Below are 69,779 nucleotides of genomic sequence, written 5' to 3' on the forward strand. Positions count from 1 at the left end.
TGAAGTTGTGTACAGGTTTTCTCTCTTAAAAATGCACACAATCTGATCCCTGCGTCTGGGGCATACGTGCGCAATGAATATTCGTTGAGTGAATGAGCGAAAGAATAACGGCAACGTCAGTCTCTGCGAACTAAGACGTTCAGATGAATAGACCATTCATAAAAACAAAGTCGATACAATCTCTCAAATTAAAATACCCTCTGTTCCCGCAGACCCCTTCAAGTTTCAGTGAACTTAAACTGAAAATGGGCACGCCAACACTTCAGACCCTATCGCGTAGTTGTGAGATTAGAGACAACGCTGGGGTACGGGAAAGCCTTTGTAAACGAACAAACTCCACAACCTGAGTGCGGCTGGATAACTGAGAAGCCCCTCGCCCACGCTGCACTGGCAGGCGCTGAGCCCCCGCTCCGCCCCCTCTTCCGGGTTTTTCCCGGCAACCCGCCCCTCAGGCGTCACGTGATAGGGGTGCCCTGCCAAGCCGAGCTCCTGATTGGTGGGGCCGCAGAACGCCTCGTGATTGGCCCGAAGCTGGCGGGCCCCCGCCTCCCTCCACCTCCTCGCCGCGGCCCACGTGAGGGGGGCGAGTCACGCGATTTCCGGGAACCCGTCAGGAAGGACATAAACAAAACAAACCCGAGGCAGCATGGAGAGGGGCCGCGGCCCCTGCAGCAGAACCGGACCCAGTCCCTGAGCCGCCCCACAAGCACAGGTGAGCGCCGCTGGCTGCAGCCCGGAGCCCGCAGGGGCCTGGGCTGGAGGACAAGCCGGCTGGGGGGCGGAGGAGGGCCCGCTGGCCTAGGAGGCAGCAGCGCCGGAGCTCTGGGCCGGGCCGGCGCGGGGCGGGGGCCGGGACCAGGGCAGAGTCTGGGGGCACGCGGGCCGCAGGCTGCCGCCTGCCGGTCACGGGGGCTCCGGCCTCCCCTCCCCCACCCCTTGCCCCAGACGGTTATATAAAAGCGCGGGGCGGCGGTAGAAGGGGCCCACGGGCGGGAAGCAGGCTAGGTCTGGGGTGGGCAGTGCCGGGCGTCCGCCCTGCCGGGCTGCCCGGCCCTTCGCCGCCGCCTGGGAGTCCGGGGCCGTAGCTGCCGGCAACCGGCCTGTCAGAGAAGCGAGCGGGTGGGAGGGGCCGGGGAAGGGAGGGGAGGCAAGGCTGGCGGGGGAGGAGGAGGAGAGAGAGAGGGGCGTGTGAGGAAGGGCCGGGGCCAAGAAGGTTGTAACTGGGCTGGCATGAGTCGAGGAGGCGCTGGCTGGGGCTGGGGGGGTACAGACAGGGGTGCCTCGGGGGTAGCCGCTCCCCCTTTCCGTCCCCGCCCCAGCGACAGGCAAGAGGGGCCTCCCTCCGGGGATTTGTTTATATGTCTTCTCAAAGCAGCTTGAAGAGGATCGGGGGCGGAGCCCTCGGCTGGAGTGGCAGGCCATGCTGTCCAATGGAGGAGGCGGATGGAGGCAGCATAGCCAATGGACCTGGGGGGGGCGGTGTACGGGTTTCCCAATTTGTTCGGTTGTGTCGGGGGTGGGACGGGTGTTGCGGCCATGTTAGATGGGAGGGGACCGGTGGTGGTGGGTCACTGAGAGGGGAGGAGACAGGGCAAAGGGCGAGGGAGCCGGGCTGGGGGCGTTTCGGGTGTCCGAAGGGGAGTCCGATCGGACCAGGAAGTAGCTCAGGGGAGCTACTGACCCCGACCCGCCGCTCTCCCCACCCGAGCAGAGGAGGCAGGGAAGTACCGAGGGTAGTCCAGCCGTCCCGGGGGGTGGTTCCTGGGACTAGAAGGAGCCCAGTCTCTGCATTCTCCCTCTTTCTCGGCCCTAGGCTTCCTGACAAATCCAGCCGCCAAACCCTGCAGTGGCCCTTCTTTAACCCAAGAAAGCAAACCTTTCGCTGTTTCTGAGCGGGCTTGAGCCTTAAGACTACCTTAAGAAGATACTTGGGTAAACTAGCGGTCTGAATTTCTGCATCAGGCCTCAGGTAGAGGCTGGCAGGGAGAAGGAAGTTCTGCTTTTCTGGATTTTTCACAGAGAAGACCAGGACTAGAAAAGCAAAGAGAGTTAAGGACTCCGCGGGGTTTCCATTTTCTCATCAGGCCACCCGCTAAAAGATCAGGCCCTCTCATGCTTACTCCTTCTCACATTGGTAGCTTCCGTAAATGAACTTAAGGAGAAAACTGAGCTTTGAGAAAAGTCTTTAGATTTGAAGGTTCTTTAGGATTTTGTCTTGGGAATATCCTTCAGGTGAGAAATAGGATCAAGATCTGACTTAATTCTTTTAAAATAGCAGAAATTAAGACTTCTGTGTAAATCTTGTCGTCTGTGGTAAACTCGATTGTACTTTTAAATATTTTCCCCCATTGTCTTTTAATCCAGAATAGCCAGGAGAAACGCCAGAGATGAAGGGGGAAATGCAATGCATAACTACAAAATCACTAATTTTACTTTGTTTCATGATTATATTGCCATCATATTGGCCTTACGAAATGCTTAATTTAGCTTTATGTTAACATAAACTTACGACCTGTGGCTACATCGGTATCGTCAAGGATACCAGGTTGTAGACGCATCTTTGGTTAAGCACTTAGGAGTGGTAGTAACACGCCTTAGATACACCATGCAGGGCTATTCAAGAGTTGACCATATTCGGGAATTTGCATTATTTCCCATTTTGTTAACTGAAGGAAAAGAATAATTGGTAAATAAATGGTTTGTCGACTTATGTATGAGTTTGACTCAGTTCTGTTAGGAATGATATGTAAAAATACCTCATTTGATAGACTTCAGTTGTTAAATATAACTAACAGCAAGTAAAAATACTAGCTTGTTTTTTCTCTTATTCAAAGAATGGCAAGTATATCCAACATGACTAAGTTGGGTGTAATTTTTTTATATGACTGATACAAGCAACTTTGGGATGTTTTAGGCTAGTAAGCATAGAAGAGACTGGATACATCCAGAAGAGATTTTGGGTGCTTCACTTACCATCCCAGTCTCTGTCTGTCATGGCAGGTGAAACAGACTTTTACAAAGACTATGTCCTACTCTAGTTTACCAAGTTTATGGAGTGTGGGTTCTTGGATGCCATTGTAAGGAGTGTAGGAGTAACTAGTATGGTTCCTATAGGTGCTTAACTAAGTACAAGTGTCAATAAGTGCATTGAACTTGTATGTTGATTTTAATGTGGCACAGTTTTTAAAAGATTGAGAGACCTAAATTAACCATTTGCTTTTGAAGTTTAGTTTTTAATTAAGATGGACAATTATGTGATGACTTTGAATGAGTCAGCAGAGGTTGTTTTGTGTGGGTTTCCATTTGAATGCATTGGGGAAGATTTCTCTTTCACTCTATTTAGTAGTTCATGTTCCAGGGTAGATGGACTTTTAGGCTATGCATACATTTTTCAGATCATCGGTTCTGATGATGCTAATAAAGGAGTAAATACTCAGGCATTGTGTGCCATATGGTTTCTGTCACAACGATTCAACTCTATACTGTAGCATGAAAAGAGCCATAGACCGTGTGTTTGGGGCTGTATTCCAATAAAACTTTAGTTACAAGAACAGCCTGGGGTCAAAGGCTATAATTTGTCAGCCTGTGTTTCAAGACATTAGTCACTGGGCTCTGAGAACTTAGATGTTCAGATATCGCAGAATGTATGAACATGCCCTTGTGCTAGTATTTGAGCACTTGTATAATGTACGTATCTCCTGCCGTGAAGGATTTTTCGAATTAGAGCACAGGACTCAGTGGTCTGTATTTCTTACTTCATTGCAAATAGATGTTTTCCTGGAAAAAAATTTAAACAGATGTTGGAATATCAGTTCTACTTAAGAAGTGCATTCTGATTGAGAAAACTTTGGCTTTAAGATATGATACCTAAGAACCTCCGTGTATGCAAGGGCACAGTCCAGCCGAGGTTTAAAAGTGCATTCAGCATGTCATTTCTTACACGACCATGTATAGCCGTTTTAAGAGGTGTTAGTCAAGTAACTAGTCAACACACTTAGCTCTCATCTATATATATGTCATACAGTTACATTTAGAAGCCATATTGATGATGCCAGTTCCTGCGATGTTTGTAGATTTACCCGAATAGGGTAGGATACTTTTTTAAACAAGACTCAAAGAGATTACAGCTTGCCGCCCCTCCCATTCTCCGGAACTTGTCCAGTGGTGCTAAGTGCCCACTGGAGCAAGATCCATAGGCAGATACTTACTTTTTTCCTCGGGTAGCTCTCCGCTTTGCTTGAATGTGATACTTTGCCAGTTTTGTTGATAGGAATTGGGCTTCTGGATTATAGGTGCAAATCTGAGAGTGTAGAGAGAAGAATATATTGATTGACCTTTTAAAACTTTCATTTTGTGGTCTGTAACCTTACTTCTAGTTAACCTCTTATTTGGCTGGGTGACTGGATAATGTAGTTATTTAATTTGTAATGGTAGGGGTTAATGATGTTCTGTATCTCACAGATACTGGGCAGTTGTTTATTGTTGTCTACTCAAGCTCTTATACTTAGAATATGCTAATATTGGGGCTGCACATACTTCAGGCTGATTGGAACCACCTCTCAAATCTGGATTCGATTCTCCTAGCTTACTGCCTCTCAGTACTAATCTCTATAGCACTAGCCCCTGTCTACAATAGTTCTCTACCCATTCAACGGTGGACTCAGAGTCAGAGTCCTCATCCTCTTTCTGTATCCCTGGTGCCTGACACTGTGCCTGACAATGTTTAGTGCTCCTGAACTGTTTAAATAAACAATACTAAAAACTGCTTATCTGGTGCTCGCTTCAGCAGCACATGTACTCAGATTGGAATGATACAGAGATTAGTGCGGCCCCTGCACAAGGATGACATGCAGATTCGTGAAATGCTCCATATTTTTTTAAAAAAGGAACAAAAAAACCCCAAAACAAACTGCTTATCTGGGAGGTAATGAAAGTCAGTCTATTAGTAGAGACATTAGGCTTTTCTTGGTTGGAGAGGAGGAATTAATCACCATCTGCTCAAATATTCACTAAAAAGCCTTTATTTAAAAATTGGCCATTCTTTTAAGAAAGTCTTATGTAGAAGCTATTTTGATGATATCTAAAAATCCCTTGGATTCTTTTGTTATTTTTTTCCCAGAATAATTCTGTTAGTTAAATTTGTTGAATACTTCTTCCAGGTACAATAAACCTTGTCCTTTGGATTTGTCTTTAACCCTGCATACTAGACCTGTGGGTGTTTGGCAAATGTGAGCGGAATCTCCTTTCTTAGTGGTTTGAGATAATTGTTCATCTCTATACCAGGGACCCTTTTGTGGGGAAAGCACTGTAAAATCATTCTTGCTGATAATTCTGATTCACTCCGGTGGCAAGGGCCAGACTTGGGGAGAAAGTGACGCAGGTGACTTCAATGGTACTTTGTGAATGCAGTACCATCCCATTCCATCTCCAGCGAAGCCTGGTTTGCTTTTTCCCCAGTTCATGACCTTTTTTCCCCAAAGTCTGTATTGGAACTCTTTTCTCTAAACAGCTTTCTAAACTAGTCATCTCCCTGCTAATTCACAGCAACTCTGATCGTGCTATCATTCTGTCCTTTTAACACCAAAACCACTTTTACATCTTTTGTTACAAAGTCGTGTTGTCACTTACTTATCTTTGGGTATTGTTAACTTTAAATTCCCGGTGAAAACTTCATGAGCTTGCTGACTTTTTCTCCTGCTCCACTTTTCAGATTCTTGTTGTACAAGGTCTTGTCTGTGAGAGTTTAAGGACTCTTACTTTATAGAGGAAGTTCCTCCTTTGACTGCTATGTGCTATTCCTGATGCAGTTTGCTTTGTTCTCTATTATGTGTTTGCTATTCACTGAGAAATTTAAAGCATTACAGAAATCAACCTTCAGTAAAGGTGGGGCAGTGCCCTGGCCAGTTAGCTCAGCTGGTTAAAGGTTAGAGCGTTGTCTAGATAAGCCAAGGATGTGGGTTCCATCTCCGTAAGGGCACATAAAGCAACAAATTGATGTTTCTCTTTCTCTCTGGCCCTTTCTCTCTCTCAAATCAATTTTTAAAAAAGGTAGGGCAGATGTGCTCTTGGTCAAATGATTCATGTAGAATCCCTTGAAACAGCAAGGCTTATAGCATTTTACTTGTGTTGGTAAGAGGAAGGACTTTACTTTTTAAAAATTAGTTTATTTATATTTAGACAGGGGAGAAGGGAGGCAGAAAGAGAGAGAGAGAAACCTGGATGTGAAAAGAGAAACATCGATTGGTTGCCTCTTGTGCGTGCCCCAACTAGGGACTGAACCCGCAACCCAGGCATGTGCCCTGACCAGGAATGAACGGGCAACTCTTCGCGCTGAGCCAACTGAGCCACACTGGTTAGGGCACTTTACATTTTTGAACTGCTTTTTAGCAGGGTTTTTGTTCTTCTTACTGAATCCTTTGTTGGAGTTGCCTGTGGACGAGGAGAAGAGACAGATATTGCAGTTCAACATTAAGATAATATTTAGAACAGCGTGTTCTGAAAATAAGGAAGAGGGACTACTAACAGTGCATAGGAAAGTTGGAGAGGCTTCACAGGAAAGGCAGTATTGGAACTGGGTTTTGAAGACCAGTGAAGGAAGCGTTCCTGTCCAGCCAAGGAGTGTCACTGGTGCGCAGACTGCGTGGGCCGGGGTTGGGTAGGAGCAGGCTCCGGCTGAGGCAGGTGTGGAAGAACTTAGAGAAGAACTTGCTTGTCTCCTCTTGTCCCCGAGTTCTGCCGGGCCTGCTGTCAGGGCTCTCTTCTCTGTAGGTCTGGCTTTTGGTTGGTCGGTCTCTTTTTCCCTAGTTTTTAGTTTTACTTTTAGTCCCTCATCAAGGTCCCACGCACCTCCCTTTCTCTCTTCTAATCTGTGGGTATCAGGGTCCATTTGATTCTTACCCAGTGTGTCTGTTGTCTTCATTTCACCCCCTCGCCTCTCTCTATTCCTACCTTTATATCCTTTGGGTTTTCCTCTCTTTTTGACTTTTCCTTTTGCTTTATTTAAAAACAAAAGAAAATAGCCCTGGCTGGTGTAGCTCAGTGGATTGAGCGGGGGCCTGTGAACCACAAGATTGCGGTTCGATTCCCAGTCAGGGCACATGCCTGGGTTGCAGGCCAGTTCCCAGCAGGGGACTCACAGGAGGCAACCATACATTGATATTTCTTTCCCTCTCTCCTTCCCTTCCTCTCTAAAGATAAATAAATAAAAAATTTTTTAAAAAAGAAAAATTATTTTATACCATTTGCTTATTTTTCATATGAACAGTAATGTATGTCTGAATTGATTCCCTCTTGGGAAATTTTGTAAGATCAACTCGTCTTTGATACCTATGTGAGTACTCAATATTCATCTCATTGAATTTCCTTTTATGAAACATTTTCCTTTGTATTCACTTCTAGGCTGCAGTGCAGAGTGTGACTACTTATCTCGTGAGTTTCCTACTTCTTTTTTTTTTTTTAAGATTTTATTTATTTATCTTTAGAGGGGAAGGAGAGAGGGAGAGAAACATCAATGTATGGTTGCCTTTTGTGCGTCCCCTGCTGGGAGTTGGCCGGCAGGGAACTGGACTACAACCCAGGCATATGCCCTGACTGGGAATCGAACCGCAATCCTCTGGTTCGCAGGCCCGCACTCAATCCACTGAGCTACACCAGCCAGGGCTCGTGAGTTTCCTACTTCTTTTGCACCTTAAAATTGTTCTGCGATGAGATCCAATTCAAATCTCACCTTTTCCTGAAGCTGTCCTAAACTTTCCTAGGTGGAGATACAGTACTCTCTTTTGTAGTTTTATAGTATTTTGTAGAGACCTCTTTTTAAACTCAGTTTTATTGAGGTTCAGTTTACATAAAATTCGCTCGATTTTTAGTTTCGGCAAATTCGTGCAGTCATCCAGTCACCCCTGCGGTCGTGCTGTGGGACATGTCCCTCAGCGCAAAAAGCTCCTTCGTGCCCCTTCACCCCTGACCACAAGTACTGATTTACCGTCTTTCTCTCCAGTTGTGTCTTCTCTGGAATTTTATGTAAATGCGGCCAAGAATGTGTTGTCTTTTGCTTCTGACTTCTTTTACTTAACAAGATGCCTTTACTTAACACGATGGATATTTGAGTTGCTTCCAGATTGTAGGCTGCTGTGAATGGAACTGTGGTAAATGTTCGTGTGTAGACTTTTAAATACTTCTTTTAACATTAATTACCTTTTGTTTGGAAGGCAAGTTGCAGAATGGTTAAGAGTGCAAGTCCTGGAGTTAGCTGTACTATTCACAAATACATTGTGGTTTTCAGACTTTCTCAGCTTTGATTCATCATCTACAGGATGGTGGTACTGGGTGGCGATTGGAGCAGTGGGAGAGCGCAGGCCGGTTAAAGGGGTAACTCTGACTTCAGGGCACGTACTTCAGCTCGAGTGATCTTGTCGGGACTGTGTACCCATTGTTGATCAGATCTAATGACCACCCCCAAGACAGTGACATTCGATAATAGGACTTAGAAATTCTATATGAAATTTCCAGTTTAAGTGCTGGCAGTTAAAATTTAATTTTTAAAAAGATTTTATTTCTTTTGAGACAGAGGGGAAAGAGAGAGAAACAGAGGGAGAGAAACATCAATGTGTGGTTGCCTTTTGCACACATAGAACTAGGGGTCTGGCCCATAACCTAGGCATGTGCCTTGACTGGGAATCAAACCAGAAACCCTTTGGTCCGCAGGCTGGCACTCAGTCCTCTGAGCCACACCAGCCAAGGCTGAAATTTAATTTTTTAGCAGCACTAATGTGCAGCTTAAACAAAACCCATGTGTGGCTGCCGGACAGTTTGAGTCGTTTTTTTGTTAAATCTTCAGCTAATTTTTGTCTTTTGTTTAAAAATGTCCATATTCCTATTAGAGTGAACTTGAACTTGTTAGGACTATGTCATCTTTATTTTATAAATTAGCATAATAATTTCCTGGCTATCCAAACTCCTAACTTAAAAATTAATGAATTACTACAAATGAATTTTATTCTTTTACTAGATTGGAGAAATATAAGAATTCTGAGTGTCCGATGGGAGGGTGTGGGACCAAGTTCTTGTCACACTTTGTACTTCTCTGATAGCTGCTGATTCTGTTCGAAGTTGTTGTCTTATAGCAGTTGGGATAGTCAGCTTCCTTGTCTGGCTTACTCAGAACCCTGTTGAGACAAGTATGACGTAGATTAAGCTTCTTGTTTATTAGAAACCGTTTAAGATGTTACGGATATAAAGATAAATTTTATATAAGTCCATTCCCTCAAGTTGCCCAGAATTTCTGGTGAAGCCAGTATATCTCAGTATAAAAAAAGTTAAACAGTATGTCATTGTTTGAACAGTAAGAACAAGAATCTCTCTGAAGAAGTCCTTTCCCCTTGTAATATATCTGCCAGTTCTTTATTGTGTGTAGAGATGACTTCTTTGCAGCTTTTTGAATTACTTTGTAAACGCGAAGATCTTGCGCTGATTAAACCAGCATAATTGACTTTCACCCTCGTAAAGCTGGGACAAGGGTGTTAAATGACCCGTGTTGCCTCTGTGTCGCTTATTCACCCTTGTTCCAGGTAGTTGGATTTTTGTGATAATAAGTTGCAGAATTTAGATAATCTGGGATTCTAAGTTGAGTTTGGGTTTATATCTTCAGTAGCAGCAGCAGCCCAGAATCATCTACCAAGGAAGGAGTCTGAGAATAAAAACAGCTATCATTTATTGAGAGTCCTCTTTGTGCCAGGGCTAGATACTTAACATAACATCATGAATCACAATATCCCCACAAAGAAAGAAGGGGAATTCTTATATTTACAAATACATGGAGGCAAGTGAGAATCAGAATGAAGTTCCAAATATTCAGTTATAAAAGAGAACTCTTTTTAAAAAATATTTTTTATTTATTTATCTTTAGAGGGGAAGGGAAGGAGAGAGGGGGGAAATATCAATGTATGGTTGCCTCTTGTGAGTCCCCTGCTGGGAACTGGCCTGCATCCCCCAGGCATGTGCCCTGACCGGGAATCGAACTGCGATCGTGTGGTTCGCAGCCCCCGCCCCCCCCCCCCCAGCTCAATCCACTGAGCTACACCAGCCAGGGCTAAAAGAGGACTCTTTATCTTGAATCTAGAGTTCGTTTCTCATCAAACAAGCCTTTTTTAGGAGTATTAGAGTCAAAGAGGGAGCCAGCCTTTATCAGTGTTGAAAGAATTGACTTAAAAGCTGTGTTAGCAATCTCTTTGTAGCCCTGTGCCCATAACCTGTGTACCAGCTGTTCTGTAGTCTTGGCCTGTTACAGAGTAGGGAGGAATTGAAGGGAATTTCAATGCTGTCTCTAGTCTGTGTTCATGTTGTGTTTGAGGAGACAATACATCTTGAGGGAAGAGCCCAGCCCTTTGCTGACAGCAAGGGAGTATGGAGGTGGTTAGGTTATGTCCAGAGTGTCCTGTGATGGATATTTCCATGGAATCCTGCTGTATGGCTCCAGTGAGTTCTCATCTGCACCACTGTCTTTTTATACTGCTGACTTCCATTGTACTGTTCGTTCTTTACATTTTGTAGATTACTGCAGAACAGTCCATAAAGCGAAATGATTCTCTAAAGTTCCAATCTCAATGTGCATTGAACATTTTATTTTAATTAAAAATTGTGTGTGTGTGTGTGAGACAAAGTGGAAGGGGAAGGGAAGGAGAGAAGCAGGGAGAGAGGGAGGGAACAGTGTAACATGTGCGTTCCATTGGTGTAAAGAAATTCTAACTCTTCCTTCCTCTGCCTGCTCTCTCCTCCCTGGATAAGAATCATCTCAGGTCTTTAAAACTGGCTGAAATTCAGACAGCACTCATCCTGGAAATTTAAATAAAAGGGCTACAATTTTAAATATTTTTACTATATGATACTACAGTGGTTCAAGCCTCAATTAACAAGCTACTACAGGACACTTCAGAGCACATAAAAGATGGTCAATAAATATATATTAATGACTGACTGACTTCTAATGCTCTCTCTGTATATGAAGAACATGGAACCTCCTTACCCAGAAGGACCTGTGGTCTCAGGATTTCCTGTCCACTGTTGGTCAGCTTTTGTCTGGGTGCCTGTGCTGGACAAGGCATTGCCTTTGGCACTGCAGTGAGATAGACGTGAAATATAATGGTCATCAGCCCTGGCTGGTGTAGCTCAGTGGATTGAGCGAGGGCCTGCAAACCACACGATCGCGGTTCAATTCCCAGTCAGGCTACATTCCTGGGTTGCAAGCCAGTTCCCAGCAGGGGACTCACAAGAGGCAACCATACATTGATATTTCTCTCCTCCTCTCCTTCCCTTCCTCTCTAAAAATAAATAAATAAAATATTTTTTAAAAAAGAAATATAATGGTCATCAAAGGTTTTACAATCTGGTGGTGGAGACATGGGGTTGGAGAGGAGGGTGAGGAAAAACCTGAGCCAGGGCATGAAAGGCCAGGGTCTCACTGTTGGAGATCTTCAGTGGAGTGAGATTTTACGTGCCTCAAAGATTTGGGGAAAGTGTTAAGATGAAGAGAATATTCGTGTCATGCGTATTTATAGAAGAGTAGTGGAAGATAGGGTTGTGTCTGAGTATTATGAACATTATCCCAGAGATGTCTGGGAGTGCTAAAGTGATGTGGTAGTTTAAGGAGAATAATTTTATAATGGGACATAATAAGTGCAGGGAAGGAGATCTGCAGGTCAAATATTGGATTGATCAGTAGAAAATGATGAGGCAAGTAAGGGTTGAGAATGTGGGGAGGGCTGAGTCAAACATGTGCTCGCTACAAGGGAAGTGTCAGTGTATCTTCGTTAAGGAGAACTGGCGAGTAAGAGGGGGGAACTAAAAATCAAGGCCGGGGTAGGTGCTTGCGCCTGCGTGGCTGAGAGTGCCGGTATTAGGGACAGAACAGGAATGTTTGGGGGGGGGCGTGTTGTGTCCGAGCTACAGGATGTGGATGAACACAGAAATACCTGCTCTCAGATGGCAGGGTTTGTGCACTTGGGTGTTTAAGGTAAAGATGCGATTTACCTGTCCTCTAGATGTGATCTTTGAGAGTGGAAGAGTAGAGGTCATCTCTGAGATGGAGGTTTGCACAGAGGCGGCATTTCCCGAATGACCTTGGACAAGTCCCTTAGCCTTGCTGAACTTTTTTTACTGACATAAAAATGGTTGGACAGAGGGTCGGGGATGGTGGTTACGCTAATAGTTACCCTAACTACTTCACCAAGTTGTATGAAATAACAGGATATAGCTGTGTGCTTTGTACTCTGTTAACAGCTACACAAATACAAATTTGTGAATATTGTGTTGCCAGTAGTCACCAAGTATGGCTGGGGTTAGAAATGTGTTCTTTGGTTTTGTCTAAAACTGTCCCACACTCTTATTCTTACGCTCTGAGCAACTTAGTCGACAGGTACTGAGGCTTCAGAAAGCCTCTGATGTTTTATAGTTACAGAAATAAAAAGTAGCTCCTCCCATTCAACTCACATTGATCCAGAAGCCTGCTTGTATGGCTTTTCTTATTGGTTCTCAAAGCATTTTAAGTAAACTTCCATACGTTATCTCTGTAGTCCAAAGATTAAAGTTGAGCGAAACCTTTGGGAAGGAATTGAAGACAATTCTGAAAGGTCTTGCGTCTTCCTCCAAGACAGCATTCCAGAGAGAGATCATTTTTGCGATAGGGTGTCTTAGCTCCTCAGGGTTCTCAGTAAAATTACTTTGCTTAATTAAGTTTTGGTGGTAAAACTAATTAAGCCCCATATTCTTTGGACTCCTGGAGTATGAGGATAAAAGGAGACTATTGGATTGACCCAGGGACAGAGTCCACTAGGCGGTCAGGTCACATCTGCCGGATCAAACTGGCAGATGAAATTGTATCTGCTTATAAGGTCATAAGTACTCTTTGACTAGGAAGAAGCTGTTTCCTCATCTCATTTGAGGGGAAAATATGTCTTCTCCCTCCTTACTGTCTTCTTTCCTCTGTTTTCTGTCCTTAAAGACCAGCAGCAGCAGGATTTAGAAAATAAATAATGCGGATCTTTTGCTGATAACTCCTGACATAAACTATAATCATCCAGCTTGACATATACTTGCCTGTTTTGTAAATTTTGGAGTTCAGAGAACTGCTGTTGAAGGGTAGAGAAGCTGTCTTCGCCTGCACTCGTGGTCACGGGATTTGTATTACGTAATAAGGGGGGAGCGTGGCCCCACCTTTCCTCCAGTGAGTTCCTGGCTTAGGCAGCCTCTGCGTCCTCACCGGTGTGGAGAGCTGGGGCTCTCTCATGGCTGCTGCGCCGTAAAGCAGGTAGCAGCTTGATTCAGTAAGCACTGGGGGACTGGTTCAACGTTTGCTGAGTTGTTTTCAAAAGAATTACTGAAGGGGACATAGGAGGCATAGCAGAGTGGCTGGGATGTGTGGAGGTTGGCTTCTGGTTTGTTAAAGAGCTTGGGCGGTGGGATAAACCTTTTCTCTAGCCCAACAAGGGAGTCCATGGGTAGACACCTTTAAATGACCAAGCCAGTAGTCCTCCCCACCGTCTCTTCCCTCCCCTTTCCTCCCTTTCTTCCAGCTTTACTTGGGGGATTAAGAGCCAAACGATTTGCTTAAATTGTGGGTCAGGACAGTCACCACCTTTTAGAATTGTGAATCTGGCGCAGTTGAAAGAAACAGACCCCAAGACCTCTGCCCACCTGAAGGAAATGGTGAGCACAAACCAGCAAAAATTAGGCAAGATCCAAATAAACCGTGGAGTGTGAATTGTGTAACAGTGTAAATGTTTGGCACTTCTTACCTCAAAAACGTTTTTAAAATATTTTTCATTTTGGTAAAATAAGTGTAAATTTTCCCATTTAAACCATTTTTAAATGTGCAATTCAGTGGCATTAAGTACCCTGACAATCTTGTGTGACTACTGTCACTATCTATTTCCAGAACATTTTCATCATCGCAAACTGGAGCTCTCTACCCATTAAACACTAACTCTCCCAGCCTCTGCTAACCTCTATTCTGCTTTCTGTCTCTCTGAGTTTGCCTGTCCCAACACCTCACAGTCATACAATGTTTCTCCTTTTATGTCTGATTTAGTTTATGTAGCACAGTGTTTTCATCCATGACATGGCATGTATCAGCGTTTCATTCCTTTTTATGGATGAACAGTTTTGTTGAATATAGGGACTGAATTTTGTCACCTGTTCATCTGTTGATGGCCGCTAGGGCGGTTTCCAGCTTTCGGCTACAGCACAGAGTGCCGTGTGAACATGGGGGTATCTGTGTTCGCCCTGCTTTCGAGTCTTCAGGTGTATCTCCAGGTGTGGAGTTGCTGGACCATATGGCTGTCTCTCTGTGTACCTTGGTGAGGGCCTGTTCAGCTGCTCCCCAGCTGCGTCGGTTCACGTTTCCGCCAGCAATGTGCACGTGGGTTCTGATTTTTCCATATCCTCGCCAACACTTGTTATTTTTCTCTTTTTTTGGGTAATAGCCATCCTAATGGGTGTGTCAGAAATTCTTGACCATCTACCCTGAGGAATGTTGGATGACTCAGAAGTGCTGCTCGCCGTCGTGAGGAACAGTTCCCTCCAGTTACCGCAGGGGAGCGGTGGCCTGCGCCCGTGCCCTCTCCCGGGAGCTGCAGGGACGCCCACCACGCGGACTGAAGCTGTTTGTCCAGAGGACAGTCTCGTTTTCAGAGAGGTGTGTGTTTTTCTTGACGTCAACCTTGTTTTTATACGTGGACTGTCCGGGGTCAGCTGAAACCCTCAGATACAGGAGGGGCGTAAATGAGAAGCTCTTGGGTATTCGTGAGCTGCCTGGGGCACACCCGTCAGCCCTAGGGTTTGGCCTTTAAAGATTAGGTCGGTGGTTTGAGCAGTCCCAGGGAGGAGGAGCTTTTGTGAGAAGTTATTTGACCTTCCTTCCCTTACCTTGTGCTTTGCCTGAGGTACATAGTAAGTGTATTTGCAGTGGAGACTCAAAAAAACCTGGGGTAGGACCTGGTGGAAAGGGCTGTTACGAAAGAGACGAAACTCTGGGTGTCTTTAAGTGGCACCATCGCTGCTCATAAATCAAACATTTGCCCCATCTCATTGCTTCACAGGGCTGGTTCACGGTTACCAGAATATTGTCCTGTGACAAGGAGTTGCTGTTGAATAGTTTTCAGTGAGCCCTGGTAGAGAAAATCTGTTGGTAAACATCATTTCTGATGGACCACAGTCTTTTCTCCCTTGAAAAACAAAACTGTATTGGGAACTGTGAATAAAAGGAAGTAAGGGGAAATAATTTAGTCTTTCCCTCAGCTTTTTTTTTTTTTTCTTAAGAAACACTGGTCTTGTGTTCAGCTTGAGGGTAGAATGGAGGATTTTGTGATCAAGTAATATAAGTTTGGGACTTTTGAGACATGACATCTGTTCTGTTCACCTATTGGTGATTTATAACGTGCATTAGCACCTAGCACACCTGGCACTTTCAGCTTCCGGAAGTCCTGCGTGAAGGCGGTGTAAGTCTCGTTTAATGTGTTTTCCAAAGCTCACTACCCTTCTGTTGAGTAACCGTCTAACATTCCTGGGAACAAATATTGTTCGGGTCACACATTAGGAACTTAGACTATTGCTTTTTATGGACTTAAATATTAAAACTTGAGTAAAATAGGGATTTTCTTGAGCCTAGAAAAGTGTGTGGGCGTCCTGAAGAGCAAGCTGTTACACCGTCCTCTTCGGCATTCATCGGCCACCCAGGCACTCACGTCCCCTTTAGCATGTGGCTCCCTGGTGTAGGTGATGATTGTGGAGCAGTGTGTCATGATGGGAGAGTCTGTGTAATGGCAACTGCTGTAAAAGCGCCTTTTTCCCTCCACTTTGGGTGGGGGTTTTGTTCCTGGTTGTTTCTCAGAGTATGTGTGGAATGGGACCAGGCGTTTCTGGGTAATGGATGCCAAACGTTGGGGATGAGGATCATTTGTTGTGAACTCAGGTCCTTAGTTTGAGAGACTACGAGACTTTATCACTAAAAAGAGGTCCTACTGATTGGTGAAGAGGTGACCTTCCCTCACTCCTGCTTGCTGCTCCTTGAGAGACTAGGAAAGGCAACTGAGGACCTTGAACTGTCCCAGGGGAAGGAGCCCAACCCTCTCCGTAGTGGATCCTCTCACTCAGGAATGGGTATCTTTAAAACCATCCGCCTTGCTTACAGCAGCTGTCCCAGAGGCTGCGTTTCTGAGCTGGGTATACCTATTGATCAGAATCACCTTTTACATTTATTTTATTACTGTATCCTAGTTTAATGTTTCATTTAATTTTCATAACGTTCCTGTTACATAGTTAAGGGAGAATAATTGTTAATTCCTCAGTCTGGGAGCTAAGGCAAAAAAATTTAAGCTCTAATTCCTGAGTCTGCTTAGTTTTGATTATGGGATCAAAACTGGAATCCAAGTCTCATTTTTCCAAAACAAGTGGTCTTTTTGCTAACTGCATTGATTGACGTTTGCTTTGAGGCCGAGTGTTTAAATACAGTTTTAAATACTTGTGTTTGTATGGCAGTATTGTGGCATAGAAAATTCGGTAGCCAGAGAGATGAGAAAAATGAGGCTTAGAAAGATTGACCTACCCAGTGTTGCATAGTTTGCAAGCGAAAGCTGCAACCAGCGTTTAGCCCCGTTGTTGATCCCGTGTTTCCCTGATAAAGCAAGCTATTGGGAGAGGATGTCTTGCGTAGATGCTAATAAAAATACGTTGAATACAATTCTATCTCTTCCTGAGTCTTCAACCCTTGCTAGGACGGGTGAGTTTCTGGTTTTACAGAATATCAGACTTTTCTCCCAGACCCACAGCATGAACCAGGGTTGCACTGGTACACTTTGTTGAATGCATCACTTAGAATCTCATGTCTTTTTGGGGTGTGCATAATAGGTCCAGAAAATGCGCCTGACCTGTTTCTCACAGGAATCAAGGGAAGAGTTTGGGAGACTACGTATCAGCAGTGGGACCAACCACAAAGCCACATAAGCAGAAGCTGGGCCAGAACTGGCCTTTGGCAAGAGCAGGGTTCAGTCTACTTAGACTGTAGCCCTGGTTTGAGGTGCATTAACAAATTCTGTTTCCAAGCCCAAGCTGGGCACTTGGTGGTGTCTCCTAGGCTAAGGAAGAGCTCAGAATGACAACCAGAGGGAGGAACCCAGCAATGAGCCAAGAAATACAAATTAGATTTATTAATCTGATTAAGTAGAGTAATGATTGACTCCCTTGTTGCCTATGTTTTATTTATTCAGCAGCAGATCTTTGAAATAATGCACCACTCTAACCTTGCAGCCCAGAGAGTGTGCTAATGATAGAGGCAGCTCAGCTTAAGTTGGCTCTTACATCAACCTCAGAAATGATACTGCATCTGGACTGAACAAGCAAGGAGTAGGCGGTGGTTCTCAGCTTTGAGGGAGGGTCAGAATCACCTAGATGGTTCCTTGAGACATGTATCTGGGCCCCACTTCCAGAATTCCTGCTTTAACAGGTCTGGGCGGGGGACCCCAAGCCTTTGTACTTGTGACGAGTTTCCAGGTTGACATTGATGATGGTGCTGGTCCTGGGATCACACTGGAGGCCCACTGATCCAGGAAAGATGATGAAATGCGTACCGCTGAGTGATTCTGATGATTAAGGCCTTCACAGAGGAGGGACAAGGGAACTCACATTTAAGTCTTCCACAGTTACGACCTTGCGCCAAGTGATTTGCAATCATTGTTTAATTTAACCCTAAAAACCACTCTGCAAAGTAGTCCTTACCCGTTTCCCCCTCAGCATACACACATTGAAAAACTTACCTGAATAATTCTTTAAGGACAGCTTTCACTTACAACTGAAAGAATAATGCTGCACATACCATTATGAATGTGGCTTTATTTAGTGTAGAGGATATGTTAAATTACATCATTCACTGTTATATGTTCATTGCTCTTACATCTTTATGAGTATAGATTCATTTAGCAGTAATGATTATACAGTAGATGGAATTAAAAGTTGCAACATACTTTCTCATACGGAACATAAAGTGAACAGGAACTTTAATGTTAAGTATAATACATCTTTCAGATCACATGAAAAAAATCAGCCTTTGTTAATTTTTCAGGGTTTTTTTAATCCTCTCCCTGGGAGATACATTGATTTGAGAGAGAGAGAGAGAGAAAGACATTGAGCACCTGCCTCCTGTATGCACCTCGCCTGGGGATCATACCCCCTGCAACTTTTTGGTGTATGCGGCAACATTCCAACCAGCCGAACCACCTGGTGAGGGCTCAGGGCTGTTTTGTTTAATGTGGTTCATTTCTTATTGACTGATTTCTATTCTAGAAACAAATAAAGGAAAAAATGGTGAATTTTAGAATAGTTGGCATTAAGAAAGAATCAAATTCTTGGTACTGCAACCGCAAGCCTTATTCATTTAAAGTATTAGTTAAGGTCATTTTAAAAGGTCAACTTGTTTTTAATGGTGCTCGGTGAAGTTCCTGTGTGTTGTTGTTTGACAGATTCGCACAGAAAAGAAAAGCAGCAATCCCAGCAGTTGAAGTGAAGGCATTCCGGGGAACCCTGCCATTTATTGTGAAAATCATCTTTAATTCTGAAATTAAAAGTAAAGCTGGAAAGGAATTTACAAACGAGAAAAAAAAGTTTGGGGTCGGACTCACTGGATCTGGGCTTGGAAATGCCTCAGGTAAATCGCACAGAGTAGGTGCGTGGTTTTCTGTTCTCCCGTGGCAGAAAGTCAGTGCCATTAGTTCTGTAAGTTCTCCGATTCTGGACATGACTTGACGCGCTACCTTTTTTAAAGACATTTGTCTTCTGCTCTCAGCTAGTTTTGAATACATGTCCTTCCTTCCATTGCTTCTGTTTTCTGCTTTGCTATACAGCTTTGACGTTTATGAGCTCAGCACAGGGAACATGGTGAGTGGACAGATCTGCCGGCTTTCTGGGGCTAAACCTACTCCCCTGAAAATTAATCTGCCACAGAAAGCCTGTTTTCATCTTCTCTGTCTTCTGTTGCCCATTTGTTCCTTTCCACTCGTGCCTGTTGAATTTAAAAGTAATTAAGAGGAGATGGAGTATGTCTTTTGTATACACATATGTATACAAACACACACCTCCCCTAAAACATGTCTAAGGATGATTATATGCATTTATATTACTTTTAATTGATCAGTTCTGGGTTCAGGCAATCACTGAAACCATAAACGAAGCTCTGTTAGACCCCACTCTGCATAGCCACACTTCCTCCCTTCCTCCTCGTCATTGGCTTTTACCCTCTCCCCTCTTTGTGTTCAGTTCTGGGGAGAAGTCTAGGAATAATGAGAGGGCAGGGATGCTTCGTGGCTTCGTGAGAGACCAGGCAGAACTCTGCCCTGAGCACAGCAAATCAGAAACTTGCTGGGGCTGTGCAGTGACGCAGAGGCAGGCAGCAGAGGTGACGAAAAGGGATTTGCTCGCTGATGTGGAACAGACCAGTGGCCCACCTCACCCCGACCGCCCTGCCAAGCGGGCTGCACGTGCCCATTCAGAGTTCTTTCCCACCCACAGGTTAATCTGCTGTTTATTGAATACTTGAATTTAGGGCTATAAAGCACTTATTTTGAGCTTGCCGTCGGGTAGGGTTGTGGGAAGTCAGAGAAAGAAAAGTATGGGGTGGGATATACCAGTGAAGGGAACATGATGAGAGACTATGTGTGGGTCTGTGGTAGGTAGAAGGTATATGAACACAAAAATGTAAGCAAACCGTCTAGAAATTTTTGAAAGTTTTAGCAGAAACTTGCAGAATAAGAACGAAAAGGCGGAGAGGAAATTTTATTTTTTCCCCATCCTCTTCCTTCATGCAAGTTCAATTTCAAAGGGAGACCTCTCTTTCGTTTGAGCCACTTGAGGAGCATGAGCCCCGCCTTCACTCTGGAATGATTTGTAGAGATGTTGAAATGGGAAAGGGGGATTGACTCTGGGTGGTGAGTCTTTTTTCCCTTTCTTATTTATTACAGAATGAATTGCACCCTTTTCAGGAACCAGGATTAAAGCTACTGAGCTCATGTCCAAGTTAGTCTCCCCAGGAAATTTTTTTTAAAGGACTGTTGGGGTTTTTTTTAAAGATTTTTATTTATTTATCCTTTAGAGGGAAAGGGAAGGAGAGAGGGAGAGAAATATCAATGTATGGTTACCTTTCGTGAGTCCCCTGCCAGGAACTGGCCTGCAACCCAGGCATGTGCCCTGACTGGGAATCGAACCGCGATCATGTGGTTCGTAGGCCCGTGCTCAATCCACTGAGCTACACCAGCCAGGGCCCCCAGCAAATTTTTGAATGTTTGACTGATTGTATCTCCATCATGGCCCTGGAGGCATTTGTTGATTGGAGATGCCCAAATTCCCTTCCGGCTTGCTCTGGGAAATCAGACATTGGACTCACTTAGGAGTACAGAGTCAGGCTGACTTGCTCCTTCCCAGAGTTAGTACAGAGAGTATTAGTACAGATGGATTTGAAGAATATCGATAACCTAATAAAAGTACTTCTTAGGTGTACTGTATGCTGATTCTGGTGGCTAAATGAACTTTCATTTTTAGAGGTTAGGTATTTTGAACAATTGCTGCTCTGTTCCTTCTTTTTTTATGCATCTTAGTTATTTTCCTAATATAAGCCCACAGTGTAATGCTAGTTAAGTCTCTGAAATGTACTGGACGGTAGAAGAGATTCCGAATTGTTTTCTGAAAATAGTCAGTAGGTGTGGGGTAGGATGTATGTGTCATAAATCGGTCTTGAAGTAGTCTTTCGGGCTCTGAAGTTAAGACCTCTCTGTCACAGCCCAGTGTAAGTGGAATGGACCCGCCTTTCGGGGACGCCTTTCGAAGCCACACCTTTTCAGAACAGACTCTGACGAGCACAGACCTCTTAGCAAACAGCTCAGACCCAGATTTCATGTATGAACTGGTGAGTAACGTTTTCTTGGATTCTTCTCTGATTTACGGTAAGAGTGTTGTGGTCGAGTGTTTTATTTATAAATGACAGAAAGTCAAAAAGGACGTGTTTAGGCCTAATTCGATTCTTGGGACTGTCTAGAAAGAAGAAAGGTTTTCTAAATATCTTTAGTCTGATTTTTGATGATGAGGGAGGGAAACTGTCTTCTTTAATGGGCCTAAATGCTAAAGAGGTTTTGAACTGGAAAAGATAAGAATGGTAACGTTGAGCAAGATGTATGACACAGAATGTGAGACAAAATAGCAATTTCAAGCAATATCTGCATGTACTTATTTATTCTTGAGGTGAATAGACACTTCAGATTCCTAAGAGGAACATTTAAAAATAATTATATACAATATAAGCATCACAGAAGTACATAAAAGCTGGAAAACTAAGAATACGAATCAGTTAATTCACTAAAAACTATTGACTTGTACACTTAATATTGGTGACTTTTATGGTATATAAATTATATACTTCAATAAAGATGTTAAGACACACACACACAAAATAAAAAATTCCAAACAAATAAAAAGTCAACACAACAAAACACTGGGAAACGGAAACTTTCTCGTTTCCTTCCCGAGCCTCTACTCCCCAAACCTCCCCAAGGGGAGCTGCTACTGACACGGTTTTTCTGTGCCTACAGAATTGCGTGAATGTTTTTAATTGGATGACGTATTTATATATAAGTGTTGTGTTCTGTCACCTTTTTAACATACAAATATGTGGTGAGCACCTTTCATGTCAGTTCATTGGACTTGAACCTCATTCTTTGTAACGGCTGCATGGTCTTCCTCACATTTTTAAAATTACACCTCTACTCGTGAGGAATATTTTATTTGCCAAGCCCAAGCGTTGTTACAAGGTCTTACTAAAGATCTTGTTCTGTGGCTGAGTTCCAACTCTCTTTGAATTGCTCTTTGCCTGTAACTTCGAGTTCTCATTTAAGAAGACACTTTGTTCTGTGATTAAGGTAAGGTCTTCACTGTTGCTTTGTAATTGAAGCTTATATCTAATCTAAGGAGGTCCCAAAATCCTTCTAGGTCAAAGATCAGGAAATGTAAACTTTTTTTTTCAGGAAGAGTGTTTATAGTAAAGTTCAAGAGGCCTTGATATCTGGACCATACTTAAACCTCTCAAAGGACATATTTTCCCTCCTTTTTTTTCTTGCCCAAGAAAATGATGTTATATGGAATGGTAAAGTTTCATGTAAGTAGCCTTTATCTTAAAACAGACCAGAGGTCAAGTACTGGTTTTTATCAATTTGATATATGGAAGTGGATGGAGGCGAGTATTTCCTAAAGCAGGGTGTGTAATTTTGTCTTGAACCTTTCTCAGGATAGAGAGATGAACTACCAACAGAACCCTAGAGACAACTTCCCTTCCCTGGAGGACTGCAAAGACGTTGAGAACCTGGAGTCTTTCACGGACGTCCTGGAGAACGAGGGCGCTTTCACCTCCAACTGGGAGCAGTGGGACACGTACTGTGAGGACCTAACAAAGTACACCAAGCTGACCAGCTGTGACATCTGGGGGACGAAAGAGGTGGACTACTTGGGTCTCGATGACTTTTCTAGCCCATACCAAGATGAAGAGGTCATAAGTAAAACCCCAACTTTGGCCCAGCTCAATAGCGAAGACTCTCAGTCTGTTTCTGACTCCCTGTATTACCCAGATTCACTTTTCAGTGTCAAACAGAACCCTCTGCCTTCTTCGTTCCCCGGCAAGAAGCTCGCAAGCCGAGCAGCCGCCCCTCTGTGTTCTTCTAAGACCCTCCAGGCTGAGGTCCCTTTGTCAGACTGTGTCCAGAAGGCAAGTAAGCCCACCTCAAGCACGCAGATCGTGGTGAAGACCAACACGCACCACACTGAGAAGGTGAACGTTCATGTGGAGTGTAAAGACTACGTGAAAAAGGCGAAAGTAAAGATCAGCCCGGTGCAGCAGAGCCGGCCCTCGCCGGGCCAGGCTCACGCAGACGCCGCGAAGGAGAACACCTGCTACTGTGGGGCAGTAGCAAAGAGGCCGGAAAGGAAGGGGGTGGAGCCTCTTCAGGGTCCCGCCGCTCCAGCTTTGCCTTTCAAAGAAACCCGGGAACTACTGCTGAGTCCCCTGGCGCAGGAGGGCCCTGGGGCAGCTGCAGCAGGAGAGAGCAGCAGCCTTTCGGCCAGCGCATCGGTCTCGGATTCGTCCCAGAAAAAAGAAGAGCACAATTACTCCCTCTTTGTCTCCGACAACTTGGGTGAGCAGCCCACCAAGCACAGTCCCGAGGAAGAGGAGGATGATGAGGAGGATGCCGACGACGAGGACCACGACGAAGGATTTGGCAGCGAGCACGAACTTTCTGAAAATGAGGAGGAGGAGGAAGAGGAAGAGGATTATGAAGATGACAAGGATGATGATATTAGTGACACTTTCTCTGAGCCAGGTATTGTAATGCTTAGGTGCTGTAATGCAGACTTGCCTGACTGACCTTTCTCTACTCTCTGGAAGTGGAGGCTTTGCTCTGGGTGCTTTCTTTGTCTTAGTTGGAGGATTAAATGGCTTAATGTCTTGGCTTCAATATGTAATTGCTTCTTTTTCTGTTCAGACAGCTCTAAAATAATTACTTTTGCTCGTATAGTGTTTCATGTGCTGGTTCCTCGAGGGCTACTCCTTAATTTATTTTATGCTAAGTGACCTGATTTATCACTCTGGAGCAGCTGTACAAAGATGCCAAGAATTGATTGACTTAAAAAAACATTCCTATTTATGCACGAGTCCCTCCATTAAGTTAGGAGTTTACAGAATGGTGAACCAAGGGATGATGGTTTAGACTATTCATACCTATAACCCACAAAGCCTACTTAATGAATAATGTAAAGGAGAACTTTTTCTTTGTGTCTGCTGCCTCTTTCGTGTGCTCAGTATTTTTACATTTAAGAAAAATACACACTGTAATTTCATGAGCATGAAAGAGATTCTGTTTTATTTCTGTACAGTGCTTACAAACAAAAGCGAGACAGAAAGTGAAACCTGCAGGCACTGGTCTGCTTCAGCATTTCCACACTTGTGCCATAGCCGCCGCTGGCTTGTGCGGTTTCCTTATGAAAATGGTATTGCCAGGTGGAACACAGTTAATACACAAAGAAGTGGAGATCTTCAAGTTTAAGCAGAAGTTTTTTTTTCCCCAGAAATAATGTTGATACTATAATGCCTACATAAAAAACTTGTTACTAAAAAACCTTACAAATTGCCAAAGAACACCAGTTCCTGTTTGTTATGATGACTGCTGGAATTTCCGGCAGTATAAACATTGGTATTTAATTTGGGGGAAGGTTGTTAAGGCACAGTCGCCGCACTGCGGGCACTGGAGCACTGTTCCTCCTGAAGGATTCTTTTTACTGCCGCCTTCCTGTTGCACAGACGCTTAGGTGCGTGCGTTTGATACGACCGAGTTGTTTGACTTGGGTGGGATTGCAAGTAAAGAAAAGGTACTTCCAGTTTAATGTGGAGGGGAGGGGGTTTTCCCTTTTCTTTGGTTTACTTTAGAACTCCATAGAGTCTAGATAGTACAGTTGTCTTTCCTACTTAGCAGGAAAAATTTTCAACAAGCGAATACAGTCTGCTTGGAGATGTTTCAGGGGAAGCCATCTTTGTAGTTTGTAGGGAGACCAGAGTGGTCCTTACCGTCTGGGAGGCCAGCCCTGTTGCTTTGAGTCCACATTTAAAATTAGGTTAGGAGGGTGGGGGAAGAGTTGAGACCAGGAGGAACCAGGTAATAACTAAGGGACATGGAAAGTGTGGGGAAGTAAGTGCCTTTGCCAGCTGGTGCTTAAAGGGATAGATAAACCGGGAAGCAAATTTCCCCATCACCAGCCAGGACTATACTATACTGGCTCACGTTTTGCTCTTCATTGACTTTTCACGCCACTTAAAATTTTTTTTTGACCTTTTGACTTGGTTTCCTGTTGAGAGGTGAGTGGGCCCATGAAGAGACACTGCTTGGTAGGTTGACCCTTGTTTCCATGTTCTCAACCTTTGACCTTGATAGGAGGGTCCAGTGGCAGGGTTGGTCCTGCCCTGTTAGGCCACATCCCCTGGATGGCCTTGAGCAGTCAACACTGCTTTAAAGCAGAGACGGGCTAGCAGCACTCTGCAGGGGGCAGCTCTCCTCCTGTGGCTGTTCGACAGTGTTACAAGTTTGGGTGGCATTTAATTCAGTCGTTTCCAGTTGACTTTAAGTAATATCTCCTTGGTTAGTATCACTGGGATAATTTTCACAAACTTTAATGAATGACATTCATTAACCACAAAATCAGCACAATTTTGTGGTTGTAATTTGGGCTTCATTCACATTTGCTAATGAAAATGTTCCTTTTTCTTGAAGGAAAGTGCTAAACGAGTAAATTTAGGAATGCATGAGTGAATTATTGCTGAGAAGCAGGAAGAAACTGAAGCAGAAAAGTGGGCATCGCTGTAGTTCCTTTAGAGCACGGTTTTAGAGCGGGTGGGTGGGTCTAACTCTCAGCAGACAGTGCACAAAGGCCCTTTTGTGATGACCAGCTCCCTTGATGCTGGCTCTTGGCAGTTCGATACAACAGTGCCCGGGCCTACAAACCTCCAGGAAAGGTGTAAAATGGAGTTTCAGTCCCTCTTCTGGACCGGCTCCCATGTTCTGATAGAGCCTATTCTGTGCACAGGCCACAACAGTTTGGGGTCATGGAGTTACTCGGTTGAGACTGAGAACTGGGCTCCCAGAACGAGACTTTATTTTGTAATGCTCACTGAGCATTTTTACAATTGACTTGACCAGTTCGATGGCCGTAGTCCTTACCACAAAGCTGTGGGATTGACATGTTAGGCNTTTTCTTGAAGGAAAGTGCTAAACGAGTAAATTTAGGAATGCATGAGTGAATTATTGCTGAGAAGCAGGAAGAAACTGAAGCAGAAAAGTGGGCATCGCTGTAGTTCCTTTAGAGCACGGTTTTAGAGCGGGTGGGTGGGTCTAACTCTCAGCAGACAGTGCACAAAGGCCCTTTTGTGATGACCAGCTCCCTTGATGCTGGCTCTTGGCAGTTCGGTACAACAGTGCCCGGGCCTACAAACCTCCAGGAAAGGTGTAAAATGGAGTTTCAGTCCCTCTTCTGGACCGGCTCCCATGTTCTGATAGAGCCTATTCTGTGGACAGGCCACAACAGTTTGGGGTCATGGAGTTACTCGGTTGAGACTGAGAACTGGGCTCCCAGAACGAGGCTTTATTTTGTAATGCTCACTGAGCATTTTTACAATTGACTTGACCAGTTCGATGGCCGTAGTCCTTACCACAAAGCTGTGGGATTGACATGTTAGGCGATAATAAGCCTTTTTGACTTTCTCTTGATTATCATGTCAGGAAAGAATGAGGTGGATCAGTATGGTGAACCATGAAATGAAAAAGAAAAGGGAGAAGGCTTGGCTGGAAATGTTGCATTAAACAAATCATTGGTTAAAAAAATTTTGAGTGCCTCCTTTCGTATCAGGCACTGTGTGGAAATGACAGAGCAGACGCGGTCCTTGTGTCCGTGGAGCCTGGAGTTGAGTGGGCTCACTCGCTCTCGCAGGCTCTGCCTTCTGATCTGCCTGTGTGCCTTGTGACTTGGCCAGAGAGAGGTGCAGGACGGGTTTCTTAAGACTTTTTGGACCACAGAACCCACTTGGGGATGAAGGCGTATCTTACAGTGAGAGTTTTTTCAGAACATACTTTGAGAAATACTTAGTGACCTTAAATGCCAGCCCAGTGGTCTGAGATTGTAACTCGTCTGCGTTTACTGGATCCCGGTGGACTCTGCCGAGAGGTGGGCAACTTCAGCTCACAGGCCCATGGCGTGCATGTGCTGTGGCGAGTTTACCGTGTGCGCTCTTAGAAAATGTTAAAATATTCGGGCAAAGAAAACCGATGGCCCTTTGAATACTTATTTTAAAAGACTGACTGTATTTAACTAATATGTTTAGTCTAATTAATTTAGGAAGGACAGAAGAAACCAAAATCTTCGGGGCCCTTTGAATTTAATGTGGAATGTCTGTGAGGAGAACCCCATTTAGACCATTTCACTGGGGCGGCGCAGGAAGTGTGGGAAGCCCAGGGCAGGCAACCCAGACTCCTGGAGCCATGGGGCCTACATCAGCCCAGGCTCTGTCCAGCCACTAAACTTGTTCATCATTTCTTAAGAACCTGAGGTTCATGGTCACTGTACTGGCCACATTGTTTTAACGAACCACAGACACACGCTGATGCTGTAAGCGCTTGGCCTGACTGTGGCTGCAGAGTCATTCTCTCCAATTGGTTCTCCTTTGAAAGGTTACATTTATTGAGGTCTGATTGTCACACGGTTCCTGTAAGTGCACACTGCTGGGAGTTTGGACGAGTGCACGCAGTGATGTAACCACCACAGTCAAGACACACAGAATTGGACTGCCTCCCCCAAAGTTCCCTCGGGTTCCTTTCTAGTCAGCCCCCCCTCCACCCCCAACTCCTGGCAACCACTTTGCCCCTGTAATTTTGCCTTTTCTAGAATGTCATATAAATGGAATCATATTCCTAGTTAATTCCTAGTCTGAAGAAAACCCGGTAAAATTGTCACTTTTCCCCTAAATGCTCAGATGTCATCACTTTGTAAGTGTCAGTCCCAGAGGAGTCAGTGTTTGGGAGGGAGAGTGGTGGTTGTCCTTGGCCGGCACCACCCAGTTCTTCCTGGCCACCTCAGGTTGCGTGCATCCTGGGCACGGGGGCCCCACGACCCCAGGCACCTCGCCCCAGCTGCGTGAGTGCATACAAGGCGGCACCCTCGGAAGGGGTCCGAGGACTGGCCAGACGAAAGCTGTCGCTGCCTCGCAGCTCTGCCGTGGGGCGACACGCCCGGAAGGCACACGGCTGTCTGTGGAGGGTGTTTCAGAGGCATCCGTATCAAAAAGACATTTCAGATCACAGTGCAGTGGCGAAGTGCCATTATCTAATTGTGCTTGTGACGTTCCTGTTGCTCTCCTTCATTATTCTGAGTCCTGTGTGAAGACACACAGTGTCATATACGACCTTACAAAAACCAAAGAGAAACTGTAGGAAGATAGTGTAGTTGTCTTGGATTTTGATCTCTGAATATTTTATGCGTCAGAGATTTCTACATTAAAAGTTATTTTGGGGACCTGATTTATTATCTTTGACATGCCAGTGATAAACAATGATATTTTTAGATGAAAGGAAATGTATCAAACAACAGATAGAAAGATAGAAGGATCTTTTTGTTTGTCATGGTTGGTGTATTAAAATTTATGGAATTTAAAAATTGGGGTGGTGGGGCTTTTTTTTTAAGGCTATGAAAATGATTCCGTGGAAGATTTGAAGGAGATGACTTCAATATCCTCTCGGAAGAGAGGCAAGAGGAGGTACTTCTGGGAGTACAGCGAACAGCTCACGCCATCACAGCAAGAGAGGATGCTCAGGCCCTCTGAATGGAGCCGGGACACCTTGCCGAGTAACATGTACCAGAAAAATGGCTTACATCATGGTAAGAGGGGATTGCGGGCAGCTGTTTATTGCCGCTTTAAATAGAGATACTGAATGGGTAACGTTTAATCGTTGCGTGTGGGTGTCCCACCTTCCCGGCAGACTGGAGAGGGGGCGGTGGGGCTGCCGTGTTTGGTTCACTCACAGACAGCTTCGCCAGGGTTGGGAGTCGTTACTTGGGGGGGGGGGGGCATCCAGNAGCTTCGCCAGGGTTGGGAGTCGTTACTTGGGGGGGGGGGGCATCCAGAAACGAAATGTTCATGTCTAGTCACTTCCAGGAAGCGCTCAGGAGACTGCTGACCCCTGACCTGTCCCAGCTGCCGTAAAACCCAGAGGGGCTGTGGAGGAGAGCGGGCCGTGGCGCTCACTGCCATTCTTACCTAGTCTTCGGGCCTAAGACAGACCGGGAGGTCGGGCTCAAGGCGGTGGTGGGAGAAAGGAGGGCGAGGAAGAGACCAGCTGTAAGAAAAGGGGTGGAAAGAGAAAAGGAGAAAGTAGGGGTCAGGAGAACACTTACCATCTTGGGTAGGTCAGTTTCTGAATTGTGCACCCTGGCTGATGTCATTAAGTAGACTTTCTTCTGTACAAACGTTTTTACATTAATCCAAAGTGGAGGGCACTAGTAAGTTTGGTGCTCGATAATCCAAGTCGCTAAGCGTTTCTGACACTGGAACTGTACCCGAAGTATGTTTGTGCCTCATTTACTTCCCCTGGTACCCAGGTCTGTGTTTTACTGTCTTTCAGTGAGTAAAAACCTAGTTTTTGCCTTAAGATCGATTTTTCTACCAGAAGTGAAAAGGCAGGAATAGTAAATAGGTTCAAAGAGCATGTGGAAAGTACTAAGAAAGTTGCGTGGTGCGTTGTGATGTGAGGACAGAGCTGTGCCTCTTGCCTGCGGTGAGAGGGCGGGGCCCCTGGAGTCTTCTGTGGTGTCATGTGCCAGATGAAGCGAAGAAGAGCTTTCCAAAAGGGCAACTTGAGCTTGGTGGACTTTTGAGTCCAGCATATATGACAGTTTCAATTTAGAGAATCAGACTTGGTTTGGGTAAAATCTCTACAGTCTTTTTCTGAGTGTATTTTTACCCTAGCCCTGATTTATTTATTTATTTGTTTATTTTAAAGATTGTGTTTATTTATGTTTAGAAAGGGGGGAGGGAGGGAGAAGGATAAAGAAAGAAACATCAGTGTAAGAGAGAGACATCTATCTGTTGCCTGTAGCATGCCCCAACAAGAGACCTGGCCCACAAACTTCGCATGTGCCCTGATCAAGGATCAAACTGGTAATCTCGAACTTTGCAGGAGGACACCCAACCCACTGAGCCCTGTCAGCCAGGACCTGATTTTTCTGTGCAGGTGAACTTGACTCCGGTCCTAAAGTCTGAGATGCTTAGTACTGCCATACAAAAACAGTAAGACTGTTACATCAGGGCTAGACACTTAAGCTGAGAAGGCTTGGAAAAGGCTGGAGCTGTCCCTCATTTCCCCCACTCCTTGAGTTGCTACGTGGAGAGGAGAGGGGACCAGTGCTTCCCCCAGGGGCTGTGATCGTGAGACTCTAAACCGTGCCAAGACTTCTGAACAAGGAAGGGGAGTTGGGTGGGCAAACGTGGTCTTAAAATATGGCTGTAGAAAACGTATCTTTTGTCAAAGAAAATGATGTAACTTACACTTCTTTTAAACCTCCTGTAGGGAAATATGCAGTAAAGAAGTCACGGAGAACTGACGTAGAAGACCTGACTCCAAATCCTAAAAAACTACTGCAGATAGGCAATGAACTACGGAAACTGAATAAGGTGATTAGTGATCTGACTCCAGTCAGTGAGCTCCCTTTAACTGCTCGGCCAAGGTCAAGGAAGGAAAAAAATAAGCTGGCTTCCAGGTAAATACTGATCGTGCCGCTCGTGTGAATGAAGTTAGGAGGTGAGGTTAGACTTGCAGTGAGCTTTTATAAAAGCTCATCCAACCCTCAGCCATTTATTCAGAAATACACTCTTACAGGTACTGCAATGAGAGTATTATCAACTTCCCTGGGGAAGTAAAAGATAGTGTTTATGCTATTTTTATCCTTACCGAGGACATTTTTTATTGCTTCTAGAGAGAGAAGGGGGAGAGAGAGACATTGATTGGTTGCCTCCCGTACATGCCCAGATGGAGGTTGTATGTGCCTGGAACACCAGGGCCTGGACCCGCCATCTAGGTATGTGCCCTGACTGGGGCTCAGACCAGCAGCCTTTTGGTCACGGGACAGCACTCCAACCAACTGAGCCACACCAGCCAGGGCAAAAGACAGATTTTATGAATAGGAAAAGTTTCTAAAGGGTAGAGCTGAGCCCTAGGTTGGTGGCTCAGTTGGTTGGAGCATTGTCCCATATACTAAAAGGTTGAGAGTTCGATTCCCAGTCAGGGCAGGACCCATGACTAGGTTGTAGGTTTGATTCCCGGTTGGGGTACATACGGGAGTCAACTGATTGATGTCTGTCTGTCTGTCTGTCTCTCTCTCTCTCTCTCTCTCTCTCTGTCCCTTCCTCTTTCTAAAATCAATAAAAAAACACATCAGTGAGTGAGGATTAAAGAAAAGGTTGGGGGGAGGTGACACACTCAAGTCTAGTATAACAACAAAAATTTTTATCATAGTTTTGGTTTTTGTCAGTTTTACAGTAATTAAAACTTGTTCCTTTTAATGTACACTTCTGTAGGTTTTGACATAGTCAGTCATATAACCACCCCTACAATAAAGATACTGAACATTTTCATCACTTTCAAAAATTTCCCCGTGCCCCACTGTAGAAGTAAACCCCTTCTCCCGCCCTCCCCCTCACCACTGCTGACCCTTCCTGCCCTTGCAGGTGCGCCTTCTCCAGAATAGCGTACAGGTGGGTCCTGCTGCTTCCGGCCTTTCCACTCCGAGTCCTTTGATTTAGCTCGCAGGGCTGGAGATCCCCCGAGTTGTGGGCAGCAGTGAGCGTTTGGTTCCTCTTTCTGTTGAGTGGTGTCCCTTTGTGGGGACACCTACAGTGTACCCGTTCACCAGGTGTAGGGCATTAGGGTTGTTTCCAGTTGTTGGCAATTATGAGTAAAGCCCACCATAAACATTCACTTCAGAGATGTTTGTGTGAACATAGTTTTTGTTTCTCTGGGTATATATACCCAGGAGTATAGGGTTTGATTTTTTAAGAAACTGCCAAAATGGCTATTTCCAAAGTAATAAAGCAAAAAGGTTTTAAAATTGCTCTTTTCCAAAGTAGCTGTGTGTGCTGCTTCCCACCCCCAGCAACTGTGCGGGAGTCTCCACTTTGTCCCCGGCTCTATATCGTCACTTTGGTTTGCTTATTTCAGTGAACTGGCCATAGCTTTATTTTCGAATGTCTTAAAACTTTAAAAATTCATTTTGGATAAATGATTATACTGTGGCTTTTTAGTTATATGGGTTACTTAAATATAAAAACATTGGTAGGCAGTGGTTTCCAGTTGCTATTAGAAAATGTCTGACAGCAACAAAGGGAAGTATATATCGAATGTTCATTTTTAGAAAGTAAACTAATTGCTCCTTCCTTCCACAGGGCTTGTCGGTTAAAGAAAAAAGCCCAGTATGAAGCTAATAAAGTGAAATTGTGGGGCCTCAACACAGAATATGGTAAGCTTAAACTTTTAAGGCCTTGATTAACCTCCTGTTACTTGCTAACCACCCTTTTTCTTTGGCTTTGTTATTTGCTCTCCCCGTATTCTGCCCGGTTTTAGGCCAGCCTTGTGTTCGTTAATCCACCCAGTGAGCAACATGCTCTTGCTCACTCGTGTCCTTCTAGGGGGAGGGTCTCAGCCTGTGGCTCCCCAGACAGAGCTCATGTCTGTCCTGAGGAGCCCGTCTGCTTGTGAGCACACTGAATGCTTGCTTTCACTGACAGTGGTGCGGCTGGGGTAGGCACGTTTACGGACGACTGTTCGTCTAGCCTTCGAGTGGGTGGTTTAGGTCTCTGGTTTACAAGCTGGTTTGCTCTTTGGAGATCGTCGGTGTACGTGTTGAAATGCAGATTTGTAGGCTCCTCCCCAGCTCCTCTGTGTCTGTGCGGGTAGAACCCAGGAATTGGTACTTTCCACACTGCCCCGGTTGCTCGCACGCATGTGGGTCCTGGCACGGGTGTGGGGATTGTTGGTTGAGAGCTCGAGCTGGCACGTCCCGGCACGTGTAGAGAACTACCATCTCTGAGGCATCCTGCACTGGAACCAAGTGGGCCGCTCTGAGAGAAGGACCCTGGGGCGGAGGGGACATTCTCACGCACCAGGAACTCTCTTCCCCACACGGGAGGGCGGGAAAGCCCTGGTTGGAGCTGTGTCTCTCCTCCCCCCCTTGCCCTGCCACTGCTCTTTAAGCTTGGTGTCCTGAGAGTTTGCATGTTCCTTTACCTCTAAAATTGGACACTTCACCGTGCAGCTGTTGGGCTTCGCTGTATCAGAAAGTGAAACCGTGGCAAAGTGATCAACTATAACTCACTTGTGAAGGCTTTCTGAAGGCCAGTGTGACGTCTGCCACGCAGGTGCTCACAGACTTCCCTTAGTTTTTCTAAATCCTTGATTTCGATGGTCTCGTTTCCATTTGTGAGAGCAGGAAGAGGCTTTCCAACTGTGAAGTTTACAGTGTGTGGAATGAACTGTTGTGTTATTTATTAATGGCCACTGTGGAACTCTAATCAAGGTAAATGAATTAGGTAAAACAGTAGTTGGTTTCTTGGAATGGAGATCCACCCCATTTTCTTACATTCTTGCTGCTGAAGCAATTTGATCTTGAACTCTGAGAGTATATATAGACACAGTGATTGCAATGTCACAGGCATTTGTGTTACTTTCAAAACCCAGCTGGCTCACACTGCAGGGTGACGCGGCGGGCCACCGGGAGCCACTGGGTCTGTGTTTCTTCAGACACGTGTTGGCATCTCTCTGTGTGTTGTTCAGTTAAATCATTTATCTCTGGTTAAGTGCATCTGTGTGGCTGTGTGTTTCGCATTTGTGTATATGCCCCTCTGTTAAATCAGTTGACCATGGATGTGTGGGCCTACTTGTGGGCTCTGTTCTGTTCCATTGATTGATCTGTGTATCTTTACATAAACTATCCTGATTACTGTATTTTACAGTAAATCCTAAAGTCAGGGAGTTTTAGTCCTTGCTTGTCTTCCAGTGTTGTTCTTTCCTTTCAAAGTAGTTTTGGCTATTCTAGGTCCTTTGCATGACCAAATAAATTTTAGAATTAGTTTATCCCCTTTAAAAAAAAAACTTACTGAGATTCAATTGGTATTGCTTTGAATCTGTAGATCAATTTGGTGAGAATTACCATGTTAACAAAATGGAACCTTCCAATCCCTGAACTTGGTATTTGGTGTCTCTTTCCGTCTATTACATTGTCTTTAATTTCTCTCCACCTTGTTTTGTAGTTTTCAGTATAGAGTGCTTGAACATCATCTGTGAGATTTATTCCTGGATATTTTATTTTTTTTTTGGTGCTGTAAATGGAATTGTCTTTGAAATTTTACTTTCAAACTCTTTCCTGCTTATAAATGCATATAAAATGGATTTTTTAGTATTACTCTGTATCTGGTTATCTTGCTAAATTTATTAGTTCTAGTAGTAGGTATGTAGATGCTGTGGAATTTTCTATTTAAGCAATTATCACCTTCAAATAGAAGAGGTTTTATTTGTACCTTTATGATCTTTATACCTTTTATTTCCTTTTTATTGCCTTATTGCAATGTCCAGGACATCAAATATGAGCAATGATTGCCTTGTTTGCCGTCTTGGGTAGGGGGCATCTTTCATTTTTATGATGTTGGCTGTAGGCTGTTTTTGTACATGGAATACCCTCTATCATTTTGAGTAAGTTCTCTTCTTTTCCCAGTTTCTTTTATCACAAATGGGTATTGAGTATTGTCATATAGGGTCGGGGGGGTTGTTTTTTGTTTTTTGTTTTTTGTTTTTTGCTTTTTGTAGTTATGGGAATAATTTCACGGTAACACCTGAAAATATGGTGAATTACATTAACTGATTTTTGAATATTAAATCAGTGTTGCATTCCTAGTAAACTCTACTTGGTTATGATGTATTTTCCTTTCTTTATTAGAATCTGTTACAAATACTTAGATAAAGAGTTTTGTGTCTATACTCAAGAGGAATATTAGTGTGTGATTTCTTCTTTTATAGTGTCTTTGTCAGGTTTCAGAATTTGGGCTATACTGGTCTTAAGGAATGAATTTAACTACAATCTTGTAAAAATGTTTAAGATTGGTTTTTATTTCATTGTCTGTTTGGTAGAATTTGTCATTACAACCATGTGGGTTTTCTTGGGTAAATTCAACTCCTTACTAGAAATAGACTGTTCAGATTTTCTATTTCTTCTTGTGTCAATTTTAATTTGCATTTTCAAGAAAGGTGTCCATTTCATGCAAGTTGTTGAATTTTTTGGCATAGCATTTTCTTGTGATCCTTTTAATGGCTCTAGATTCTGAAGTGATAATCCCTCTTTCATTCTGGATATAAATGATCAGTCAGTCTAGCTGCAGATGGAGGTAGGAAGGGGTATCAATTTTGATGGTGTTTTCAAAGAACCAGCTTTTGGCTTTGTTAACTTTCTCTAGTATGTGTTTGTGTTTGGTTTATTTTCCTTCTATTTACTTTTGGTTAATTCTGCTCACTCTTTTTAAGCTTCTTTAAGGTGGGGAGGTTTTTCTTAAAGCTTTTGTATTTGAAGGACTTTGACTTATTTAAGAAACTCTTCCTAAGGTCTTGTGAATTGGCACACCAGGCACTGTCCTAGGTCCTAAAGCTGTGAGGACACGCAAGGTAGGTTGCTGACAGGGCAGCGGACGTTTGATGCAGGTCTGCAGCGTCCTGTCAAAAGGCTTATCGTGTGAAATTAGTCTGTTTGGGTAAGAAAATGTGTAACTGTCACGCTTAATGTTTTCTTACACGTGCTCCATTTTAAACTGAATGTCTGTTACTATATTAGCTAAAAGCAAATTCTTCCATGTTAGTGACATGTTCCAAGTGTCTTCTTCTATCTTGCAGATAATTTATTGTTTGTAATCAACTCCATCAAGCAAGAGATTGTAAACCGAGTACAGAGCCCAAGAGAGGAGAGAGGACCCAACATGGGGCAGAAGCTTGAAATCCTCATTAAAGATACTCTTGGTAAGAAGAATATTGGGTAATTAATAACAATAATGTCCTATAAAATACATGACTCCAAAAGGGTAAGGAAAAACTCAAGTGCCCTCACTGTGGTTACTCCGCACAACTTTTGTCTTTGGAGACTGAGCATTCGTAGACATTCACTGCTGGTTTCTATACGGTGCGTGTAGCCCTCATCACTGAACTATTTCAACTCTTAGGGAAGATACACTTCTGGCAACCTCACCTTTCTCTGGGGAGAAGGAAAGTGAAGATCTCTGAGCTGTCAGACCTGCAGCTTACATTCTAGTCGAGGTGCTTACCTACTCCTTTTGCGCTTCACAGGATTCCAACAAACCTGAGTTCCCGGCTTTCCCTTCCTGAGCAGATTGTGCAGTGTGGGGAGGAAGAGAGAGCAGGCGTCCTGGAGTCGGGCACAGTGCTACCCTAGAGCAGAGGTAGCTAGAACACAAGAGGCCAGGAGCTTAGCTGCCCTAGGAGCACCCCCAGGGCACCGCTGCAGAGTGCCATCGGTGAAGACCCTGTGAGGCATCAGGAAATGGCTCCAGCTTTGCTACCTGTGGTTTAACAGCATTTGTTTTGTGTTCTTTCCGTGCATTTGCATCTTTGTTTCTCTTTAAAATAATGTTCTGCCCTGGCTGGTGTGATTCAGTGGGTTAAGCACCAGACTGCAAACCAGGATGTCGCTGGTCGGATTCCGGGTCAGGGCACATGCCTGGGTTGTGGGCCAGGTCCCCACGTGGGGACGTGTGAGAGGCAGCTGACTAGTGTTTCTCTCACCCATTGATGTTTCCTTTTGTCTTTCTCCCTCCTTCTCTTCTCTCTCAAAATAAACAAAATCTTAAAAAAAAAATTTTCTGTCTTTCTTTATTAGAGGGAGGAAGTTAATATTCTAAGAAAAAAAATTTTGCTTTTATTTTAATTTAAAGAATTTCTATGTTGAAAAGCTTATCCATTCCTTTTGTATCTAAAAGTCTGTTTCCTCAAATACAAAATTTGGCTCATATTTTCTTTCCTTGAGTATTTGAACTGTGTTTTTCCATTTCTCTGGCAGTAAGCATTGCTGTTGAAAAGGTAATAATGGCCTATTTTTTTTTCCTTTTAACCATTTGCTATTTTTGCCTAAGGTGTTTCTTTCTTTTTTTTTTTCTTTACATCCCAGTAATTTTACTGGACTGTGTCTTGGTATCGTTTAAGGTCGATACTCGTGTGTGCGTCCGCCATGCTCTTTCACCGTGTGGTTGTCGGTCTGTTCGGTGTTCGGTCTGATCGGCGCTCTACTTGTTCCCTCGCGTCGGTTTCTTCTCCGGGGACTCATCATTTGCGGCTTAGATCTCCTTTGCCTGTCTTTAATGTTAAAATTCTTTCTGCCTTTCACCTGTGTTTCTCTTAAAAGCATTATCTGTTACATTTATTTGCTCCTTTTAGTTGTGCCTTAATTTCAAGAGATTTTTTCTTTTATTTCTAATTTTTTTCTGAGTTCTGTCACCTTATTTCTGAGTTTTTTTCCCTCGGTATGTTACTCCTTCATATCTCATATCGTTTTCTTTAATGTTTTCTAGTTTATTTTGAAATAAAAATGGGTTATGGTTTTCATTCATTTTCATGGTTATTCATGCTTTTGGGCATACTTTTATTATTTGTAGGAATTTTTATTTTTATTTTATCTTACAATAACTTACTGAGATTTTTGACCTTGATACTTTTCTATTACTAACTCATATGAAATCAGGTTTTTTTGAACTTTCAAAAGACAGTTCTGTTCCTAACTTTTCTAACTTTGAAACTTCACAGAATCCCGTTTTCAGTTAATGTGAAAAGTGTTCTGTATTTGTTCATGAAACGGTCATTCATGTGTGTCCACGACAGGGGACCCAGGGGAGGAGCAGGAAAAGCAAGCTTGTCCTGGAGAGACAGAGTCACCCACTGCGTGCCCCAGTGAGGCCGCGTGGAGGGCCCGCCTAAGGAAACAGGCCCGGCCAGGCAGGCGGAGGAGACGGAAACAAACCAGCCAGGGCAGTGCCCTTGGTGGGAGTGAGGTACAGTGTGAAAGCAGAGGTCTGGGGGGTTTCTTGGATGCATTTGAAGGTCGCTAGGCGACAGTCAGCGGAGGGTGAGAAGGGGACCTTGTGGCAGGGCCAGCTTTATCACGCTGGGGCTCATGGCAGCTTGCTTTCTGAGCTGTCTGGTTCTGCACCCCTCCCCCATTTCGTCTGGACCGTTCCTTCCTTTCCTATCTACTGTCCCTGTCTGGTTCGGCTTTGATTCTTTCCAGTCTTGGCTCCGGTCCTGCAGGGAGTCCTGGCTGCTCAGTTTTCTGAGTTCACAGAGGCTGGACTGCTGCGGCCCCTCGCATCTCACTGTGGGCTCCTGGCGCTCAAGCCCTGTCCGAGGGGCGGTTGGACAGAATCTCTCATGGGACAGTGCCTCCCGGTGACTGGCCTGCTGGCCGTTTCAGACCTCTGTTGTCTGCTGCTTCCTTTTGACAACCCGCACAGGTAGTGACACTGTGAACAACATTTAGGCTTTGTAGCTTCTCATAGTTTCTTCCCACCCTCTTGAATGTGGGGACGGAGGTGATACCATGTCGCATGTTAAAGCTCTCCATGGGCGTGTGGTTTTGCTGTTCCATTGCCCTGGGGAATTCGGGAGATTAAAAATCTAGGACGCCATAGCCCCGTCTGCCCGGAGTCCTCCGGGGCAGTTTCAGATACGCTGGGATTTCTTTTTCCTTGAAGGGTTGGTAGAACACTCTTTGAAACTGTCTGGCCCAGTGGTTCTTGTGATTAGCTCTTTAAAAACATCCTCTGTGTCCTCTGTGGTAATTTGTCAGATTATAGCATTTCTGGAGTCAGTTTTGATTTATATATTCCTAGAAAATTATCCCCTTTCTCCAGGCCCTCACATTTATTAAAATTGTTTTTCAATGTCCCGTATGTCAGTGGCCTAGTATTCCATTTTCATTTTTTAAAAATTACTTACTTACTTTCAGAGAGGAAGAAGGTAGGGAGCAAGAGAGAGAAACATCAGTGTGAGTGTATTGATCAGCCGCCTCTGACACGCCCCCAACTGGGATCAGACCAGTAACCTTTTGGTTCTCAGACCAGTGCTCAGTCCACTGAGCCACAGCGTCCAGGGCCATTTTCATTTTTTTATTTTTTTTTAAAGATTTTATTTATTTATGTATCTTTAGAGGGGAAGGAGAGAGAGAGAGAAACATCAATGTATGGTTGCCTTTTGTGCATCCCCTGCTGGGAGTTGGCCTGCAGGGAACCAGCCTGCAACCCAGGCATGTGCCCTGACTGGGAATCAAACCGCGATCCTCTGGTTCGCAGGCCTGCGCTCAATCCACTGAGCTACGCCAGCCAGGTCATTTTTTATTTTATATTGTGTTCTTCTTTATTTCTGGAGTCAGTCAGAGTATGTCTTACATACCCTGCCCAAAGAACTAGCTCTTGAATTCATCAGTTATTCTAATTTATTCAGTTAAATGTTTGATTCCTTTGTTATTTTTTGTTCATTAATTATAGTTAAAAGCCTTAGAAATTTCTATCAAGTTCTGCTTTAGCTATATTTTATAAATTCTGATATGTCGTATTTTAATTGTTTTCTGAATACTTTGAAAAGTAAATAGTTTCATTTACTTTTTGACCTAAAAATGGTTTGAGAGAGATTTAAAGTTTTTCAGAAGGTAGGGATTACTATTTTCTAGTTTTACTAGAAACTATTACTAGTTTTATTATTACTAGTTTTATTATTAGTTTTAATAAAACTATTACTAGTTTTACTAGTAAAACTAGTTTTACTAGTTTTTAATAAAACTATTACTAGTTTTATTATTACTAGTTTTATTATTATTAAGTTCTATTTTTTATGATTTACTGAGTTTTTTTAGCTACCTAGTGTATGTTTAAAGGGCTTCCAAAAAGAAGACACATTTTCTGTTTTATAAGACTCTGCTATACGTATGTCAGTCAGATGTTCTTCATTAGGTCTTGTGTTCCTTTCCTTTCACTTCCGTAGGGGTGTCCCATCTGCATCCTGTAGCGCCGAGCGCGTCCCCTCTGATGTGTTTCACTGTCTCTCACGCGCTCTGTGGTTCTGCGTTTGCCTGCTGGAGGGCTTGAATGGGAGGCATTCCTGCTAGACCTTCCTAGTGGAACACAGGCTGTCGTCACGGATCAAATCGTGTCTGACACTGCAGTCCTGAACGAGCCTGCTCATTTGTCTTTGCGTGGTGTCCCTTGCCTACCCTTCTATTTTCAGTTTTTTCCCGAATCATTTAACATTAGATACTTCTCTTTTAAAAAGCATTTGTTAATTTGTTTTTGATTTGCATACCACAAAGTTCATTCTTAGATTTTTATATTTTAATGCATAGTCAATTTTCTTTGATAGTCTGGGAGTTTTTCTTCAATAGGTGAATTTAGCTCATTTTTATTCTTGGTAGAAGTTCAGTTTTCCTTCTGTCGTAAAAAGACCTGTTAGGATTTGTTCACACGGCTTTTTCCCCCTTTTCACGTTACTCACTATGTGGTTCGTTTTCGTGGGGGTTTTGTGTGCGCGTCATCTGATAATTTGCACGCTCCGCATTTTTGCCGTTTGGACTGTTGCTCCTTGTCATCTGCCCTGCTTTAGAGGTTGATCAACCATTTATTTATGGTTATTCTTGATTGACCCTTCTGATCTTAAAATTGTCAGCTCTAACTTAGTGGGTGGAATTATTTTCTGGGCGGCAGTAGCAAGGAGCAGAGTGTTCATTGGGACCAGTGTCGAGCCGAGAGCCACCCCGCCTCCACTCATGCCCTCTCCGTTTCCGTGGCTAAGTGTGCCTTTGATTCTTTCTGCAGGTCTCCCAGTTGCTGGGCAAACCTCAGAATTTGTTAACCAAGTGTTAGAGAAGACCGCAGAAGGCAATCCCACCGGAGGCCTTGTAGGACTAAGGATACCGTCATCAAAAGTGTAATCAGCCTCATTGGACCACTGGTCAGAACTGTCTGAGTTTGTCATGTTCTCCGTTGTAAATTTTCATTCTGTTTTGCATGTCAGTTTAGCATTATGTAAACATTTGCAATTAGGTTACATTGTTTTAAGAACTAAGTAGCATAAGTGAAGCATGATCCAAAACACTTGATTGTTGCATTTTCAGAGCGTAAACCATGGTTACAACTGCTACTGGCATCAGAATTGAAGCTCACACGTGTAGCTAAGTGTTTAGATACAGATTGCAAACATCTGTTAAAGCAGCACATTTTGGGGGCGGTGAAGAGATTAGTAAATGCCAAATATCGTGGCAGGTTTTATGTTCTGAACTACAAAAAAAATTGAGGAAGAATTTTTTAAAGCAGTTTAGATTGTTTTTAGAATTATTGCTTTTTCTAATTTTCCACAACCGTTGGTCTCACTTGTACGTGGCACAGCCCAGCACTCACGCCCGTGCGCCATATCAGATGTTCGTGTTCCGAGCTCAATGCGGTATATATAAATAATATAAATATATATATAATGTCTGTGCAAGTAAGAAAAAAGCATATTCTTTGTGCCTTGTATTTTGGGGAAACTATAAAACTGGTAATATTTTGTATGATGAAAACCCTAATGAGGAAAAACAAGATATATAGATGGAAAAATTATGGGGTTTAAATGTCTTTTTGTTCCAACTCTTTTTCAGAATTTTTGAATGTATATAGGACTATGTTGAAATGTAGATATATGCCACAGAGTCTGTGTATTGTATAAAAAAAACAAAACAAAAAACAAACAAAAAAAGATGGCTCTAGAAAACTCATATTTCGGTACTTGACCGGAAGGAGACAAATACTTGCACATTATTGCGATTGTTTTATTTTTTTGTACCAAAGACAAATGCAACTGATATGGCAAACTGCCAGTCTAAGTAAAGTTTTGCACAGCTTACATGATACTGTATGAATGTATGAGTACAAGGAGAAAAAAGAAGGCGAAAGGGTCAGGGTTAGGGATCTTACTGAACTGTGAATTTTATTTCTGTTTGGGTCCAATTATCTACAGAAGGAGCACCCACATGCACAACTATGATTTCGCTGTTCCTCTAGTTCGCGTCCACGGTAGATAAGTTGGTGGCCATTTAGGTGTCTTGTCTTTTTATTTCTGCACTTATTGTAGAAAAATTTAATATATTTCATTTTAGTAAGCTATTGATAAAATAGTTTTTGACCTTGAGGACTTAAAGTTTATTTAGCTTATTGTAGTATACTTCCACCAAACAACCAAAATACAGATTATTTTTATTGTATTATGTATATATATATGTAAAGAAAGAGAAAAGCTAAAAATATCTAATTCTTTAGTTGCCACTTTTCCAATTGATGTATTATTGTGCATGTAATATTTTCAAAGATCAACACAAGCTTAAAACGAAAAAAATTTATAGATTTTTATATTTTTGTACAGGTATTTTCAAACTAGCTTCTTCAGACTTACATGTGACTTCTATAGTTTCTAGAACTGAGAAATGCTCACACACTTAGTTTTTAGGTGCTCTGTGTTGCTCACCTGAAACAGCTTCATCAGCCAGTGTTTTAACTGCGTTCGAGCTTTACCTCGCGATGAGACGTTTCTGTGTCAAGGCGGCATCGTAACCCTTCCCCCAGACCTTCCCAGCCTGTCTCTCTCTTACTGTGTTATTCTCAGACCTTGTGGTTTGAACTCTGAAATCTGGTAGCTTAAAACTATATGTAAAAAAATAATTCCTACCTAGCCAGAAAAAAAAATACCAAAAATTTCAGACCTAGCTGCTGAGAGAGTACCCAGTTCTCCATTACCCGTTGGAGAATTTATTCCATAATTATAGTTTGTGTGTATCGTGTATTTCCTTCCTTTTACTCCTCCCACCCCCACGCATTTGTAAGCGACTGCACACGAAGCTCTAGCTTACAAAGGTCTGAGTCTAAAACACGTAGTAATACCCAAGCGACGCTTCACACGCTTCTTTGACATCGTGCACTGTGACACACCAGAGTTTGCGGTGTGCTTGGTGGAAGTGTGCCCGGCTAGTGCGTTCACACTCAACAGACGATAAGCTCAGATCTGATGGTGGAATAGAATGTGAGCTCATTGTTTGAAGTTTCCCCTTTTTAGGTGGGAGAAGGCAAAGCACAGGTTTGTGACTTGGAAGTGTGTAAAGTTTTGACAGAATGTATCCAGCAAATGAAAACGGATTCCAAAACACGGCAGTTTTGCCATCGGGGAGTCCCTCTGTGATGGAGATTCAGCTGACGAGGCTTCTGAAACTGCCCCTTTCCGGCTGCTCTGTTAGGGATTCTGGTTTTTGATACTTTCTTCCTCTCTGCAAACCAGAATTTGATTTTGGGGTCTTGCATTTCAAAAAAAGACTTTGAATCTGTTTGGTAGATTCCATATCCTTGCATTTCAGTGTTTTATATGTACTCCTTAAGTTAAATAGTTGAAAGCTTTTAAATAGTTGAGCTTTTTAATGTTGACACTTTATTTTGTACCTATTTATATATGTATGTATATCTTAGAAAAGCACTTTGTTAAAAAATTTGCATTTTATATGATTCCTGCCATTTGCTGCTAAATCTGGGCTGGTCAGAATGCTGCAGCGATACTTGATCTAAATAAAAACCTGGCAGTAAAATGTAGAGTGCAGGTTAAATCCTCTTGCTGTTTTAACTTGACCATGAAGGTGACATAGGCAAGCTGTGCAGCTTTACATTTTAACCAGGGGACTCTGTGGCATTTAAAACCGTCTAGGAATGGTTGTACTTTAATGCCAGTAATAATCTGCTTCCTCTGTTGTCATTCAACATGTGTGTTTAATGCACCACAAACAGCTCTTATAAGGGTGATGTAAAACCCCAGCAATTGTACGTGTTCTGTTTTTGCGATTGTGGCATGTATTTTTGGGTGAAGATCATTAGAGAAGAGCTCTCTAAAGGTTTTCTGTGTTGTTCATACATGGTATACAGATTACTCATAATGACGTCCAGAATCTTACTTTCAGTGAAGGCATTGTGAAATCACCTCAGATGAACTCATTGTTCCAAAAGCAATTATAGAGACTTTGACTCTAGTAGTACTATGATTTAAAAATAAAACAAAACAAAAAAAACCATAAAAAAAAACAAAAAACGTTCTTCCTCATTTCAGATACACTGGATTCTTTATAGAGTTTGTCTCCATAATGAAAGCATGCTGTCCAGTTGTTCTTGTTAAGATCTTGTCTGAGTTTTGAATTGGGTGCCACACTTTCCCAGTCAATATGATTGCCTGTTCTCTTGTACCATGTATGATTCTTGTCCCTTCCTATATTCTTCATGACAGATTATGATGTGGCTTTATATTGTGCCTTACTTGTACATGAAAACAAACCATCTCATTCCCTTGCACTTTCTAAATCTTTCACTCCGACCTTTTCGGTAAGAGAATCAAAGCTATTCTAAAAACATCATGAAGGTTTTCAGATGGGTATGGTTTCGAACTCCCTCTCTTCCTAGTTCTTTTATATTTGTACGGAAGACCAGTTTTGAGTGGTCTTTGAATAGGAGAGGGAACGACGAGCGGTGATTTCACTACATCCCTTTGACTTTCCGACTTTCATCCGCTTGTCATACATCTTCTTTCTGATGCTCGACTTTATTTGCTTCATCGCAATAGTCTGCATTTAAAGAAAGGCGTGTCCTCTTCATCAGCTTGAAGTTGACTATTTCATTTTTCCGGAATTTTTTAGAAGAGTACCCGTTTTTGTTTGTTTTATAAAACAGATGACAAGTCTCTTTAAAAGAAAACAGAAGTACAGTACTTTTGAAATACAATGCTGTTAGTTTGGATTTCTTTTTTATATATATATATAATATTCATACAATTATCTGATGTTTGCCTTCATTAATAAAGCTGTTAGTTTATTCACCAAAATGTCAAGAATGGATGTGCTTTTCTTTATTCCACACATGTAAAAATATTTTAGCTGCTAAGATTTAGTTAACTTTCTAAGAGACGAATTCCAGTTGCCTTCAGCAGAAATTAACAAAACCTTACGTTCCCTTTCTTTGTACAGTCTTCCTGAAATTTTGTTTTAAGTATTTTCTAGTTAAGTGTGTAACAGAATGTTAGCGTCTCTCCAAATCTTGAAACTTGAATTTCGAGGATGCATCGACTTGTGCTCTAGTGTGGAAACGACAGGTTCCGGTCGACGTCCTAGTGAAGTCCGTTGTGGAATAGCATTTCCCAGGGAACTGAGGCCGTGTCCACAGCTCTGCACAAAACTCCGGTCTCGTTCTTCCCTCGAATCATGACAGACCAGTCTCACACAGTGCCGTGATACTTGTGGATTCTTTTGTAATCTTTGTAATCTTAATAAGGGCATTATGAGAAGATGACTCCATGTATTTTTTACTATTTCAAACACTTTGGGGTGTAACCGTGAACGTCCCCGGTAGGGATGGTTGTTTCGTTTTAAGGAATAAACACTTGGCGGGGGGAGAGACGGTGAAATGCACCACTGAACGTCTTACACGCCCGCAGGCACGTGGGGTCATGTGTTGAAGCATCGCCCTCCTGCTTAATAAACTGACTGAAGTTGTAGCAATTACACCTGGGGATTGAATTCTGCCAAATTGCCATTTTTGTTTCAGAAAAGAGAGATTTGGGGGTAGTCATGAGGGAACAGAACCTTCAAACTACTTCCAGATACAGTGTTTCGGAGACTGGGTGATTCGCACAGAACATCAAAGTTGGGGGTGTCGGGTGCCAAGTTTGGGTGAACTGTGTTTGCCCCTTTGGTCACAGTGGTGTCGTTCATTAAACTCCGGGCGGGTGGGAGTGGGACTGACTGACTACTGTGTCTCGCCCTTTTGTTTTTCTCCCAGAACCAAGTAACAGAAATGCGTGTGCGTGTGTGCGTGCGTGTGTGTGTGTGTGTGTGTGTGTGGTGTCTGCCTTCCTACGCCATTTTTTATGATGCTGTATTCCACTGCCTGCCTCTTTTACCTTCTCTCCCTGGGATTTGGCCTAGAACTTGGCGTTTGTGGCTCGCAGCCACGCGAAGGCTGACCTCGCATAAGAAGTCACAAGAGAAGAGTAGAAGGGCAAGAATTCAAGGCATTTGTTCATACCATGTGGCAACCTCTCTTGCATAGCTGCGTAGGATCCCCTTTGTCATGCTGTCCTATTCTGTCATTTTGTCCCCCCCCCCCCGGAGCTATGAAACTTTTTATTGGATTCAGTCTTGTCTTTTGTCTAGAAAGAGTTTTATCTTGTTGACGCATGAGCTGTTTAAAAATTATCCTATTACATGTCGGTTAATAGTTGTGCAGTTTTTCTTTTCCGGAGAAAAGGCAATTCACGTGTTGCCTTTGTGTTCTGTCCGCTCCCAGTCCCCTCGGCACTTCTAGTCACAGATTTCATCCGTGTATGCAACGTCCTTTGTAATTTAAAATAAAAAAAAAAACGTTGGAAAGAAAAGGTATTGACTTGCTCGCCTCCTGTTTTCGCCATCCGGTCTCTGTGGCTTCCCTGGGGCTCACCAAGGCAGCCGTCCACTTTGAACAACCCACTGCCAAGAAATTCCAAACGGAAGACAGCAGAGAACTAGGGAGATATTTAGCTGTTACGCAGGAGGATTACTTATTCGTAAATATTTGCATTCTTTATAGCTTGGAGCACAGTTTATACTTCTCCTCTTCAATGCTTTGGGCAAGTGAGCTTTCTGAGAGAAATATTTTGAGTCTCTTAAGTAAGAATACCTAGAGCCTAAGTCGGGGACCTGAGTGAACCCCTCCGTGGCCTTGTATACCTTCAGCTAACGAACAAACTTGTCCTTGTGCCAAGACTTGTGCCAGCTGCTGGGCCCTGAAGAGAAGATTAGACCGCCAGGGTCTTCTAGACCACAGCGGGCACGGTGGATGGAGAGGGGGTAGCATGTGGACAGGACCTCAGAATAATTACACAGTCATTACACAGGATGCAGGTGCCTCATCTGCTGGGGTGCATAGGGAGGGACTGATGGGCTCGCATTGCTGACCTCCCTAGAGCCTTGGAAAAGTTCTTTTGGCTTCATTTGAGTGACCTGGAGGCTGTCAGGAAGCATAGTGGACATGGTGTCCCATGAACTAAGTCTGCTTCAGGACTTAGCCTCTCAAGACCACGCCTTACGGAAGCCTCCACCACAGTCCAGGGCCTTGAAGGAGCTAGGTGGGCCAGGTCAGGCTGGCTCTTGGGGAACTAGCCCTTCAGTGAGTGGTGCGCAGTTGGGTGGGCTGCTCACTGACTCGAGAACTCCTTGGCCACCGGGGAAAACAGTAGTCGGGGAGTCCTTTAGTGTCCAGCTGGAAGGTTCGGAACAGCAAGAAAGAGAAAGTCCCAGAAGGTTAGGGCGGCATCTGGGAAGCCCCTGCTAGGTGCTGTCCCATCGGGGAACTCTGCTGCTGCTCTCAGCAGCCAGGTGGGCAGTCATCAGACAAGGTATAGATGAGGGCGCTTTGCGCAGACCCGACTTATGTGATGTGGAACTCCAGTGCAAACTCCAGTCTGCTTGCTGGGCTCAGAGATGGTCCATCCTCACCTCTAAGGGACCGGGCCCGGGACGGGGCAGTATTGGGATAGATGTCTGTGTAGGAGAGAAATAAGGGGCTTAGAATCAGAAAAGCAGAAAGAACTAAAGCCAACACCTAGCAGAGGTAGAAACCAAATGCTAATCTCAGGATCAGTGGGTAAAGGTGATGGGAACTGAACAGCGTTGGCAGTTTGGGAGTGTGGGTCACCATATTGTGGACCTATCCCTCAGAGAGGACATCTAGTTTAGAGTTGGGTCATTTTGATAGAAGGGACTGTGTTGAAGGGTGGAGAAAAGGGGAGCTGTGTGTTCTTTAATTGCGGAGAGATGCAGTTGGGGACTGTTGATTACATAGGAATTTCCAGCAAGAAGCATGACGTCAGAGAGGCCCAAGGTCACATGGGCAGATCTGCGGCTTGCAGACTTGGAGCTTCTCCACTGTCCAATACAGGGAGCTTCTGTTTTGAAAAGTTTTTTTAAAAACTTTTTTTTAAAGATTTTATTTATTTATTTACCTTTAGAGGGGAAGGAGGGAGGGAGAGAAACTGATGTATGGTTGCTTTTTGTGCATCCCCTGCTGGGAATTGGCCTGCAGGAAACTGGCCTGCAACCCAGGCATGTGTCCTGACTGGGAATTGAACCATGATCCTCTGGTTCGCAGGCCTGTGCTCAATCCACTGAGCTACACCAGCCAGGGCAGGGACCTTCTGTTTGAAGAGCCAGGTGTTTAACCTGAATAATGTGAACTTCCGATTCTTCAAGAAATTTTAATCTTAGAATCAACACAATGTGTAAGGTCTAAAGAAATCTTGAAAATACCATGAAAGATACAGAAAATTTGAACAAATGCAAAGACAGACCAAGTTCTTGAACAGGAGCAGTAAATAAAGCTGTCGGTCCTACATTAAATAGAAAATTCAGTGCCATCCCAATAAGGACATATTGATAGGGTTTAAAAAACCCCAAAACCTATGTTCACATGGGGAAAAATAATAGGTGGGAGATGCTGGAGGGAAGGGGGCGTTTAATCCCTAACAGATATTAAAACATAAAACTGTAATAATTAAACATGTTGAACCAAAGGGTCGCCAGTTTGATTCCCAGTGAGGGCACGTGCCTGGGTTGTGGGCCAGGTCCCCAACAAGGGGCGCGTGAGAGGCAACCACACACTGATGTTTCTTTCATTCTCCCTCCCCTCTCTCTAAAGTAAATAAAATCTTGAAAAAATGACATTTTGGTGCATGAATGACTAGACAGGCCAACAGAACAGAACTACATCCAGCATAAGAATTTAGTATGGTAAACGTGGCATCCTGAGCCAGCAAGAAAAAGGTGGATTATTCAGAAAATAGTGTTGGAACAACACTTTGTGTTGTTCACATAGATAAATTCTGTGTAAAACAAAAATAAAGCAAAAAAACCCACAACAACAACAACCCCCAAACCAAAAAACAACAACCTTTAAGGCCGAAAACACACCAAGCCAATTCAAAATTCTATAGACTAAGGAAAGTTCATGGCTAAGGGCTAATCCTAATATAGAAAGGGCTCCTGGGAATTGACAGAAGACCAACAACCCGATAGAGGAACAGGCAGACAATAAATACAAATAACTCTCAACCTCATTCATGGTAAGAAATGCAAATTTTAAAATGGCATTGTTCACTTAATCAGATTGGCAAAAATCCCAGTGTTTAACGTGCCAGGTTGCCAAGGCCGTGGGAAGCAGGCATTGGTAACACATGCCGGTGGGAGTGTAAACCCCCACAGATAGGACCTCTGTGGGGAGCAGTTCGGTGGCATGGATCGGAATGCTTAAATGCCCATGTCCTTGGACCGGGCGATTCCATTTGCGCTGGGCAACGATCGAGCCTTGCGCCGGCTTCCTCGTGTGTAAAATGGGGATGATCCTATCTCATGGGGCGGTTGTGAGAGTTAAGTTAGATGGTACACATATAGTAGTTAATACAACGTGCTTGGCACATAGGAAGTGCTTCCAAAATGTCAGTAACATCATACTAGCAGCCAGCGCGCACTGCGTTCTTCCCAGAGCCACCTCTCCACACTGTGCTGGGGACTTTTCAGGGCTTATCTTACTGAATCCTCCAGCCGACTGCGTGCGTACCACCAGGTGGCCTCTGAGGGCACCGAGGCACGGAGACGTGATGCGGGTTCACTGTACAATATGAAACATACGAGAAAACTTAAAGAAATATAAAGATGTGTCCATGCCACCTTCCAGAGGCATCCCAATTGGGACTTTTCTTCCAGTCTCCCCTCCGCCCCCAAACCTCAATGCAAAAAATCTGTAATCGTCAGAATGGCTGATCGGCGGAAGATGGGGAGAGGCCACTGTGAGAGCGTTCTTGAAATATCAAGAACGTTCTCTTCTCTTCTTCTCCGTTTTTGGGGGACCACAACAAGAGGCGAGAACGATTTCACCGTGACATGTAGGGAAAAGTCCCCAAGACTCGGCACCGCCACTCTCGCTGGCTTTAGGCCAGTCTCTAGGGGGCGCTGTAGCAAGTCCGGGAGGCGAGAAAACGCGTTTGCACTTGGCCACCGCCGCTGCCCGTAGCCGGTGTCTCAAACATGGCGGCTACCCAAGATGTCCACGTCCGAATATGCAACCAAGAGATTGTCAAATTTGACTTGGAGGTGAAGGCGCTTATCCAGGTACTGATTCCCGGGGCCCCTGCTGGGCTCCCACTGCTCTAAACGCGAGCTCCGCTGGTTTCATATGAACTTCACGGTGTCACTCCCGAGCTTTCCCTACTCGGTCAAGTCTCCCTGGTCGTTGGCCCGGCTATATGGCCGGCTGCCTGTTCTCTAACCCCTTTTGGTTCCTTCCTCTTGACCTTTGGCCTTATGCCTTCATCCACGTGCCGTTGGCTCGCCCTTTTCCGGGACACCGCTTCCCTCGCCCCTGACCAGGGTTCGCTTTTTTGGCCCCGCTTGGTCCCTCCCATCCGGACCCCTGAGTGTGTCTTGCCCTGGACCACTTCACAGGGTATCTGTCACCGCGTTGAGCCTCGCCTTCTGATACGGCGCTCCCCACCGTTCGGTAGCGTTCTGGCGGCATTAGCCCCGCCCCCTGCTGGCCGGCTCCGACGGATCTGGTGCCAGGTGGCACCCAAGGCCACAGTGCACGGGAGGGACCGGGTGAAATGAACGTCACCTGGACGTACTTGTGGTTTTTGTAAATGAGGAAATCAGTGAACCGGCAAGGACCGAACCTGAAAGCAGTTAGTGGCAGAACCGGGAGTTAGCCTAGAGGAGGGACTTAGGTCATTGAGGTGCTTTGGCTTGCTTAAGCCATTTAAGGGCAGAAGGATAGTGCAATAAGTCAATTGGCATAGGCAAGAGTTGGGAATGTTTCCTTAAGTTTAATAGAAAGAAACCAAGAGTTTCAGACCTTGGTTTGGGCAGATCATTTCCATTTCCAGCGAATGCTATTAAACATTAGATACGGATTCAGAGTTTGCAACTAGCTGGGGCAAAGAGTGAAGGACAGTAGGGCCACCATGGAAACCAGATGCAAAATCAACCAAGTTAGTGGTTTACCATATGGCACCAGGGAGTGTGATTTAATGAGTAAGCCAGAGGGCAAGTGAGGAAACGATGCAATCATTTCAACTTCTTGAACTTTCCTTCTCCTGTGTGTAAGCTACAAAACACTGGGCTATTTCTAAAACCTAATGAAAAAGGTCGGTGATAGCTGGATTCATTACACCCTCACTGTGTTCCAGCTCCCTGGCTGCACGTTTTAGAGGTACATACTTGGTCTGTGAAGTAGGTAATGTGATGAGGAAACTGAGGCTCAGAGAAATCAAGTGATTTTCCCCCCAAGGTTGCACAGTTAATAAATACACAGCCAGAATCTGAATCCACATAGTCCAGCCCCAGGGCCTGCTCTGAAATCTGGCTCCAATAATTTGGACTGTCCAGAAACAAATTCTAAAGGTGTCCTTGAATATGTCTGTAAACACAGTGATTTATAATAGATGGTTTGTCAAATCAGATTGAAGTTAGTCTTGTCATACGATGCCAGGAATTTAGCGCCCCAGTTTTCAAAGACCTTAAGTTTTTAGTACCAGTTTGGAATTTCTATTTTAGTCGGACCCATAGCTACTTTAAAGCTTTCGTACTCACCAGGGGGTATTTCGTTAAACTTTAGGAACTAATAAGTCAGGGCAGAGGTGTGTCTCTTCTCTCTTTACATGACCTACTCAAACTGAATTTAGAGAGGGAGGAGGGACGTGTGAACAGTAACGTGTTTGCTTGTGTTGCAGAGGGAGACAGCACCGATCAGGAGGGACTGCAGCCAGGGGCCAGCCTGGGTTGCGGTCCCTGTACAGCTGGAGTCCATGTCATTGCCTTGCCTTGCCTTGAGAAAGTCCCCTCATCTCTTCAATGTCTCCTAGGATGTTCGGGATTGTCCGGGACCACTGGGCGCACTTACTGAACTGAACACTAGAGTGAAAGAGAAGTTTCGAGAGTTGCGGCACAGGATCCAGGTGAGCGGCGGCAGGATGGAGACCCAGGAGCGGAGACCCAGGAGTGGAGTGCAAGGATGGGGCCCGGGCCCTAGGGCTGACCTCGGCCTGCGAGCTGTCCGGGTTCTAAAGCGAATGTTTAGATGTGTTGTGTTTGTAGCTGTCCTGACCTGATGTCCAGGTTAAGACTGGACACTCTATAGTACAGGGCACTGTCAGCTGTGCTAAGTGGATTGCAGGGACGCCATTGTCCTCAGAATATCTGACTTAAAAACTCTGAGGTCACTTGAGCTACTTCCTTTTCTCCACCACTCTGTCCAGCCCATTCAGCCCAGTCCATCACCAGTGTCGCCCAGGGGTTTTTTTCAGGCTGTTGCTTTGCCCAGCCTCTTCCTTTCTGTTTTGCCATCACCAGTCACATCATATGCACATACCGTGCTCCTGTGTTCAACTCTGGTACGTGAGGTCTGTCTGGAAAGAGTCCAGCCATTGTTAACATAAGGAGAACAGTTTGCAGACATCTGTGCAACCTGGCAGCCGAGGCGAGTGGGCTGGAATGCACATGCGTGAACAGTGACGACTTCACTGTACTGGTCAGTGGGACAGTAGACTCTGTTGAGTGAGCATGTGCACTGTGTGGTGTCACCTTCAATGACTGAGTGAGTAGAGCAATGAATCTGCATCAGCTTTTTCGTGAAGCTTGCATATTCCTGTGTGGAAACTATTCGGATGATTCAGAAGGCCGCTGCTGTGGGCAACTGGTGATTAGCAGCTTCATCACGACAGTGTGCCCACTCACACATCACGTCTGGTGCCCATTTTGGGGGGAAACATCAGATCACCCAGGTGACTCAGCCCCCCTACAGCCCAGATTTGGTGCCCTGTGACTTTTTTCCCCTCAAACTAAAATCACCTTTGAAAGGGAAGAGATTTCAGACCTTGAAAGAGATCAGGAAAATACAATGGGGCAGCTGATGGAGACTGGGAGAACTCAGTTTAGGTACACGGTGCCTGCTTTGAAGGGGACTGAGGTGTCATTGTTCTGGGTACGGTGTTTCTTGTATCCTGTGTCTTCTATAAATGCCTGCATTTTCCATGGCGCATGGCTGGATACTTTCCGGACAGACCTCCTATGTGCCGTCTCAAAAACAACCAGGGGAGAAGTACTGGGTTGAATAGTGTAGGTGTTTCTGCTGCTGTGCCTTCAGTGAGATAATGTGGGTGGCAGGGGTCTGCCCTTCTCTGGGTGAGAGTTGGGCACCCCGTCTCCCTGCGTGTGCAAACGGAGTGTAAAGACTCGTGCTTTCATGTTGTGTGGCCCCAGGTACCAAGCCAGCAGCTGTTGCTGCTCAGCACAGGGAGACAGTCCGCCCTGAAGCTGGAGAAAGACTGTCCATTGGCCCCTCGGAGCGGTGTGCCTGTGTCCTGTGTGTTCCTTCCCAGAGGGACGTTCAAGGGCATTTCAGGAAGCAGGCAGTTCTAGTTATTCCCGAGAAGTCTGAGAACAGGGTCAGTCCCCCATTTAGTGCTTTTGTCCCTCTTCCTTTCAGGCCCGTGCTGTGTCCCGTGAGGCCGCCCCGCTCCAGGGTGGCCACGCCCCACTCACAGGCCGACCTCGCTGGCTGAATCTCCTCCTCACCGTGGGGTCTTGGGCTTGTCCTTACTGTCCTGCTAACTTAGCTGTGCGTTTCAAAGGACCTTTGCTGTGTTCCACCTGGCAGGACACCCCAGGGGTCCTGCTCGGGGAGGGTCTTCATGTGCTGGCTCTGACCCGGTTGCAGATGGAAGTGCTCTCTGGTTTCTGTATTGGCTTTAAAGTCATTTTATCACAGAGCCGCTCTCCCCTATAGGAGCTTGAGCAGTTGGCCAAAGAGCAGGACAAAGAGTCGGAGAAGCAGGCGCTGCTCCAGGAGGTGGAGAACCACAAAAAGCAGATGCTCAGGTAGGTGGCCTGCCCCCCGCCAGTGGCCTCTGCTGGCGCACGCGCGTCCTGCGTGTTCCTTCCTGGGAGGCTTGTGCCTGTTTTGCCTACGAAACCTGGGCTTAGTGACTTGACTGTATCTTTAATAAACGGACTGAATGTTCTCTCCAGAGCAGTGATTTCCAAAGAAAAGGGCAGCAGGAGCTGTTGCGTAGGTGGAACTGGGCATAGTTTTGCAAAAGCGTATTTAATGTTACACTGTATTTTACATTTTTAAAACGAAACCAAAAAAATGGTTGCTATTGTAATATGGGACCTTTTCTTTTTTTTAGATTTTTTTTTTAAATTTATTTTTACAGAGCTAAGAAGGGAGGGAGAAAGAGAGGGAGAGAAACATCAGTGTGGTTGCCTCTTGCACGCCCCCTACTGGGGACCTGGCCTGCAACCCAGGCACATACCCTGACCAGGAATTGAACCAGTGACCCTTTGCTTTGCAGTCTCGTGCTCAATCTGTTGAGCTATACCAGCGAGGGCAACACAGGACCTTTTTATCTAAGGAGAATTGGTACCAGAAGAAGTCAATTAAAAGTGAACACATTTAAGATGGACCAGCCCTGACCTGTGTGGTTCAGTTGGTTGTAGCTTTGTCCTGTAAACCAAAACATCATGGGTTTGATTCCTGGTCAGGGCACATGCCTGGGTTGTGGGTTCAGTTCCTGGTCAGGGTACATACAAGAGGCAACCGATCCATGTTTCTCTCTCACATTGATGTTTCTCTCCCTCTCTCCCTCCCTCTTCCTCCCTTCCCCTCTCTGAAATCAATGAGCATGTCTTCAGGTGAGGATTAATAATAATAATAATACATTTCTTTAAAAAGATGGACCAAAGTTGAGAAAATTTTGAGTGGGACTTTATCTTAAAAAGTGAAACCAGGGAATGTACCTAAGCTTATGTTCTATAAAATTGAGGTTATTGTGGCTGTGGACTAATACTTGATTGTGTAATTGGAAGTCTGTGCCATTTCTTGGCATTGAATTGGGGGGCTTTTCCAACAAAATTGTGTGGCGGCACGAAATCATACCTGTCCCTCCACATCTGACTTTTGCGCCACCGTCACAGGAGGGTTTTCATTGCAGAGCTGTCTGCGGGCTCCGTCACCCCTCCCAGCCCTCTGGTTGGGTGCCGGATGGTTCTCCTGTAAAGCCCCTGCTAGGCCACCCTCCTCCTGGGCCTTCTCTGCGTCCTCGTTAGTTGTCGGGCTTGGCCTCATCCATGCTGGTCTGTGGCTCTGCTTCTGGTTTGAGTGGTGCGCTTCCCGGCTGACGGCAGCTGTGTTTGTAACGCCCACCAGTCAGGAGGAGACGGGCTGACCAGGGCGTGGGCGTGCTGGGGGCTAGTCCAAGCCAAGCGGTGGGGGGAGGGTACATGCCACCAGTGTTAAAGTGTTCAGCTCAGTGGTGCCACTTTGTGTTGTGAGGACTCGCGCTTCCCAAGGCCACTGAGGGTGCTCCGATGATAAACACTTGAGTAAAGAGGACACCTGCTACAAAGTGTAGCAAGTTATGCTGGACAAAGTCGAGTTTAAGGTTGAGAATGGCCATCGTGCTGTGGAGCTCGAGGGCAGAGGAAGGAAGGCCGTAAATTAAGGCCTCGGCAACTGTGTGGAAACAGTGGCCATGCACGCTGGGCCGCCTGCTGTCACACTTCACAGTGATGAGTACGGCTCTCTCTGTCTGTCCGTCCGGTGCGTGTGAGCCCCGGGGGCGGGCACGGCAGCCCTCAGCTCTGCGGCGCTGGGCACAGCAGACCCATCTCAGTAATGGCTGGAACGTGTCACCGATTCTTTTTATTTTAAAGATTTTATTTATTCATTTTTAGAGAGAGAGGGGAATGGAGTGAGAAAGAGGGAGAGAAACATGGATAGGTTGCCTCTTGCACGCCCCCAAGTGGGGAACCGGCTGGCAACCCAGGCCTGCGCCCTGACTGGGAATTGAACTGGTTCCATTTCAGTCCACAGGCCGGCTCTCTGTCCACTGAGCCGCCCCAGCCTAGACATCACTGATTCTTTTTAAGTATCAGGTATGAAACGGCATGGTGGACGCTGTTGAGGTGCCAGGAGCTTGTCTGCCGACTCTCACCCTTGGGGCACGGGTAGAAAAGCACCCTGTCCATTTGCGTAGTCTCCACTGACCGGAAATGTTTTGGGGGTTAGTGCAGTAGACGTGAGCCCGCGCGCTGCGCGTGAGTTCTGGAGCAGGGCTGGGTTCTGGGCGGGCCCCCTCCCTCTCTCTAGGCCGGCAGCAAAGGCTGCCTTGTTAACTCCAGGCCGCTGCTCACCAGATTGGCACAGGCCCTCCCAGGGTGCGGAAGGAAGGCGTGTAAATAAATCAGGTCACAGCGGGCCCCGCTGGGTCAGTGTGTCTGTGTCATCGCAATCTGCCTGTGGTGTGGAAAGAGTAGCGGACCGTGAAGAAATATTGAGGGAAGCTGCCTTTTTATGATTTGTCTTCTTACAATATATGCCACCTGAGATTGCTGGTGTCGGCCCTGGGGACGCAAACGTGGGCAGGGGCTGGTTCTCGAGCAGAGCCAAGCGGTGCCCGGGCAGGGCAGCGAGGTGGGAGAGCGCGGTGGACAGCACGGGCCTCGTGTCCTCCGTGGAGGGCTTTGTAGGGTGCCCTCACCTCGGGAGGCCTGCAGGCTACGAAGAGCTGTGCCAGGGCCGGGCTGCCCCCTCGGGCTGCCTGGGGCTCAGAGACAGTGGTGGGCAGTCGGAGAACATCTAGAGGCGCCTGGGGTCCAGAAGTGCCAGGGCAGCCCACAGGAGGAAGTGGTGGGGGGGTTGCGGACCCCGTGGGCCACCCCGTGCCCTTCCCCATCGCTCCCCCGCTCTGCCGAAGGAAGACCTGCTGGGACTGGAACTGTCAGCCTGGCGGAGTCAGCAGAAGCTCACGCGTGCCCCTTCTGATCCCAGCAATCAGACGTCCTGGAGGAAAGCGAATCTCACTTGCAAAATCGCAATCGACAATCTAGAGAAAGCAGAACTTCTCCAGGGAAGAGACCCCTTGAGGCAAAGGTAACTGTCTCTGTTACGAAGGCAGCACCGGGGACGGCCCTCCCCGCAGTCTGTAAGTGTGGGCTCCGCACAGCCTTGTCGGCACTGGCCGTGAACATTTAAGAAACCTGTGGATTTGGGAGGTGAAAGCACGGGGTCTCCTTTGCACACGGGACTTTGTTGCAGCCGGGCTTTCGTTGACACCCTCCTCCTGCTCTGCGCTTGTAGGAAAACCACCAAGGAGAGCCTGGCCCAGACGTCCAGCGGCATCACGGAGAGCCTCATGGGCATCAGCAGGATGATGTCCCAGCAGGTGCAGCAGAGCGAGGAGGCCATGCAGACGCTAGGTAAAGCCGGGCCTGGAGCGGGACGCCTCTCCTGGGGCGCGGCAGCGGGGTCCCTGCCCCGGCAGCTGCCCCGGGCCCCTCTGCCTCCCCCGCAGCTTCCTCATTTGTGTGGTGTGTCACTTCTGTGGTGGCTGGTTTCCCCAGAGCGAGGTGTGCTGCTCCTGCTGCCCCCCAGTTGCTGCAGCTGTGCACCCCCGTTGGCCAGTTTCCCCACAGCCGCACTCCCAGGGGCTTGTGGGCAAAATGAGAGATCTGCAGTGTGGGCGGCAGCAAGCAGGGCGGCGGGGCTCTTAGGACCAGTCAGGCTGCTGTTTGGGGACTGTTACCCAGGGAGATCGGTGGCCAGCTTGTCTGCTAGGCCTTGGGCCCACCGCACACTCCCCGGTGCGGTGTTTACTGTGAGCTCCCTGTGAAACGAACAGTCGGGGGCACCGAAGAGGCTGCCTGGGGCCGTCGGGGTCTCCCCAGAGCTTGCTCATGGCGTCTGCTGAGAAAGAGAGTCGGTCCCCTCCAGGGCCCTCTGCGTGGGAAACAGGACGAGGGTTTGCTCCTTGAGGCACTTTTGGAAGATTTCACACAGAGACAAAATTGGGGGAGGGGGTGCAGGAACCCCCCGGAGCCAACACCCAGCTTCAGCAGTTGTCAGCGCAAGGCCAGTCCCGTCTCAGCTCTGTCCTCACCGAGCCCCGCCTGGGTGATGTGGAGACAAATCCTAGGCATCAAAAACCCCTCGCCGTGTCCCTCTAAAGGACTCTTGAGACGGAAAACGAGAGAAACCAAGCCACAGCACCACCACCGCCCTAAAAAGTACCCTGGGTCTCGAACCACCTTTTTCAGTGCACCGTGCAGACAGGCAGACGTGGCAGGAACGCCAGCAGCTCGTCCCCAAGGCCACTCCCTGTGTTTGGAACTTACCTGGGCTTCTAGGCCCAGAACCAGCCGGTCACTCATCTAAGTATGCGCTGTGGCGTGGCCTGAGCCTTGGGAGAGGCCTTGGGGACATGGGAAAGGGGACACATGTGGCCTTTGAGCCAAGGCTTTTCTGCTCCGATGCAGGCGACAGCCAGCCCCGCCCGACACATGCATCAGAAGCAGACGATGTGTTTTGGGGGTAGGCAGGGAGCACAGATGCTGAGGATTTCCAGGGTGTTGAGGACTGTTCTTGGGGCACATTTTGTAGGAGAGAGAGCTGTTGAAAAATAAGAATGGGATTCTTAATCTTTTCTTTATGGTTCACGAATTCAGTTTGATTTAAAAGCTGGTGAAAGCCATAGTGTTTTTTTGAAAAAGCCACCACCACGTAATATCTGGGCTTTGCTGGTGGGGCAGCAGGGGACGGGATCGCTGGGCAGTCGGTGGTGCTGGCGTGGGGGTGACGCGCACATGGGGTTTCGTGACGCTCTTCCGTCTGCCCCTGTGGTGCTTCACGCACCCTGCAGGGAACGCTGACAGAGCAGGGCCTGTCAGGCTTGTACTTGACAGGTTTTTACGTAGGTGTTTGAAACACAGAGGCCTGGGGACAGAGAGCCGAGGGGGAGCTTTCTTAGTGTTCGTTTCTTCCCCAGATCTGCTCTTTCCGAGTGCTTCTCTGTTTCTTCCAGCAGTTTCTTTTGTTCGTTTTTCCTTGTGTGGGAAGGTAATCCAAGCTAGGTGGTTAAGGAGAGGTTCGCCAGGCGGCCGTGTCCAAAAGAAACAGCGTGAGCCGCAGAGGGGGCGTGGAGGGGACGTGGAGGGGGCGCATCAGAAGCAGTGAAATGGAGCGTGAGGTCGACTTGGACCACGTGTTCCCTGTAGCCTGTTGCCTGCCGGATGTTGCCATCTCAACATGCAAGTGACAGGAGACTTCCTGAGACACTCTGCCCACCTGTGTCCTTCACACGAGTCTCTGGGACCGTCTCGCGTGCAGACACACGCAGTCCCGGTTGGCCGAGCCTCACACGCGCAGGTGCCGTGCGTCTGGTGGCTGCCCTGTTGGATGGCGCGGCCCTGGGCGGTCGGAGAGGGAAGTAGAAAGGCAGCCACCCTCCGGCCACTTTCTGAGCCCTGACCCCCAGGTCCACTCCGCAGAGGTCACCACTGTTGCCGGCGCCTCTCGTGTGCTCCTCAGGTCTCCGAGCACTCAGGGCACATGCATCTGACTGCTGCCGTGCTCTCCCTCCTCACCGAGCCGGGGCACTCCCACACCACGACCCCACCTTGCCGCTCCACGTAACACGTTTCCCTTTGGGGTGTCCAGACAGTGGCTTGTTTTACTTTGTGAGAGAATCTCTCCAGGTAGATCGCCTTCCCCGGCGTTAGGCCCAGAGACCAACACTCAGAGGCGAAGTGGGCACCTGAGCACAGTGGGCCCGGAGGGACACGTGCCCCCTCTTAGGTGTCACACAGCGTCCAGCGCACAGGTGCCCCGTCTGTAAAGCTGTGGCCAGTCCTGGACCGAAGGGCGTGTTTGTGGAAGGGCATGTGGTGAGGCGGCGCCCAGCCTTTCCCGATCCTTCAGTGAGCAGCCCTGGCAGCCAGGGGTCCTGGCAGGGTGCTCCTGTCCCCACCCGGCCTTCACAGGGCCGGTCTGCGGTTGCCTGGGCTGGTCTTGTGGCTGGTGGTCTTCAGCAGCGCCCGCCTGCCCCAGAAAGTCGGGGTCGGTGCCGAGGAAGAACCTCTTTCTGCCTTTTCCCAGGGGCACCCACTGCGGGGGACTCCGGGTTACAGCCCTGCGACATTGAATGTACACAGACCCCGTCCTTCCCTGAGCTGGACAGGACCTAGGAAAGCGCCTTTGCTTGTTCTGTTCGTGTTCACCACCCCTCTGACGGTCTCCCTGCGCAGCCGCTCCCCCTGGGCAGGGAGCCTGCTTCAGCGAGCGGCGTTCCTGGGGACCCGGCCCGCAGAGCCGGCTCCGTGCTGTCTGCTCTGCGGTCTCTGAGTCGGGCCCCCCACCTCTTATGTTGCAGTCAACTCTTCTCGGACTATTCTGGATGCCAATGAGGAGTTCAAGTCCATGTCGGGGACCATCCAGCTGGGAAGGAAGCTCATCACAAAATATAATCGCCGAGAACTGACGGACAAACTTCTTATTTTCCTTGCTCTGGCCCTTTTCCTTGCAACAGTTCTCTATATTATAAAAAAGCGGCTCTTCCCATTTTTGTAGGGTCTGAGAGCAGCTGGTGTGTGCCCTCTGCACTCCAGTGTCGGGGTCCAGCCACACTCCTGAGCTCTGGCCCGGGCTGCCCAGCGACCACCTCCCCCAGGCGGTTCCAGTTGCTCAGCAGGTCGGTGGAGACAGTCCACAGGTTTTTGCCCGTGGCTGCCTTGAAAGGGCGAGCAGAGCAAGAGGAGGCCTGTTGTCAGGATGCCTGTGGGGACACAGGGCCTCCAGGAGCCAGGGGGCACTACAGGGGACACTCAGAGGCCACCCTCCGGGATTTGATGTCCCTCCCCTTCTCCCGCCATCACCGTCATGCCAAATCTGGTGGAAGGAAGGTGCATTGGTGGGAGAAGGCTGATGAATACTTGTGTCCATTCCCTGAATAAACTTGACTGTGTTTAACAGAGTGAAATGCGTTTGGTTTTATGAGGTATCTCTCCAGCCCCGCTGGAGGTGCCCACCCAGCGCCGAGGAAGCTGAGGCAGCCTGGCGGGGGGTGCGGCGTCGCAGGGGCTGGCCCACGCCTTTCTCTTTGAGGTCCTGAGCTAAATATAACCAAGGAGAGCAAAGCTAGAGATAAGCAGAGGCCTGTCTGGGCCCGAGTTCTGTTGGGGCCAAGGGATGGGGCCCTGGCTCGGCCAGCTGGGGCTGCCAGTGTCTCCCTGCCACGCGCTGGGCTCTCCTCGCACCTGGGTCTCAGCCTCCCCCACTCTGGTTAGCCCCGGGGGCCCTGGGAAGGGTCCTGTGGAGGCAGAGGGGAAAGTGGGCTTGGAGACTGGGTCCTGCGTCTTCCCTGCTACTAATGGGCCGCATGGTTCTGGGCAAGTGACTTCACGTCACTAAGCCTCAGTTTCCCTGCCTGTGCCATGGGAGCCATCGTTCATAGAGACACTGCTGTCGATTTGAGAACCAAACGAGAATGTAAAGTAGTGAGTGCCACTTCCGTGTGACTGAGCAGATGCAGCCCGCTGGGCCCCGAGGCCCCACGGAACCGACCGGGCATCCCTACTTCTGTTTAGGTCTATAGAGCGGCAGGGCCACGGTCAAGGCCTCCGGTCTGAAGTGCCAGCTCGTCAGGGGGCCAAGCCATGGAGCACTACAGGGGACACTACAGGGGACACTCAGAGGCCACTCAGAGGCCACTGCTGTGCACTGCAGCCTTGCTAATTTAATAGGGGGTTCTGAGTTAAAGTGTGCGTATTCGTTTACACTCTGTATATCACCCTTAAACAGCATCTGGCCCCCAAAGGTGCCGGGTGCAAACTGAGCCTGCACGTGTCATAGGCACGGTCCAGTGGGAGCTGAGAATGAGACCCAGGTGGCAGTCCCTGCTCGCGTCCCGCTGTAAGGGCAGCAGGTGGGTGTGACCAAGTCAGGATTTTCTTGTCTTCACCTTCCTTTACCGCGTCCCGCTAACTGCCAGCATCCTCCTCACGGTACGGAAGTGTGTGGGCTCTGTGCTCCAGAAAATTCTCCCTTGATGCGTTATTCCTCTTTTACTCGCCTCCTGAAAAGAGTGTTGAATTTGCCTCATTTCGAAGTGCCATTGATGACCTTTATCTCACAACCCCACTCAGCCACCAGGGTGAAAAGTCTTCCTCCGCCGGCTGGCTGTGCAGGAAGTGGCTGGCTCCACGTTCCACCAGGAGGGGGCACTGTTCACATTCGCTCCGTGGACTTGGCCTATGGATGACTAACCCCGCCAGTCCTGTGAAATGCTCCTAGGGATTATTTGCTTTTCTAAACAGATACTAGGTTTGGAAAGTCACATGTACAAAGCTTACTTCTGTATGTTGTTCTGGACTTGCAGGCTCTACTAGGATAACCAGCGACCTAGCGAGGGCCTCTGAGTGTGGGGAGCCGCCCCAGCAAGAGGAGGGAGGCTCCGACCTGTAGCCTGTTGGTCGGAGGCACAGGGCACAACTGGGACCTGAGACTGGCGTCTGAAGAGGGCAGGGCCAGTCTTGGGGGACTGACCCTTCGACCCCTGGGGTAGGATGCCCTCTCCAGGAGGCTGGTGTCAGAATTGAGTGGAATTGCAGGACCCCCGGCTGGTGTCCCAGACTTGATGACGTGGGAAAACCCCACCGTGCCATCTGGGTCTAGAAGAAGCTAAGCATGGCTGGTTTACTTGGGGGGTAGCAAGGAAACCACCACGTCTAGAGCAGAGTGTGGGGTGGGACGGGGAGAGGTAACCCGGAGGTCAGAGAGACAGTGGGGGCGGGGGCAGAACCATGACAGGTCGTGTAGGAAGGAATGGCCTTGTGCTCTGAGAGGCCCAAGGAGCCACGGGAAGGCTTTGAGCAGAGGAGCGACTTACTGTGATTTAGGGGTTAATAACAAGGTGACGGGGACCAGGGCAGAGCAGAGACACCAGTTAGGATGACAACCACCGCTGTCCAGGGGGCAGATGATGGTGGCTTGCACCTGGCTGGCTGACAGCAGGGGACGCCGAGATAGGTCATCGAGTTCTGGGTGTATTTTGAAGATTAAGTGTACAGGGTTTCCGGAAGGAATAGATATCATTCTTGAAGAAAGGAGAGCAAAATGTGAGATTTCTGGCTTAAGCAACCGAAGGAGAATGAAGATTGGGAGTTGGGTTTTGGACACGTGGCGTTTGGGGTGTCTGTTAGACACCACTCTGTGGGGACAGGCAGGCAGGTGGCAGTGTCAGTGGGAAGTCCGGGAGTCCCTGCCTGCAGAACTCAAAGGCCTGAGGTTGGAGGGGGCCACCCAGAGACCTGAGTGCAGATAGGGACAAAGTCAGAACCAAGAGAGAAGACGGGCCAGCCAACGTGACAGGGGGTGGCTGTGGCCTAAGAAGGTGCCCTGAGTTCAAATGTTGGGGAGCCTAACTGTTCCTTTAATCCCTGCAACAAGAGATCTTATCTTTAAGAATCTGTATTTTTCACCTGCATCTTCCTCACTGTCATCATCACAGCTATCGTCATCAAAAATGGACAGCGCACGAGCAGAGTGGAGTTTTCGGACATATGGGGTCACTGTCGGCTGTGACAGTTATGTCAAGTGCTATGGCAAGACTGAGGAAGGGGTGTCACAGGAACGCCCTTAGGAGGGGCCCTGAATGGCCACAGCCACAAGTCCAGACACAGGTGAGGACTCTGTCTGGGTGGGACCTGTCTGCCCCCCGTGGGCTATAAGAACTCAGATCTCTGACCACCCACACCTGAGCTTAGCTGCACCAGGGTCACACTTGGAGCCCTGCCAGACTTCCTCTGCACCAGACGTGGGCCACCACTGCAGCCACCTGGCTTGAGACGGACACCCACCTCTCCACCCGCAGATGCCACCAGTGCCCGGGACTTCACACCGGACCGTCCCTCCGCTCGCTTCTGTCACATAAGCTCCTTGGCGTGTCACCTGCGTGTGCCTCTACTGGCTCACTGGGGGGTCTCCCCGAGCACACCTGGCCTCGTGGGAAGATACAGACGTGTGTGACTCCTTCCAGGGATGCTCCCTTGCTCATTACAATAGCTGTCGAGTTCCCACTGCGTGGTAGGCACCTGGAGACCGCACAGAACGTGAGGCCCCACCCTTCAGAACAGCACAGAGGACAGTGGGGCCTATGTCCTGCTGCCACTGAAGCTTTGGAGGGAGAGCGCTTCTCTGGGACAGGACACAGTGGCGTCTGCGTCCCCTCTGGCCACAGCTCTGTCTGTCCTCTTCACGCCTGGCTCCTGGGGACAGCTCCCTTCCCTCACCTCCCACCCCCTGTCCACTGCCATCTGCCTTCTGCCACCATCACTGTCCCTGAGACAAGTCTTGCCCAGGTCTTCGGTGGCCTCCAGCCTGCCCATTTGGAGGACACTTCCCCCACCTTCCTCATCTCTCAGCAGTTGCAGGCCCTGCTTGCCGCCGGTCCTGCCCAGAGACCTGGGACAGCAACACTCTCGCTTGTCTCTTGCTCCTGCAACTCCTGGGCTCGCTCTGCCTTTTTCGTCTCCCACTCAGCCCTCTACACCAGCTGCCATAGCTCCTCTTCCTTCTCCCCTGTAGAGTCTCTGAAGGGCAAAGCCACCCATGTCCCCACGGCTTTAACCTCTGGGGGTCAGCATCCGTAGTTCCTAAGTGGGGGTCCACCACCCTCCCCACCTCCATTCAGATGTCTGATTCTCCTGCCCCACAGCCCCGGCTCCCCCTCCACCCACACGTAGCGGGGGGAGCTGGCTGTCTTCCCCCTTTCCCTTCAGAAGCCCCTCTCCTTGACACCTCCTCCCACTGTCCCGGAAGGTGAAGCTTCAACCGATACAGGTCAGCGGGTTCGGAAAAGACGGTGTCTGCCCTTTGCTTTGGGGAGAGCAGGGAGCCGAAGGGCCCTGCTCACTGCGATGCGTCAGATGACTCGGTTTGGTTGGAGATGCTCCTAAGGAGAAAAAAAGTCAGTAAAATAAGCTCTGTTCTCTTCCTTGGCTCCTGACGAGCTCCCTGGGGCCCCGCCTGAGGGTTCGCCTTCCCTGTGCAAGGGCAGAATAAAAATAGCAGGGGGCTAATCTAAGAGATACCAGATAGACGCTGTCAGGAATGAAGGCTGGGGTGAGGGGAGGGCTGGGTGTTAACCCCTGCCCTCAGCCCCCAGCAGCCAAGCCCCGGGGCCTGGGGTGTCGGTCCACTTGCATTTTCAATGGGCTGCGGTGCATGGTGGTCAAAATTCAGCCTTTAGGGGCAGAGGCCAGGGTAGGAAGTGTACCCTTCCTGGCCATCTGCCCTGGGGCAGGGCTCCTCCGTTGCTTCCTCATCTGGAGCACAGGGACTGCCAATGGCATTGACCTCTTAGGGCTGCTGGGAGGATTCAAGGACAGGGCTCAGGCCTGGAGCTCCCACAGGGTGCTCTTGCAGAGAGCATGGGGAGAGAAGGCTCCATGTCTGACTCTGGCCGCAGCAATGCTGGAGGGCAGCTGGGGGAAAGGAGCCAGCAGACAAGAACTGCGGGGGCATGATGACCGAGGAGCATTGGGGAGGGCGCTGGGGCCCAGGGGGCTGAGGTGTGAACAGAGACCTGGGTGCCTGGCTGACCCACCAGAGTGGTTTGCAGGGTTGGAGGCAGCAGGCAGCTGGCCAAGGCGGGCAGTGAATGTGGACCACCCCATCATGAGGTTTGGCCGAGGCGGGCAGGAGAAAGAGAGAGACTGGTAGAGAGGGGGCTGCTGAGAAAGGAGACTTACATCTTGCAAAGCAATAAAAAGGATTTACTGGGAAGGACCATACGGCAGTTCCTCAAAAAAAAAAAATGAAACAGAATTGTGCGTGATCCAGCAACTCCCCTTCTGGGGGACTGAAAGAGGGGACTCAGCTATTTGCACCCCCGTGTCCAGAGCGCGGACTCACCCGGGTCGGGAGAGAGGTGGCAAACGTCTTCCCTCTGGAAAGTGGATTTGCAGAGCGAGGTGAGCGCTCGGGGATAATGTTTACAGCCATCTTTCAGTCGCGCTGCTCATGTTACCCAGCGTCACCCTGACTTCAAACGCTTCCATGCAGAAGCACAGGCGTGGCCATCGGCCCCTCTCAGGAACAAATGTGGACGTGTAATCCCAGGGCCTTCCAGGAATGTGGCAGCAACTGACCCAGTCTTTAACCATTTTCTAAACCCCAAACCTGAAAAGCAGGGAGCAGAAACACCCTCGAACAGTAACGTTAGCAGCCCAGGGGTTGACCAACCCTCCCCACAAAACACATCCAGGCCAGCGTTTCACCTGCGTGTTCCAATGCACTCGAAAGTGCTTTCTCCCCCTGGCATTTTCCGGGGATGGAACCGGGAGGAAGAGCTGTGAGCAGAGTGTGAGGGAGCCCCTGGCGTACCTGGAGAATCACTCTCCTTTCCGTAGGCATGGGGGCGTGGGTCTCGCTAACGACAGAGGAGGCGACTTGGCTGTGTTAGGGACGGTCTGGGAGAAGGACCCACGCTCCCTTCCCTTGTGAGGGGAAGCAATGTCCCTTAGCCCTCCGCTGAGAGGCAAACGTCTGTGGTGGACATCCGCCGTGCCTGCCTGTCCTGTACCCCTTCTCCTTCCTCTGGGAAGAGATCTCCCGCTGGTCTCCGCTGGGTCTCAGCCTGTCCACGTGGTGAGGGTGGAGCTGACCCAACCGCAGCGGCAGGGCTGGAGATGTCACCAGGATCGTCGGGGCCAGAGTGATCAGCTCGCTGATCTGTTCCCACGACCAAAGCCAGGCTGCTGTGCGTCAGGCCTGGGTGCCTGCTGCCTTTCGTTGGGAGGGAGCGTTCATCTGGGATCAAAAACCTCAGAGGAAAGGGTCCTGACTCTACTGGGGAGCCGTCTTCGTGGTGGCGGGGGGCTGCCCAGGGGGAGAGCTGATAGACAGAGGAACAAAGAGGCAGCTTCTTTTGAGTCCCTGGATCCAGCCATACCTGAAATTAAATCTGTCTCTGGTTTTCTAATTTTGGTCAGCCCCAAATTAACTTTGTTCACTTTGGGTTTTCGTTACTGCAACCCAATGTGTCCTTACCAGGGCAGCCCCTGTGAATGGAGGAGGAGAGACAACACGGGAGGGACCAGGCGGGCCAGCCCCCTCCCCCAGGCCGGCCTCTGGAGAAGAGCCCACCCCGTCAGTCTGGCCAACAGCGGAACCACTTCCATCCCCACTTCTCCCCGCAAAGGCCTCAGACCCCGGTGCAGGTGGTGGGCCCTCAGGACTTCGTTTTACCTTTGCCCCCAGTCGTCCAGTTGACCGTGACCTGGCCTTGCCCCGAGCTGGGAGTAGTGGCATTCGCCCAGAGTCCGGGATTTGACCCTTTTGGCAGGTAGTCAGCCTGACCCTGGGCTCCGCACGGGGCTCCGCCCAAGACCAGGCCCCATCTGAGCACAGCACGGGGTGAGGGACGCCTGCCGAAACCCGACCAGTAACCAGGAGCAAAGAAGCTGAGGGTCAGAACCTCCGCCAACCTCAGTGGTCCCCGTCTGGTGCGGCTCGCAACGGGGTGGGCACAGCAGCAGCCTATCCCAGAGGCTCGCAGGCTCTCAGGGGGCTGTTCAGCGTGAGGACAGACTGGGAAGAAACAAACTACCTTTGTTGTTCATTTTGTTTTATTTGTGGACAACTGGGTCGGCGCTGTGGAAAAGTCCAATGAGTCTATTATTATTATTATTATTATTATTCTCATTACTGTCACTCAGCAGGGCTTCTGGGTATAAGATCAATATGGGAAAACTTGCATTCCTAAGACAAGCAGCGCGCTGAGAACATATCTGAAAGACTGCACATGTAACAGCGGAGTATAAGGAGCTCAGGACTGAGTCGGACGGGCCTTGGGCTGGGCCTGACTTCATGGAGAAAATTATAAAAATGTGCTTAGAAAACCAACAAAGAGCATTGAGAAAACACAGTGATCTCACACACGTTCTGGGATCCACGGGTAGGAAGACTCTGCAGTAACGATGCCAACTTTTCTCCCAAATTCGCCTCTCAACCCCATGCAGCTCCAAAAACAGATCAATAACGTCCTGGCAGGAACTGTTGTAGAACTTAGCCATTTAATGTAATGTGTAAAGGGAATAGCAGAATCGACAAGACCTTTTCAAAGATGAGGCTGGGAGCCTGCCCCCTGTGGCTGTTCCCGGAGAGAGAGATCAGAAATCACAGCAATTCTGACAGGCCAGCGGGAAGCGGGGGTGCGCTCCCTCACAAGGGCCCGATGGGGGTGGGGGGACTGCAGAGCGCCTCCTATGGGCAGAAGACACACACATCGCCTGAGTGCGGGCTGGGGCCCCAGGGCCAGATCCGTATTTCTTACCCTAAACCACCGTGTCATGGGGCTCCAGTGGGGTTGGCAACAGTTTGCTTCTGAAGCCAGGTGGCGGTCCTAGCCACCGGTCACCTGCAGTGCTGAGCCCAGCAGGAAAAGAACAAACGAGTGAGTGAAGGAAGGAAGGGAGGGCTCCCGCCTCCCAGGAGCCAGGGTCCTTTCCCTTCCGTCACTGTCCGCCCGGGGAAGGTCTGGCTGCAGCTTGTCAAATGGAGTGAGAAGCGGCTTCCAGACTCTCAGGGCCCTCCGGTCCCACGGTCATCCATTTCCCTGGGGACCAGAGGTCACTGACGCTGGGAGTACGTCCTTCCTGTCTCTCCTCTCGCCCCCACTCCCCCGGCAGTGCTCATGGGTCCTTTTAACAGAGTGGCCCTTCCAGGTGTGGCCCCTGCTGCCCCCTCGCTCTGTGCCCCACCACTGGCTTCAAAGGCGGCCCTTCAAGGGAGCAGACGGGGCTCAGCTGTCCGTGCTCGTGCACAGTTATGAATTTGGGCGGGAACTCTGCAAAAATGCAAGCAGCTCTGATTCCTGTGCTTAGGGCCCCTCAATCCTCCTGGCTTTGAAGCCCCAGCTGGGGCGTCTGTGCTGCCTTCAGCAGAGCATAGTTCAGAGGTAGGAGACAGATGGCCGAGTCATTAGCAGAGGACAAGGGGACAGCGGCCTCAGGCGAGAATCTGTAGTTCCAGGAGGGTCTCTGCGTTTCCTCGGGGAGCTCTGCGCCTTCGGAGGAGTGATTCTGGGAGGCCATCTGCCTTGATGGTAGCTTTGGGAGCTAGGAAAGAGTGGCCCTCTGGGTTTCCCAGGTCCTCAGCCCATAGCTGGCCATTGGGTGGCACCCTGGTGTGTGACAGTATCCCACCCATTGGGGAAAACTCAGGCAGCCACAGCAAGCTGGGATGCAGGCTTATCTTGGGCTTGAGAGGAGGACCAGGCATGGTGGGTCAAGGGAGGCACACCCAAAACCCAGACCGGAGGAAGCCAGGTGAGCGAGCCCGGTTTCCTGCCCAGTGGGTGTACCTGGTGGTGGTGGTTTGGGGACGTGGCTGCAGAGTCTCTGACCCTCACTTGTCCCCCAGAGGCAGGGTTTGCGCCTGCACCCAGAGGCTCCTTGTCCTTCCTCTTGAAGTCGGAGGGCCTGGGACTGCTCTGACCGAGAGGGTGCAGGGGAGGAGGTTCTACACGACTCCCCAGGTTCACCAACACAGGCCGTACCACTTCTGGAGAACTCTGCCGTCGGTAAGGAGCTCACCGTGCCGTGAGGGAGCCCAAGCCACACAGGAGCCAGTGCGGGGGCTCATGTTGGGACATTTTTGATAATGTAAACCCCGGATGCTTCCACGTGGGCAAGGCACGGGGTACATGTGAGCCTGGGCCTGGGGGGACCTGGGCAAACACACCTCCCAAACACACACCCTGCCTGATAGCCCTGGGGGGGCCCTTTGATGGAAATGTGGATGAAGGGTTTGGGGGACACCCCAAACTCCAACCAGTGTCACCTGGGGCAGTCTCAGGGAGGCCCGCCATCCACTGTGGGAGGCAGCCTGGTGGTTGCGCTGGGCAGGAGGATGGGAGGGGGCCGCCCCGGAGGCCTCGCCTCACGTACCCCAGCTCTGTCCGTCAGGGCGCAGTGGATCCTCTGTGCCGCTGCCCCTATGTCCCGCCTGCCCGCAGACACCTCCGTGATGGGGGTGCCCTGGTCCTGCCACCTCCAGCCTCCGGCCTCCGGGCCTCCAGGGGTGTCCCCAGGGCCGAGCACAGTGTCCGCACACAGTAGTTGCCCAGTCAGTCTTTTGGCACATGCGTAGGTAGCTTGAAACAGAA

General features: G+C 47.5%; 2 protein-coding genes and 1 non-coding gene across 9 annotated transcripts; all 3 read left to right on the forward strand.

Moving 5' to 3' along the window:
* Positions 1-542: 542 nt before the first annotated feature.
* On the forward strand, positions 543-46,101 carry CREBRF (CREB3 regulatory factor). 7 transcript variants are annotated; one of them, XM_037057784.1, is made up of 11 exons: positions 543-712; positions 14,475-14,686; positions 15,090-15,178; positions 18,504-18,688; positions 20,813-20,938; positions 22,310-23,396; positions 28,297-28,491; positions 30,180-30,369; positions 32,051-32,124; positions 35,541-35,663; positions 40,514-46,101. In XM_037057784.1, exons 4-11 carry the CDS (start codon positions 18,680-18,682, stop codon positions 40,627-40,629), a joined length of 1,920 nt encoding a protein of 639 aa, XP_036913679.1. In that variant the 5' UTR covers positions 543-712; positions 14,475-14,686; positions 15,090-15,178; positions 18,504-18,679; the 3' UTR covers positions 40,630-46,101. The 7 variants fall into 7 exon arrangements, with proteins under 7 accessions (XP_036913679.1, XP_036913676.1, XP_036913677.1 ...); XM_037057781.1 differs by lacking the exon at positions 15,090-15,178; XM_037057782.1 differs by lacking the exons at positions 14,475-14,686; positions 15,090-15,178.
* On the forward strand, positions 4,774-4,877 carry LOC118995076 (U6 spliceosomal RNA). Its single transcript, XR_005068196.1, has one exon. It is a non-coding gene; the product is annotated as a U6 spliceosomal RNA (small nuclear RNA).
* Positions 46,102-49,790: 3,689 nt separating the features above from the next.
* Positions 49,791-60,584, forward strand: BNIP1 (BCL2 interacting protein 1). The gene is made up of 6 exons (XM_037057789.1): positions 49,791-49,893; positions 51,642-51,734; positions 53,564-53,655; positions 56,609-56,710; positions 56,918-57,036; positions 59,985-60,584. The coding sequence occupies exons 1-6, from the start codon at positions 49,810-49,812 to the stop codon at positions 60,179-60,181; spliced, it is 687 nt and encodes a 228-aa protein (XP_036913684.1). The 5' UTR covers positions 49,791-49,809; the 3' UTR covers positions 60,182-60,584.
* Positions 60,585-69,779: the final 9,195 nt, after the last annotated feature.

This window comes from Sturnira hondurensis, unplaced genomic scaffold (genome assembly GCF_014824575.4).
Source record: "Sturnira hondurensis isolate 20B ecotype Veracruz unplaced genomic scaffold, ASM1482457v3 Scaffold0009733, whole genome shotgun sequence".
NCBI classification, from domain to species: Eukaryota; Metazoa; Chordata; class Mammalia; order Chiroptera; family Phyllostomidae; genus Sturnira; species Sturnira hondurensis.

What these genes read in the sequence shown, in the direction of transcription:
- BNIP1 (XM_037057789.1), top strand. Translation starts at nt 49,810, where the DNA reads ATGGCGGCTACCCAAGATGTCCACGTCCGAATATGCAACCAAGAGATT. An exon ending in AGTTGCGGCACAGGATCCAG is followed by an intron (nt 51,735 to 53,563) that starts GTGAGCGGCGGC and finishes TCTCCCCTATAG; the next exon opens with GAGCTTGAGCAGTTGGCCAA. An exon ending in GGAGGCCATGCAGACGCTAG is followed by an intron (nt 57,037 to 59,984) that starts GTAAAGCCGGGC and finishes CTTATGTTGCAG; the next exon opens with TCAACTCTTCTCGGACTATT.
- CREBRF (XM_037057784.1), top strand. An exon ending in TGACACTTTCTCTGAGCCAG is followed by an intron (nt 23,397 to 28,296) that starts GTATTGTAATGC and finishes TTTTTTTTTAAG; the next exon opens with GCTATGAAAATGATTCCGTG. An exon ending in CCTCATTAAAGATACTCTTG is followed by an intron (nt 35,664 to 40,513) that starts GTAAGAAGAATA and finishes TTCTTTCTGCAG; the next exon opens with GTCTCCCAGTTGCTGGGCAA.